The 72,089-nt window shown below is 35.5% G+C and overlaps 1 protein-coding gene across 1 annotated transcript; it reads right to left on the bottom strand.

Moving 5' to 3' along the window:
* Positions 1–31,673: 31,673 nt before the first annotated feature.
* On the bottom strand, positions 31,674–32,381 carry TGIF2LX (TGFB induced factor homeobox 2 like X-linked). Its single transcript, XM_019719446.2, has one exon. The coding sequence runs from the start codon at positions 32,379–32,381 to the stop codon at positions 31,674–31,676; it is 708 nt and encodes a 235-aa protein (XP_019575005.2).
* Between the last annotated feature and the right edge of the window lie 39,708 nt (positions 32,382–72,089).

Genomic DNA, 72,089 nt, shown 5'->3' with positions numbered 1-72,089 from the left:
TAAATTGACCACAAAGATTCCTTAGTAATTTACTATAATCATTTTGCATCATGCTGTTTTATTATCTTTCTTTTCTTTTTGAAACATATTGTGAAATTGTCTAAATCTATGAAAGAAGGTATACATAATAACAATAGCATAAAGAATATCTTTGCATGCAAACCCAGTTTAAGAAATTAAACTTTATAATGTTATTGAAGTTTATAGTACAGATATAATTCCTTTCTTCCTTAGAGATAATAGCAATAACTTGATCAGTATTATCATGTCTTTATTAATATTTCATTTTACTTAACAATAAGTAGCATGTTTTTCATCCTTTAAACATTTTATGTGTAAAATGTCATGTGTATTTTTCTGCAATAGATTTTTAAACTCAGCATTATGTTTGTGAGTCATCTACATTTATCAGTTTATCAATAGTTCATTCACTTAACACTGTTGAATAGAATTTAATTTTATAGCTATATCAAAATGTATTGATCCTGTCTCTATTAATGCACATTCAGATCATTTTCAGCTATTTGTAATTATCAAAATGCTGATATGGATACTGTTGAATATGTATTCCTGGACATGTGACATGCATTCCTGTACATAGTGATATGTACATATTACACTGAACTAGAATTTGCCAAGTTACATTCAAATTGTTCAAAACTAATTTACTTCCCCTCAGGAATTTGTAAGAACTCTCTTAGCTCCACATTATGGCCAACACTTAGATTTCAGACTTTCAAAAGTAAATATTATATTCACATGGTTCAAAAATCAGAACAATATCAAAATGTATACATTGATAAAGTAATTGTTATTAGTTTAAATGCAGAGCTGGAAAAAAGCCTATCACTACAGACAGTTGATGTGGGAGTTGATTCTGTTAAACAGGAAGGAGGGAGCAGTGATAGTATCCTTCAGGAAAGGGTGATAAAATAGTAAAAGGTGTATCATTGAACCAGTTACTGCTGTAGGCAACTAGGGCTCAATACTGCAGGGAGTCATGAGGTATCATGTGGAATATGCTTCAATATTGTTGGATAGATGAGTGACAGTAGCCCCTAAGGACGTTAACTGCTCTGACCCTGAGCTGAGAAATCTTACAGGGCTTGAAAGAAAGTCTCCAGTGGAAAGACACAGGCTTTAGGTGGGACTCTTATCTATATGTGTAGGAGCTATCCAATGGAGTTCAAGCTGAAATCAGAAGTGGGTCGAGGAGATATGGCATAAGATACCAAAGTGTCTATTATTACACTACCCCCTTTTCTTTACCTAAAGCATTTCCTAACTCCTACAGACAACCACCCTTGATAGTTTTTTGTATATCCTTAGACATTTTTGTCAGCATGGTCAAGCAAAATGAAAATATAATTTGTTTCCCCCATTTCTCACATAAATCTTGCTACAGAAGAGTATATTTTGTATTTTTCCTATTAATATGTGGCAAGATTTCTTATTCTTTTAAGCAGCTGCATTGAATGGATATACTACAGTCTTTAACCAGTATATTATAGATGTTCAATTGGAGTTTTGTTTTTTATATATATTTCCATTATACTATTACAGTAAATAACCTTATTCATAAGACATTTCATAAGCACACACGTAAAATATGTCCTCAGTAATGGGACTGCTGGATCCAAGGATAAATACATTTGCAATTTTGGCAGTTATTTCAAAATTGTCTACTAGGAATTCATATCATCCCATGCCCCATAAGGAAAGTATGAAAGAAACTGTTTTCCTACAGATTCACCAACATTAGGTATCGTCATGCTTGTACGTTTTTGCTAATCTCATAGATAAAAATGCTATTTCAATGAATACTTAAACTGCCTATCTTTTATTATGAGCAAAGTAAAATTTCACATCCACTTTATATGTTTAAGAGACAATTGCAGAATTTTTTTATAGCTGCTGATGCCTTTTGTCTATATTTTTATTGGGTTGTTTGTGTTTATTTGTTAATTTTTCTGATATGTAGATAAAAAGGATAGCTAGAAAGATAGGTAAGTAGGTAGGTAGGTAGGTAAGTAGATGTTAGATATGTAGATAGACAGACATATAGGTAGATGGTAGAAAAATAATCTCATACTTGTATGAGTGGCTCTTTTGGGACAATCTCAGCCTATTGATAGTGATGCTATCAGCTATAAATGTCTGGCACACTTATCTGGGCCTCTACTACTTGTGACATGCCTCCACAGACATTTCTCCTTTTGGAGCCAATGTTGTAACTAGACTGGCCCTTGTAAATATTATTTTTGCAAGGCACACCTTATCAAGAACCATCAGGGAACTTTGAAAAAACAAGGTTTATCATTCACAGTTCCTGGAGGATATACAACACACCTGGAACCACACAGCAAGGTCATGGGGGGGGGAGGGGAGAGGGAGAGAGAGAGAGACAGAGAGACAGAGAGACAGAGAGAAGACCTGAGTTCTGCCTTTATTGAAGTGTAGGGTAAGGTACCTAGGGTTTCTCTGGTTCACTCTTTATTTTTCACTTAAAATATAGGAGCAGGAATTAAAGCATGGGAAGGATGTCTTTCAAGTGGATGCCTTGGCAATCAAAAGTTTAATGTCAGGAACATACATTACAATAAAAAATGCTAATTGTCAGACACATTACAGTTGCACAAAATAACATTTGTCTTTTGACTTTGCTTTGGTGTTTTTCACTATGAAGAAATGTTCATTGTTTTTTTGCACCTGAATTTAAGAATCATTTTTTCTTATATATTGAGTCATAATTAGAAAGACCTTTTCCACTCCAGAATTTCAAAGAAGTTTCTCCTATTTTTATGTAATGCATTTATGGGTTTCTTCTTGTTACATTTATGTATTTTCTCTAGAGGAATTTCTCCTAGTGTGCAGAGGTATTTAGCCAACTCATTGTCCCAACATTATTTATTAAGGTGTCCACCTTACCTTTAGGAAAATGCATAACTCACTCTTCTCATGCCCTGGATAAGTAGGTATGCTGGATTTATATTGCTGTATAGCATATCACCACAAACTTAGTGACTTAAAACAACACACATTTGTTATTTCATAGAAACTGTGATTCAAGAATCCAGCATATTTTCACTGGGTCCTCTTCTCAGAGTTTCATTGAACTAAAGTCAAAATTTTGGCTGGGCTATGTCCTCATCTGGAGGCTCAATTAGAGGAATGTCTGCTTATAAATTCCATCAGATTTTGGGCAGAATTTATTTTCTTAGGCTAGAAGGACTGAGGTTTCCTTTGTTATGCCAGCTGTTGGCTGGGGGCTGCTCTCAGCAACAAGCGACCACTATCACGTGCTTGCCACATGACCCCCACCATCTCAGCATTGCAGAATCTCCCATACATCACATTCCTTTAACGCCTTGAATCTCTCTGACCCCCCCTTGTGCAACTAGCTAGACAAAAGGATAATCTCCCTATTGTAAGCTTAACTGATTATTAACCTTAGTTTTTGCAAAATGCCTTTTGCCATGTAGCAACATACATAATCATGGGGATAACACCAGAGGGTGGCGATCAGAGAGACACATTACATTGCTGCCTACCACACTATTTTATATTCTTCCATGAGATGGTCAGGCACATGTGGCCATAGAGGGGACACAGGAGAGGCACAGGAAAACAAAGTTTATTATACTCACAGGTCCAAGAGAGACAGATTCATTGCATGCCGTGAAGGCGCCTCGTGGGGAAGATTACCAAAGGAGTGGGCTCATCTAAGCAGGTAAGGTGCTGACAGGGAGCAAGGGAGAGAAAGAGGGAGAGAGAACGAGAACCCTTGGCAAGGGTCAGTCTTTTTACATTGGTTCACCTAGTCACAACCTGTTTGTGGAGATGCTGAAGCAGCAGGAAAATAAGAAGTGTTACAATTTACAATACACATGCGTATTTATCTAGACTCCAAACAGATACAGGAAAGTTTTCCTGAAAAATGTATTTAATGGTAAACGTATTATTCCTAGTTCACCATTTCATTGAGGATGTAGGGTTTCAAAGGTGCTAGCTACGTGCAAAGGCTCCGTTATATCTCCCTAGTCTCAGTTTTAAGTCCTTGTCTCATGGCCCCTGTATCCATTAAAACACAATGCCCTTAGTTACTCAGATCCCCACATGACATCAACAAAGGTTAATCTATTCCATTGCTATGGTTCCATGATTCTATTTTTGGACCATAGGATTTTTTTCATTGCTGTCGTGAAACTGTAGCTACACATTTAATTGTGCTTCCCTAGTTTTAATTAAAATTTCTAGTCTTAGAAAGTTTTGTTCTAGTTGTCCATTTTACTATCAGGCACAAAACAGGAGTCTCAATCATGCTATTTTACTTTCATTATTACCTAGATTATATATGTTTATACAACTAAATTGTTTTGCATTTATTTAAAAAATGTAGGCAAATAAGGAAATACAATTTTATTCAAAAATAAAGTATAATTAGAGCCATTTCACTTAACTCACATTTATAGTAATACAAGTTTCACTTCATACCATACCCAGATTTCAAATATAGACGATTCTATATTTGTTTTCCAGTCAGCATTTCAAGCTAGCAATTTTTTTTTCCATATAGTAGTATCACTTCAAGTGAGTGAAATAACAATGTACTCTTGCAAAGAAATTCAGAGACTGGTTACCAGTCATACCATCTCAGAATATTTTCAATATAGAATCCCTTTGGAAAACATGGTAGCTGCCACACATGCAAACATGCACACACACTTGTAATTACTATGGGACAAACAAAGCTTTTTCAAGTTTTATCCTGCAGAAATAACCAGTTGTGTCTATATGCAACTTGGAAAAGTGGTAGAAAGTGGAAATGGTTATTTGGATAAAAATTGCAACTAGTCTATGAAAATTTGCTTATGTCTTATGTTAAGTCATATGAAATTGCTATTATTATAACTTGAAGGATATCAATTATTGGCTATTGCATAAGGTTTAATATATTTAATATAGTTACTATAATATCCAATAAACATTTATTGACAAAACATGCATCTCACTTTATTTTAATAGAAGCTATAGTGTTTTAAAATCATACCGACCATTTACTATTTGGTTGTTGTATCTATATTATGATAAAACATTCATGTGGAATGAAATATTTAAACAATTCTCTGGATATCTTATCTACTTAACAAATAACAGCATCTGTTTTATCCAATATTTGAGTAATTATAGTTATGACTTTAGGAAACGTTTGACTAAATGCAATTTTGTGTTCTGATTTATTTTCTAAATAATTTCTGGTCTATATTTTGTCTAACACAACTGCCAAGACTGTTTAACAGTCCTAAATCCAGGTGTTGTACAAATCTTATCTTAAGGCTAAAGGCCTTAGACTGTAGCCCAAAGCCATGAGAATTTTTGTTGTTTTTAAGGGATCATATTTTGCTCTAACGTTTCTTATTTTATAATCATAGTCTTGCAAGTCTATATAACCTTTGGAAAGCCACAAATAATCTTAGGTTTTTCCATCATTAATAAAATGAATTGCTTGGACAAGTTTATACTTAATATATACTGGTTCTAATATTCTGCTGATGCTCTGCCATCTCCATCGTTTATGGCATACCCTGGGAGGGGGAAGAGTTGGGTGATATATCCTAATACATACAAAGTTTCATATTCCTCATATTCCAAAACATAATTAATACCATTCTTCCCGGGTCTATTACCTGCAAAAGAAACTCCTTCAGCTTCTGATTCTAAAATAAATCTCTCATACATATAAACTTATCAGGCTACTGATATGTAATTATTGTAGACTTTTATAATAGGATCATATAGCACCTTTTATTTTTCCTACTTAATACTTCAGTTCATATTTTAAAGTAATTATTTGATGGCTATCTTCCTAACGTCTGTTCATATTTAAAATATTTAGATAAATTGGGAACTGCCTGTATTTGTAATTTTTCATGTTAATTAACACAAATGTATTTCATCTTGGAAAAGCACACACATATAATCAAATAAATTAGTCTTAAAAACATGTGCTTTATTTGTTCTTGAGTGAAACATTTTCTTTCGTAAAAAGTTAATTGAAAATATTCTTATTCACAGTAGCTGGTTAAGTTTTAAAATTGCATACTTATAATTAAATAGAACCAAGATGACATTTTTAAAATCGTGGTTTAGACATTTTGCTCTTTCATTTGCACCTTGTATAATATTACAATAGAGCAAATAAACTCCTATTATGTGTGTACCATTTTATTCCCTTCATTAAAACAATTATTTAAAATAGAAAAATTAAATTGCCAGTGGTTGTAAAAGAAATGCTATTTGTACAGGTATCTTAAGGTATACACTTATATCCCATTAAAACAGTTATATTTAAATAGCATTATTGCCAAACAAATTTGAAAGAATTATTTCCATATTGCATCAACACTGATAATAAAGCAGAGTCATGCACTCTGTTCTCTCAGAGCCTAGGCCTGCTGGGCAAGGTTGACCTGGACAAGTTCGTGTACTTTAATGTCCTATGTTTTGTAAATATGTGTTGGGTTTATATTATTTAAAAAGGTGTTTTCCATAAAAATGCATGTTGGAAATACATCCTGAGATAATAGCACAATAACTAGTAGTAAATTTAAAGATGAAGAAAGCTTTTGTAAATTATATTCTCTCTCAGAAAAATAACTAATCTTAAACTATAACCTCTCAGGCTAGAGTAGAGGGGAATATTGTTAGATACAAAATATGGAAGCAGATACTTATCCTTGCGGAAGAAAAATGTTGAAAGACTAAGGGAAAACGTCCCTTGTCAATCAGAACTTACAATCCCATTTGATTTTGTTATAAAGTGGGAATGGATAAACTCTCAGTACCTAGTAACGATTGTTATACTTAAGAGAGAATTATATCAGCATGAATTGCAACATAAGCATCCTATGTCACGTACACATTTAGCATATATAATACTGTACATAAAGTGATAACATATTTTGTTCAAATACACAGAATGAAGAGCAAACAAAACCCTGCTCATCTGAATAATTAGTTTGATTTTCTACAGCATTGTTCCACAGGATTAGAAGAGACGATATAACTGCTATTTAGGAGTCTGGGCTCTGAAATTAGACTGTCCAGATTATAACTTTCAAAAAGATTATTTAATAGCTTTGTGCTCTTGGCCAAGTTAATTATCTTCTCTGTATATATATATATATATATATATATATATATATATATATATATATATATAGTAATAATAGTGCTCATGAGGTTGTTGTGAGAATGAAATACATCTGTGTGTATAAGGCCTATAAAACACGTCCCAACATCTGAAAATAAATATCAGCCATATTTTTCTATCTGTATTAACACACCTATAGAAGATGAATTTCAGTTAATATGAAGATGGAGTCAAAGAAAAAAAAAAAGGTGCAGAGACTTATGTGGGCACTGTCTGTCAAAATGTGTTCCAAAGAAGGACTTGCAGCTAATAATAAATCTGAGTACTTTTCTTTTAATTGGCATGGAGAGTTGTGGAGATATATAAATCAGGAAATTTTTGCCTAATAACATTACGTATTTGAGTCCTTTATGGCTGGATGAACTTAGAAATCCCAAGAGGCATAGTTGAGAAACAATTGAAAATCTAACTGTAGGACTCAGGTTTTGTTTTACTGAGTATGGTAGCTGAAACTAGGAGCAAAATTACTTTAAAATATAAACTGGTATTTCAGAGGCTAAATGAAGGAAAAAGGAAGAGGAAAAATGAGGATCCTTAATTTGGGGAGAAAACAAAAGAAATTTTTTATGGGGATTTTGTAAATCTTTGATTTTGTGTTTATGATATAAACTTTTTAAAAACTCTCTCCTCACAAAATGTTCTTAAAAATATTTATGTCTTGTTATATAATGGGAAGTTGGCTCTACTTTGGTGATGTGTCAAAGTGTTGGTAAAATGTCAGAGTGGGTAAAATGTAAGAACAAACTCTGCCTATGTACACAGGTCACTTCTGGATCATACCTCAATCTAACTTGTCTTGTTCAGAATCTATGCTCCAACAAGGTAACATTCTTACAATGTATTGACTTTTCATGTGGATATATGTCTACAGGAAAAGTGTGTGCTAATTCATGCAATTTAACTATTTTTGTCTGTATTATATATTTCATTTTAAATGAATAAATCATCTTAATTTGACACATCCATCTCTATGTGCTTAGATAAGGAAATATTACTCAGAAAGATAAGTTTACTCTTTGTATTCTGAAAACAAAATAAGATCTAGAGTCTTTACTCTTTTATTTTTATTTATTTATTTTTCTGTTGAGAAATCAGCTGATAGTCTTATGGAAGCTCCCTTTTAACTAACTGCTTTTCTCTTGCTGCTTTTAAGATTCTCTCTTTGTATTTAACCTTTGGCATTTTAATTATGATGTGTCTTGGTGTTGGCCTCCTTGGGTTCATCTTGTTTGGGACCCTCTGCTCTTTCTGGGCTTGTATATCTATGTCCTTCACCAGGTTAAGAAAGTTTTCTGTCATTATTTCTTCAAGTAGGTTTTCAATTCCTTGCTTTCTCTCTTCTTCTGGTACCCCTATAAAGCAAATGTTGGTATGCTTGATGCTGTCTCAGAGGCCCCTTCAACTCTCCTCATTTTTTGGATTCTTTTTTGTTTTTGCTGTTGTGATTGGGTGTTTTCTGTTATCTTATCTTCTAAGTGGCCGATTCGATCCTCTGCTTTATCTAATTTACTGTTGATTCCCTGTAAGGTAGTCCTCATTTCTGTTATTGTATTCTTTATTTATGACCAGTTATTTTTTGTGTTTTCTATCCCCATTTTTATGTTTCCGATCTCTGTGTTGAAGATCTCCCTGAGATCGTTGAGCACCATTGTAACCAGTGTTTGGAACTCTGTGTCTGATAGATTACTTGTCTCCATTTTGTTTAATTCTTTTTCTGGAGCTTTGTTCTCTTCTTTTATTTGGGACATGTTTCTTTGTCTCCCCATTTTGGCTGCCTCCCGGTGTTTGTCTCATTGTATTAGGTAGGGCTGCTATGTCACCCAGTCTTAGTAGAGTGACTTTATGTAGTAGGTGTGCTGTGGGGCTCAGTGATGCAGTCTTCCTGGTTACCTGAGCTGGTCACTCCAGGTGTGTCCCTTGTGTGTGTTTTTTGTGTCCTCCTCTTGTAGTTGAACCTTGGTTGTTGATTGTAGGTCAGTGGGAGACATTGACTATCAGGCTCATTTGTTGTATGGACTGGCCATGACCACAGTGGAAGAGTTGTGGTGCAGGGGCTAACCCTACAGAGCAAGATCTGCCTCCAGAGGTCTCTGGTGCCTGTTCAATCAGTCCTTTGGGCGTGTCATCCTGGGAGGTGGCTGCGTGATTCTCCAGCTCATTTCGAAGCTGGCCACTGGGAGTGCTGGCTCCAGGACCACCTGGGAGGGGACCTGCTGCAGGCCAAGTTCATTTGAAACATGTGCCCCACCCAGGGTCACTGGACAGGAGCCACAAAGAAATTTGCAGATGGCCACCACCCATGCTGTGCTTGGTAGTCCCTTGAGAGGCCAAGCTGCAAACCAAGAATGGCTGCTGCTAGTGCCAGGCTTAAGGCTGCTCAGCCAGAGGTATGGGACACGCTCATGCCAGATGCTACTCGTCAAGGTTTGGGAGCCTTTTAGAGACCCTAGGAAAGTCTGCAGCATGAGCCAAACCAGGTGGTTTGTATAAAAAAATGCCACTGGAAGTGGTTCAGGTGTGCCTGAAAGTTGGGTGGGGCATCATCTCAAATCAGCAGGGCGTGGCAAACGTGCTGTTGCCTGTGTCTGCACGCTGGGAAGGGGAAGGGCTCAACAAAGACACAGTGGCCTCTGCCAGCTCCTCCATCTGGAAGAAAGCTGCTGTGGGGGGCATCCGGTGGGGTCTCAGCTCCCGCTCCCCACATAAGAATGCAGGACACGGTGAGGCCAAAAAGGAACACCCACGGAGCCATAGGTAGGGGAGTCATACTACTATAGTCTCACGGGCAGCTGGGTTGTAGACACAGGAAGCAGGAGCCACACAATCCACAACCCTCACTGCGCTGCTTGCAGGTTCAGCCACCATCTTCTTGCTAGCCTCCATTTGCTGCTAGCGTAGCCATAGCAGTTATATTAGTGGCCAATGGCTCACTGGTTACAGCCGATGGCCAACTGGCCACAGCTGATGGCCATCCAATCACAGTTGATGGCCATTTACTACCTGAGCCAGCACCTGTTTATGTGAGGCCGAGAGCCTGGAAACTACTTTCTGGGGCTCTGTTCCCACAGCTGGCCCTCCAGCCCCTGTCCCAAAGCCAGACAACTCAGTCTTCCCCCCGTATCCCCTGCCCATATATCCCTGGTTGCCTCTCCAGATGCTGCCCCAGTGCTGGAACTCAGAGCCAGTAACTCCGTCAGTGAGTAAGTCCATGCTTAGTCCCTTTAAGAGGAGCACCTGAGACTCCAGCTGCCCTCTGTCTCACTCAGTCACAATCTCTGTTGGTTTTTACAGCCAGAAATTATGGGGGCTTCTCTCCCCAGCACTGGAACCCTGGGCTGAGGAGAGGCTGGTACACTTGGATCCTCCACCAGGGGTGGAGGAGGAACCTCTGAAGCTGAGATATCCCTCCCGAATTTTAATGGTCACACTTGGGTGTGGGACCGAGCAGTTCCTAGTCTCTGTCCCTCCTACCAGTCTTAAGGTGTCTTCTTCTGTATATCCTTAGCTGTATGGCTTTGGTTCAGCAAGATTTCATTGATTCTCAATGATGGTTGTTTTGTAGTTTAGTTGTAATTTTGATGTGGTTTTAAGAGATGGCGAGCACAGCACTTAACTACTATGCCATCTTGACCAGAACTCAAAGATCTAGATAGAGTCTTTAATGTTGAAAAGAATGCTCTGGTCAATGTCAGATCTATGAAAATGCATTCTATGAAGGCTTTTGGTAGATATCCAAGAAATAAAGCCATAACCTCACAATGAATTTTTTCACTCATATTTCCCTGTAGGAAATACATGATAGATATAGTTTGCAGAAATAGAGAAAATTGGAGAACACAGTAATGTATATCAATATCATCATAGATTAATAACAGATAAAGTTATCAGGTGAAGAGAAATTTAATATATATGCCTTTGTCATGTCTGTCTTCACTGTGCTTAACTTTTTCCACTTTATCTCCTATTGTTAAATCTACAACAATTTATATATATATACTGGGGGTGCCAAAAAATGTGCACGTTTTAAGAGATGTTATCTATGTGTTAGTTTTCGAGGCTGAATTGAATTATGGTAGCAATGTGTAGTATGACATTTGCTCAAAAGATGGCGTTAATCAAATGAATGCTAGCGTCATTCATTGTATTACAATTTTAATACAGTTTTCTCCTTTCTTAAAATGTGTATACATTATTTTGGCAGTCTGTGTGTGTGTGTGTGTGTGTGTGTGTGTGTGTGTATTTCAGATGTAGCAAATCAGAGGGCAGAGGTATATCATCTCAGGAGAGTTTCCTTAGACTTACAGCTCAACCCTCCCTCAAATGCATGAAGGTGTTAGAGACTGTCAGAAGAGCGAAGTAGTGACTATATTACATGTTATTCCATCAACACTTTGTGCAAGGGATTAACTTTGAGGGGAGCTATTATTTTATATAAAATAAATGATCTTCAACAAATATTTACTTTTTGAATATCATAAAACTGTTGCTTTTTATCCCACTTTCCTTAAATCATCTTTTCTCTACCAACTCTTCTGTTGTATATTTGTCATCTAGTGAATTATTGCTTCAGTGACACATACTGGAAACTACATTTTGTTCTCAAGAAATTGTCCAAAGAATCTTTTTTATTACAAATAATTCATAATGCCAAGGTTAGCCTCTGGCAATCTTAGAGAAAAGAATGCATGATTGTGAAATTTTGTTCTCCATTACAATATTCCAAATCATCTTATGGTACTCAGAATGTCACTCTAGGAAACCAGTTTATACTTGATTTATATTAGTCAAAAGTATTTTTCAAATTGTTTCCCTATATTCTCTTTTGATCATTTGCAGTATACATAATTCAAGAGGGTCAGAGAACTAAGATGAAGTGGGAACATAAATAATCTCTCTTATTAAACTTTTTGGTTTTTCGGCATTCGAGTCATTTAAGTGATAGAGGCAGAAGATAAGGTGTTCAGTACTTCACTTCCAAATATAAGATATTTCCCTTTAGGAGCAAAGGAAATTGCAAGGAAAAGACAAAAATAGGGGTTTGAGATAGAGGGTATATATATATATATATATATATATATATATATATATATATATTCTCTCTGTATATGAATATATATGCATATGTAATATATATGATGATATATATAACATAATATATAATGACTAAAATTGGAATGAGGAAGAAGGCTCATGGGACATCTAAATTCAATTGACAGGATTATTTTGACCCTTAGTATGTTCTCTTAATCTTCATAGATGAATGAAGCTAGCTATCTGAACAGTGCATGGCAAAGGGGAGTTATTCTGCAGCAGAATAATCTTGTAGAAATCATAATATGCAAATAATAGAAAATTATCAAGATTTTCATTGTTTTAACTAAAAAATTCAATGGGATATTTATTTTCATTTTTTATTGCTGAAATATATGTGTGGCATTTCCTGTCTCAGTGTTCATGTCTCCTCCTCAAGTCTACAAAAGGAGGCTAAGTACTCCCCCCGAACCCATTCCATGTGTGGCAGCCATCAGAGTAATCACACTGCTCCTCATGCAAGAACTGTAATTGACTAAGGGTCCCAGCTTCTGCACTGAAATCCACTGTTGTGTTTGCAGTGAGGCCATGCTTTCCATGAACCACTCCCAGCAAAGACTGAACTCAATTGACATATTAAGGTTGTCTTTTTTCTGGTTAATGGGAGACTCTTCTGATAGGCAAGTTTGGCTCTAGGACTCCCTGTTCATCTTTCTGATCTTTCCTTAGAACTTGTAGCACTCTAAGACACTTTTACATAAGCTTCCTTCCTTCCTTTCCTTGCTACTTCACTCCAGGTCATGCCTTGAATAACTGCACCACAGTTTGACAAGATTCCCAGCCTCCCTCAGGTTCCTCCCTTTTTTCTTTCACAGGCATTTCCCCTATTAAACTTATTGCACGTATATCGCATTTTGGTTCAGATTCTCAGAGCACCTGGACTAACACACCCAATCTGTGATGTAGTAAAATGAGATTTTCTCTAACCTGCACTTCTTTATTCTCTGGAGCATACTGGATTAAATAAACAGGCACAGAAGAATCCAAAGCTACTACCTCTACCAGGCACTGCTACTAGAGTTTATGGTTTTCACTCCTGACTACATTATTTTACAAGCGAGGGTGACCGTTCCTAGGGCTCAATATACCATTGCCAGTTGTCCTTGATTTCTTGCCCTAGACTTCAGTTCCATCTGATGTGTTCTGGCATATTTAGATGTTTCCTGGGAACTAAAATTATTGAATAGATACAATAAGATGTGTTTGGGGGAGAGAGTGTTGGACAGGGGTTGAGGGAAAAATTACTCTGGCTGCCTCAAGTAGCAATGCTCATGAAGTACAGGAATGGCTATAAGGTTTTATTTCTTTTTCTTTTTTTACATTTTGACCTTCATCCATTTCTTCCAACCCCCACCCCCAACCCCAACCCCTGCCTTTGGAAATCACCAATCTGTTCTCCTTAACTTTGTTTTTTGTTTTGTTTTGTTTTGTTTTGTTTTAGATTACACAGATCAGAGAGCTCATAGGGTAAATTGTCTATCTCTGTCTGACTTATTTCACTTAGCATGATGCCCTCAAGGTTCATCCATGTTGTTGCAAATGACAAGGTTTCATTGCCCTTTATGGCTTAGTAATATTATTATATATGTATCACAATTTCCTTATACATTTATCAATTGATGGCCATTTAGGTTGTTTCCATATCTTGGCTATTATAAATAATGCTGCAATGAGCATGCAGGTGCATATATCTTTTTTAGTTAGTCTTTCTGTTTCCTTTGGATGAATACCCACAAGTGGAACTGCTGGGTCCTATGATTTCTATTTTTAATTTTTTGGAGAATCTCCGTATTGTTTTCCATAGTGACTGCGCCAATTTGCAGCCCCACCAGCAGTGCACAAAGGTTCTCTTGTCTCCACATTCTCCACAACACTTGTTATGTTTTATCTTGATGATAATAGCCATTCTGATAGTTATGAAGTGATATCTTATTGTGGTTTTGATTTGCATTTCACTGATGATTAATGATGTTGAGCATCTTTTCATGTACCTGTTGGCCCTCTGTATGTCCTCTTTGGAAAAAAAAAATATCTATTCAGATCATCTGCCCACTTTTTAATCAGGTTGTGCTATTGAATTGTTTGATATATATATATATATATATATATATATATATATATATATATATATATATATATATACACACACACACACACACACACACACACACACACACACACACAGAGGGTGCCAAAAAAAAAGTATACACATTTTAAGAAAGGAAAACACTGTATTAAAATTATAATACAATGAATGATGCTAGCATTCATTTGATTAATGCCATCTTTTGAGCGAACGTCATACTACATATTGCTATGTAATTCAATTCAACTTTGAAAACTAATACATAGATAACATTTCTTAAAAGGGGAACATTTTTTTGGCACCCCCAGTAATACATATAGTGTTAGTCCATTATCAGATGTATGATTTGCAAATCTTTTCTCCCATTCAGTAGATTGCCTTTTCATTTTGTTGATGGTTTCCTTTGCTTTGCAGAAACTTTTCAGTTTGATGGAGTCCTGTTTATTTTGCTTTTGATCCCTATGCTTTCGTTTTTTTATTTAAAAAAAATATATTGCTTACTTAAACCTAGGGCAGGAGCTTACAAACCAGGTTTTTTTCTAGGAGTTTCATGATTTCAGATCTTGCATTCAAGTCTTTATTCCATTTTGAGTTAATTTTTGTGTATGGTGTAAGATATGGTCAAGTTTCATTCTTTTGCATGTGGCTGTCTAGTTTTCCCAGCACCATTTATTGAAGAGACTCTTTTCCCCATTGTATATTCCTGGCTGTTTTATTGTAAATTAATTGACCATATACACATGGGTTTATTTCTTGACTCCCTATTCTGTTCCACTGAACTTTGTGTCTATTTTTATGCCAATACTACACTGTTTTAATTAGTATAGCTTTTTAATACAGTTTGAAATCAGGGAGCATGATGCCACCAGCTTTTTTTTTTTTTTTTTCTCTCACTTAAGATTGCTTTGGCTATTCAGGATTTTCTTGTGGCAATGAGTTGTTTAATCAGTGAACAGATGTCAAAAATATTTGAATTCTGGTTAAGGATACATTTATTTTCTTGCTTGTTTGTGGAATTAAAATATTAGAAATAAATTTTAGAAATCTAAGGAAATTAATATATTTATAAATCACATATTAAGAACAGAAATATGTGAGTATATATAACAGATATTTCTTCATACAAGCATTACTTTTTCTAATATCAGTGGAGATTGAATTAATTCATCTCAGATTTAAAGGACTTGATCCAAATTCATTCTTTGCTTATTTCAGTAATACTCAGGTAAAATGTGCCTGGTTGCATTCTCGTATATGATCCTTTAAAGTCTTCTAAAAGTACTTCTCTATTCCCATCAAAATTTTGAAATAGGTGTGTGAGAAAGAATAAACTGTCCTGAAAGTTCAAGAGGAGTCAGAGTTAGAACAAAGTTTTTTGTTGTTGTTTTTTCCTGATGTTGAGTAAGATATTTTGGATTGTTTAAAAGGTTTTGAAGGTTTTGAGCTCAAGAGATTTTCTGTGCTTTTTAAAGAAACAAAATCAGTTTGGAGACTTCATCTTTAAGGGAGCAATCAGGGAAGATATTTGGCCCAACAAAGACAGTTAGAAATGTCAAGAACGCATCTTCTAGACTTTAAAGGAATAGACATTTCATGTGATAAAATGGCTAAGAATTTACCCTTGAATTAAAGTCCCATATGTAGGTTTGATTGAACTAGAAATCTATCTATCTATCTGGTCATTAATCATTTAAGTGTACATGTTTTACCCAAACTTTTTGTTGATATAGTTTTCTCTTTTCACAGAAAATTTTACATATTTCCAATAATTTTTTCAGTTCATATGTATGAACATCATAGGATACACAGAAAGATGTATTGTGGCATAATAAAATATTAGAACTACTTGTGCTCACCATTTATATAATCATAATTAATTTTTATTTGTGTCTACACCTCATAGTGTATATAGGATATATATGCACATGTGTAATATTTAAGAATAAATCCATAAACATTTACTGGTAGCACTTTCTCAGAACAATGTATAGAATTCAGGTTCAATGAAGTTTGTAAACCACGGATCTGGGGAACTAGACAATTTGATGGTTTCCACCTCAGGTAACTACATAAGCATAATTGCTTTTGTTCATCTGGATTCCTTCTGACCCAGTAGGTGATCTGACAACTCCTAACAATATGTTGTAATCTTGTTGCTATTTATTTATTTATTTATTTATGAAAAAATTGAAGTAAGAAGATAGGTACAATTGTATGAAGATAGGTACAATTACTGAAGTGCCTTAATTCCACTGAAAAATTAGTGAAGGAAAATTGTAAACATCTAGCCCTTAATTTTAATCATGACAGCTTATTTTCTGTTTATTTGTTTAAATTAAGATACTATATATGAGGGCAGACAATTCAGTTGGTGAACTCATCCTAGAAAAAGTGCTTCGTACCTCATTGCTGAATATCACTATGGTCACCTTTGAAGTACTCCCCTTGGGAAGCTATGCACTGATGCCAGCGCCTAGTCCACCCTTCAAGGCAATTTTGGAACTCTTTTTCTGGAATGGCCATCAGAGCTGTCATTGAATTACCCTTGATGTCCTGAGTGTCATCAAAATATCTTCCTTTCAATATTTCATCTTCAGGTAAAGAAAGAAGTCATTGAGGGCCAGATCAGGTGAGTAGGGAGGGTGTTCAATACAGTTATTTGTTTGTTGGCTAAAAACTCCCTTACAGACAGTCCATGTGAACTAGTGCATTGTCGTGATGCAAGAGCCATGAATTTTGGTGAAAAGTTCAGGTCTTCTAACTTTTTCACGCAGCCTTGTCAGCACTTCCAAATAGTAAACTTGGTTAACTGTCCAGTTGGTATAAATTCATAATGAATAATCCCTCTGATATCAAAAGAGGTTAGCAACATTGTTGCAACAAGTTTGCGAACTTAATTGTCAGACCTCATATATATTCTTCATTTTACAATGGGATTATGTACTGATAAACCCACCATAAGTTGAAAATGCTGTAAGTCCAAAATGCATTTAACACATCTAACCTACTGAACATCATAGCTTAGCAAAGCCTACCTTAAACATGTTCAGAACACTTACATTTTCCCACAGTTGGGCAAATCATCTTGCAGCCCCTACCAACATCACGAGAGAGTATCATACCACATATTGCTAGCCCAGGTAAAGATCAAAATACACAAAAATTACTTTGAAATAGATTAGCCTCAAATTTTGCCTTTGTTGCCTGCACTTTAGTTGTTGTAACCAAAAGGTCATTGCCATGACCAATGTTGAAGAGCTTTTTTTTTTTACTTTTTTTTCTTTCAATTACTTGTATAATTGACATTCAAAATTATTTTATATTAGTTTCAGGTGTACAGCGTAGTGAGTAGACATTTATATAATTTATGAAGTGATTCCCCAATAAGTCTAGTACCTATCTCGCACTATACATAGTTATTACAATATTATTGGCTGTATTTCCTGTACTGTACTTGACATCCCCGTAACTATTTTGGGACTATCAATTTGCACGTCTTAATCCCTTCACCTTTTTTACCCAGTCCCTCAACCCCCTCCCATCTCTAACCATCAGTTTGTTCTCTGTATCTGAGTCTGTTTCTTTTGTGTGTTTTTTGTTTTTTGTTTTGTATGTTTGTCAGTTTATTTTGTTCTTTAGATTCCACGTATAAGTGAGGTCATATAGTATTTCTTTTTCTTTGTCTGAGTTATTACAGTTAGCATAATTCTCTTTAAGTACATCCATGTTGTCGCAAATGGTAAGATTTCGTTATTTTTTATTGCTGAATAATATTCCATTGTGGAGACAGATGTAGATATCGATAGAGATAGAGATAGAGATAGAAATGGAGATAGAGATAGAGATATAATTGACATATAGATATATAGGTATAGATGTCACATCTTCTTTATCCGATAATCCATTGATGGCATTTCAGTTGCTTCTGTATCTTGGCTATTGTAACTAGCACTGCTGTGAACATAAGAGTGCATATAGCTTTTCGAAGAGCTTTTACCCTATATTTTTCTCTAAGTGCTTTATGGTTTCAGGTCTAAACTAGTATTTCAAAATATTTTTTGTGTATATATAATATAAGATATGGTTCCAATTTTACTCTTTTGTCCATGAATATAAGCTTTCCACATAGCATTTATTGAGGAGACTACCCTTTCCCCGTTGTATGGTCTTGGCACCCTTGTCAAAGAATAGTTGACTGAATATACGTGGGTTTACTTCTGCACTCTCTATTATTCTATGTCATTGGTCTATGTGTCTGTTTTTATGCCAGTACCATATTATTTTGATTAATAGAGCTTTGTAATACTATTTGAAATAAGGAAATATGATGTTCTTATTTCTCAAGATTTCTTTGAGTATTTTGTGGTTCCATAAAATTTTTAAGATTATTTATTCTATTTATGTGAGAAAAAACATTGGAATGTTAATAGAGATTACACTGGCTATGTAGATCACTTTGGGTAGTATTTTATTTAGTGTTTAAAAAAAAACACATTAATTCTTTCAATCCATGAACATGGACTATCATACCATTTATTTGTGTCTTGTTCATTTTCTTTCATCAATGTCTTATTCAGTTTACAAATCTTTCACTTCCTTGGTTAAATTTATTCCTAAATATTTTATTATTTTTGATGCTATTTTAAATGGAATTGTTTTCTCTCTTTTTTTTTTCTTTGATAGTTTGTTCTTAGTGTATAGAAATGCAACTGATTTTCATGTTGATTTTGTATCTTGCAACTTTACTGAATTTATTAATTCTAGCAGATTTTTAGTAGAGTCTTTAGCATTTTCTGTATATAAGATGGTGTCATCTGCAAAGAGACAATTTTATGTTTTCCCTCCAATGTGGATGCCTTTTATTTTTTTTTTCTTTCCTAATTATTCTGGCTATGACTTCCAGTATTATATTAAATAGAACTGGTGAGAGTGGGCCTCTTTGTCTTGCTACTGATCTTGAAGAAAATGATTTCAAGCTTCTCACTGTTGAATATAAAGTTAACTGTGGACTTGCCATAGCTGGCTTTTATTGTGTTGACATGCATTCTTTCTATTGCTAATTTATTGACAGTTTTTATCATGAAATTATGTGGAATTTTGTTCAATGCTTTTTCTGCATCTAGTGAGATAATGATAAGATTTTTATCCTTTTTTTTTTTCTGTTAATTTTTTGTATCACATTGATTTCCTAATGGCTGCATCCTGGGAATAAATGCACCATTCTTGCATCCTGGGAATAAATCTAACTGTTTACATTATATAATCTTTCTGTTGAGATAACAATGTGTTGTTGAATTTGGTTGGCTTTTACGGTATTTTGTTGAGGATTTTTGCATCTATGTTTATCAGGGATGTTAGCCTATGATTTTCTTGTAGTGTTTTTGTCTGTCTTTGGTATCAGGGTAATGTTGGCCTTGTAAAATGAGTTTGGAAGTGTTCTCTTTTCTTCAATTTATTTTGGAAGAGTTTGAGAAGGATTGGTATTAACTTATCTTTAAATGTTTGGTAAAACTTACCAGTGAAGCCATCTGGTCCTGAGCTTGATTTTTGTTGGGAGATTTTTGTTTACTGATTCAATCTTCTTGCTTGTTATTGGTCTCTTCAGATTTTCTATTCCTTCATGATTCAGTTTTGGCAGGTTGGATTGTATATTTCTATAAATTTATCCATGTCTTCTAGGTTACCCAATTTGTTGACATATAGTTGTTCATAATAGTATTTTGTGATCCTTTGTATTTCTTCAATATCAGTTGTAATGTCTCCTCTTTCATCTGCAATTTTATTTATTCAGGCCTTTTTTCTTGGTTAGTCCAAATAAAGGTTTGTCATTTTTGGTATCTTTTCAAAAAGCCAACATACTTTTGTTGACATTTTCTATTGTTATTCTAGTCTCTATTTTATGTATTTCTGCTCTAATCTTTATTATTTCATTCATTCTGCTAATTTTGTGCTTATTTCTTTGTTTTTTAGTTCCCTGAAGTATAAAGTTAGGCTGTTTATTTGAGATATTTCTTTTAACTTAATGTAGCCCTTTATTCCTATAAACTTCCCTTTTAAAATTGCTTCTACAGCATCCCATAAATTTTGGTATGTTATTTTTCCATTTTAGTTTGTCTCAAGATTTTTAAAAATTGTTTTCTTTTGATTTCTTTTTCTGATTCATTGATTTTTCAGGAGTGTGTTATTTAAATCCACATACTTATGAATTTTCCTCCTGTTATGTTTATTTTCATATCATTGTGCTTAGAAAAGATGCTTGATATAATGTCAATCTTCTTAAATTTGTTAAAGCTTTTTTGGGAAGGTCTGATATATGATCTATCTTATCCATAAATGTACTTTGGTACTGTTGGACGGAATGTTACATATGTCTCTTAGGTCCAATAGGTTTATAGTTTTGTTCAAATCCACTGTCTCTCATTGATTTTTCTGTCTGTATTGCCTATCTATTGTTGAAAGTAAAGTATTGAAGTCCTCTACTGTTGTTATATTGCTGTCTATACTCGTTTTATATATTTAGATGCTCTGATGTTGGGTTCATATATATTTACAACTGTTATATCCTCTTGATGAATTGATTCCCTTATAATTATATAGTGATCTTCATCTCTTGTTACAGATTTTGATTTAAAGTCTTTGTCTGATATAAATAGAACCACTCCTGCTCTCTTTCAGCTACTATTTGAATAGACTATCTTCCTGCTTCCCTTCACTTTTAGTCTGTGTGTGTCCTTAAAGCTGAAGTTAGTATCTTGTAGATGGTATAGAGTTGGTTATATTTTTTCAATCTACTCAGCCACTTTATGCATTTTGATTGGAGAATTTAGTCCATTTACATTTCAAGTAATTATGGATAGGTAAGGATTTACTATTGCCATTTTATTGTTTTCTGACTGTTTTGTAGTTCCTTTGTTCCTTTCTAAATCTCTTGCTGTCTTTATGATTTGATGATTTTTTTTGTAATTGTATACTTTGATTTATTTCTCTTTTGCATATTATTAGATATTTTTTCTTTGTGATTATCATTAAATAAGACATCTTATTATAATAACAGTCTATTTTAAGCTAATAACATCTTAATTTTGATCACATACAAAAATTCTTCCCCTCTACTCTCTGATCCCCACAGTTTGGTTTTGATGTCATAACTTACATTTTTTAATATTGTGTATCTATTAACAAATTATTATTGTTATTTTTAATGCTTTTGTGTTTTAATTTTTGTACTTGAATTAAAATTAATTTATGCACTCCCGTTAATTTTAGAGTATTCAGTCTGACTATGCACTTTTATATGTTTTCATATTATAATTTGGCATCCATTTGTTTCAACTTGAAGAATTTCTTTTAGCATTTCCTATAAGGCAGATCTAGAGGTGATGAACTCCCTCAGCTTTTGTTTGGGAAAGTCTTTATCTCTTGTTCATTTATTAAGGACAGCTTTTCTGGGTATAGTAAGCTTAGTTGGATTTTTTCTTTTTTGTTCCAGTCCTTGAAATATGTCATGCCACTCTATCTCGGATGGCAAAATTTCTGTTGAGAAATATGCTGATAGTCTTATGGCAGTTCCCTTTTATATGAGGAGTAATAGTTCTCTTGCTGCTTTCAAAATTATTTCTTTTTCTTTGACTTTTGATAATTTGATTACATATATCTTACTGTACTCTTCTTTAAGTTGATCCTGTTTGGAGGCTTTTGGACCTCACAAACCTGGATGTCTATATTTTTCTCTAGATTTGGGAAGTTTTTAGCCATTGTTTCTTTAAATAGGTTTTCTGCCCTTTTGTCTTTCTCTTCTTCTGAAACTCCCATAATGTGTATTCACTTGATGACGTCCCATTAATCCTATAGGTTTTCTTTACTCTTTTTTATTCTTTTATTTTTCTCTTCTGACTGGATGATTTCTAATGATCTCTCTTTTTGTTCACAGATTCTTTCTTCTGCTTGATTGAGTCTCCTCTTGAAATTCTCTATTTAATTTATTGTATCCTTTAGCTCCAGAATTTCTGTTTGGTTTTTTATTTGGTGATTTCTGTATCTTGCTGGACTTCTTGTTTCCATGTATTATTTCCCTGATTTGGTTGAATCATCTCTTGGAGCTCACTGAACTTCCTTAAAACAATTACTTTGAGTTCTTTGTAAGTCAATTAAAAAATGTCTATTTCATGTGGAAAAAAAAATCTATTTCTTTGAAGAAGTATCAGTTATTGGAAAATTATTTTTTTTTATTATGAATATGTCATGTTTCCTTGATTTTTCATGATTTTTTTGAAGTTTCATGTTGCTGTCTTTGCCTTTAAGTAATTATCATCCCTTCCAATAGTTATGACTGCCTTGAAGAGGAAAAGGCCTTCACCAGTCAGTTCAACTGGGGATTCTGGGGATCTCTCAGGACTTTCTATGGATGCACATATTTCACTCCTCTTTTTTTCCTGTTGAGTGGAAGTTTTGGTATGTATGCCTTCTCTTCATCCCACAAAACCAGGCCTAGTGCTGAAAGCCTCCCATTTATTTATCCTAAAACAATACCCTGATGTATTCAAGATTATATACCTTCACCCAATCTAGCAGAGTTGGGTCAGCTGTCTGTGTGTGCTTGTGCATTATCTACAGAGGCATGTGCATCTTTTTGTGGGAGCATGTGTAGGGTTCTGGCTTCACTTTGGAGGGGCATGTGGAATGTTAGGGCCTTGCATGCGTTAACAGAGTGGTCTGCAGGTGATGTTTCCTACAAGGTTTATTACGAAGCTTCTTGGTAGATTCCACAAGGTACTTAGTGGAAACCATGTCCTTTTATTGAGCTCTGTGCCCGTTACTTGAGCCTCTACCAGTTTTCCCTTCTCCCAATTCCCTGAAGTCTATTCAGCCATGCAAATCCCCCAAATGTTCTGGGTTGGGTGGGAAAGAAGTAGGCCTCTTGAGCAGGTGGTTAAGCTAGGCACTCTCTATGCTCTAACTTTCCCCCATGGGAGAAATCATGGGCCAGTGGGGTCTCTCTTAGCACTAAGCTGTGCCACCATGGGGGAGGGGTAACGTGGGTAAATTGACAGTTTTCTTACCCTCGTCAATGAATCTATTCTTGAATATTTTTGCTCCAATGGAGTGCTGGGATCTCTGCTGGATTTGCAGGCTCCCACAAAGGTATTCTTATCTGTACATGATTGTCAAAGTCAGTGTTTTTGTAGGAGATGAGGGGTCAAAACTCCTACTCCACCATCTTGCTGATATCACTCTCCTGTTGGTCCATTTCTAATGAGAAATAAAACTAACTTTTCTATGTAAAATAGTGGGACAGTAGCTTTGATTTCACTTACTTGTTGCACCGTTAATTTATCTACATATGCTTTATTTTTAATGACTATAATCAGCCTCTTCTGGGTGAAATAGAACCATGAGTCTTGTCTTCCCCCAAATTCATATATTGAAGCTCCTATCTCCAATATGTGACTGCATAAGGAGATAAGGCCTTTAAAGAGGTAATTAAGATTAAATAAATCAAAAGGGTGGGACCCTAATTCATTATGACTGGTGCACTTCTAAGAACATAGTTAAGAGCATAACAAGAAGGAACTCAATATTTTCCTCATGTGTGGAGTGGAATGAATGAATGAATGAATGAATGAATGAATGAATGAATAAATAAATAAATAAATAAATAAATAAATAAATAAATAAATAAATCCTTTAGTTTGGAATTAAAGCCCAAAACAATTGTTTTTCATTTTAAAAGATTTAAACTTCCTTCTGAATTTTTGAGTGGATATACATGACACAGATGATAGAAACACTGTACAGCAGATTTTAATGGTACATAGCAGTTCCTTGAATAAATACTTTGTTACTATTCCATTCCTTCTAATAAGGCACCCAACAACAAGGTTATGTCTTTGTTTCAATAATATGTTGCCTACCATTGTGAGGTGACACAATTTAAAATTTGATATAACAATAAAGTAGATAATGAATATATACTAACTGTAGTAGATGGAGTTGATTATGTTCTTCATCTGGCTACATATTAAAAGGTGCTTTTTGATTAGAGGAGTCCAAACATATCAAGCTTTTTCAAAGGTTCATATTAAGATCCAACTTCAGAAAGATGTTGAATTGTAACATCTCATTTTGGATATGCAACGAAGAGGAGGATATGTATTAGTGTTAGAATAGCAGGAACTGGATCTCCTATGTTTTCTTTTTCCCTCTTTGGATCAGTAGCACAATGCAGAAGGTTTATGTATAATGTTTTTTCAGTCATATCATTAGAAATAATTGTTACATTGAGCAGGAGCACTGGTCAGTTTAGCTAATGCCAAGGTTAGAAAAGCTATTAGCAACATAAGTCCACCAGGTTTATTGTGCTGATTTAATAAGCCTGTGTTTAGTTTTTATGAAGAAATAAGGTAGTTTAAGTCTACCCCGAAGATTATTAATATCCTATTCATTCTTACACTTTTCTTATAATTTAGGTCAAGCCTATCTCTGGAGACATTATGTAGCATTGGGCTGCTGCAATTAGCAAGGGCACAGTTATGACTTGAATCTGGTCCCTTGACAGGGTTCAAAGACTGGATTTTGTGAATTGAAATTGCCATTTTTTTAATGTTTTTTTATTCATCTAAGTGTATTTGGAGATGTCCTTACTTGCTACTCCTTCTTCCTATGATAAATGTTTGCTATGTTGGCTTTCTCCAGAACACACAAAGGTTGTATTATTACATTTATGTATGTATGTATGTATGTATGTATGTATGTATGTATGTATGTATGTATTTAATCTATTGAGGCAATAAAGACTTCGGTGATATGCCTCAGTGGCCGTGTGATTTATAACCATATCCTGTGGCTTGATGGTAATAAATAATTATTTGTTTATTGCATTTTCTCCTTTCTTCAGAAAGCAGTTCACAGCAGAACAAGTGTAATTTAAAAATAGTATAGTTTTAAAGTGTAAAGAAAAAAGAGTGAATACTCAATTTTGAGACTTATGGCTTACTTGCTTTATTTATTTATGTATTTATGTATTTATGTATTTATGTGTTTATTTATTTATTTATTTGTTTATTTCATTCTTCCACTCTGAATCCCAGCATGCACTGGTTATAAGGATTAGGGTACATTTATAAAATCTGACTCATTTTAATGATTGCAATGGAATCCTATTCTAATTTGGAATGGTGTTTTTATTACTTTGGAATTTCTAGCTCTGGCAAAGCCTTTATACTGCAATACCACAAACTTTGTAGAGATGTAATTTCTGTAGAGGAAGAAGAAAATGGGCCTTGCATAGACACACATCATCGCTAATGTATCCTGTCACAGCAGCAGCTCTTTGGCACAACATATGGCAACAGAATTACCTTTGTAGTACCCAACTGAGGAATATAATTTATCCAGTCTGAGGAACTGTTGTGACAGGTAATACATTTAGTGCTGCACATGTTCCGCCTTCACACACACAGGCTATATGTTCACAAGAGCTAAATGTAACAGTGTAGCTCTGTTGTTGTTACCGTACTGATGAATCAGGAGGTTTTTCCTTTTATGGCAAAAATATCATCATGAACAACTAAAACAGGTCCGAAATAACATTAGCTCTGATTGACAGTAAGAAGAATCTCAGCTTTTTTAGCTGAAAACAGCTGAGATTTATAAGCTACCTGTTTCATTACCTGAATGATTATAAATTCCACTTACATATTTTTAATATTGAATATGAAGGAAGGATGAACCCTGTCTGACTTTGGGTATGATTATAGTCAAGTCTGCAGTATAGACGAGATTTATCAAAGGCACATATTTATTTACAGGTAATCAAATTTCATAGGAATTTTCCTGGAAAGCTACACAACATCTCTAAATTATTCTACACAATGATTGATTTAATGTGTTTATACTTTGTCTAGCTTATAGTCAGTACCTTAAGTTAATTTCCTAGTTTCTTGTATCCAGTCAATTGGTCACTTGATCAAATAATATACTGACATTTTTCTTTTAAAGTCATATGATAGTTATACCAGAAAAGTAACTTTTAAATTATGTTCTGAGATCCATACATGTTCATGACATCTGCTTTTAGAGCCTCTTGGTACTTCAGAATCTAGATATATTTGGCTGGAATCCTAGCAATCATTTTGCTTATTAAAGGTGAAATTCTTCCATAAGGTTTTTATGAAATACCGAAAGCACCGTATCAACTGAATTTCTTCCACAGTGAATTAATATACTGCGCTGACTTGGAAGTAAAGTTTGTCCTCTTGTTGGATTTTTGGATTTTCTTTCTCTCACACTATCACTTTCTCTTCCTTTGTCTAACACCACACACACACACGAAACCACTCAAACACAACATCACTGTCCTTTTGTTTAGTAAACTCTACTAAATTTGTGGTTGGCTAAAGAAAGATGTAGAAGAAATTTTAACATTACAACAGATATTTGTATTAAAAGTCAATTACTTCGTAATTTTGTATGCTACTACAATTTTATAAAGCATTTTGTTTGTATTCTTTTAATTTTAAATTCTTATTAATATTCTTCAATGTTCTCATAAGCATATTGTGCAGAATTTAATGATAAACTGGTGAAAATTCAGAAAACTGAAATATCTTTCCTTAAGAGTAAAACAGTGAAAATTTATATCATGACACATAGTTAACAATTAATGTTCATTTAAGTGCTTTATATTACATTTATAGTAGCATGCAGAAGGGGCATTTCTATTTTTTGATATCTTTTATAAGAATTATTACTGATTTCAATATTTTCTTATTCAACTTTTTCTATATTATATTAAAAGCTAAGGAAAACTTTAAAATTCTTTAGGCTATCTTTGTGATAAGAAGGCAAAAACTTCAGCATTTTCAAAAGGATAGTAATAAAAATAACTAATAATAAGAAATAATAAAATGTTTCATCATATTTTATAGTGAGTCAAGGTACTTATTAATCTCTGGTCAGGATTTTAATATCTGAAGCCTCTCTGTTTTATCTATATTTATATATCTATATCTATATTTATATCTATCTATATCTATATCTATCTGTCTATTTACTGTGTTTCCCCGAAAATAAGACCTAGCCGGACCATCAGCTCTAATGCGTCTTTTGGAGCAAAAATTAGTATAAGACCCGGTCTTATATTATGTTAGATAAGACCGGGTCTTATATTATAGTAAAATAGTAAATAGTAAAGACGCATTAGAGCTGATGGTCTGGCTAGGTCTTATTTTCGGGGAAACACGGTATCTACATCCCACAAGGATAAATCATTTGTTATGTATGAGTATATCAAGGAGTTGTAAGTTGCAACAATTAGAATGTCTAGTAGAAAAACACTGGTTACCCTTGTTATTGTCTTTTACATATAAAAGAATGCAAACTTAAAAACTTCAAACGTCACCAGTATTATTGAGCTAATGAGAATTGTTGTAACAAAATGAAAACACTACTGAAAATGAAAAGGAGCTAAACAATCCAAAATAAGAGAGATATTTTAAAATATGTTTATCACCTTTCTAATTTACATTTTATAGAAAGCATTAAGAGCTATTCTTGACTAGTTAGATTCATAGACTATCCAACCTGACATTCTGCCTATACAAGTAGTAGCAAACATTATTCTGTGAAAGGCCATATAGTTGGCCTCGTGGATTTCATCTTTAAATAGTTTCCTGCCAGTGAATTTTACCTTTCCTTTACAGTCGATCTTGGCTTAGTTATGAATGATTTTTTGAAGTCCTTTCTGATTGTTTTAGTGTGTGCCAATTCTTGAGAGTCTAAAAACACAAAGTAGTCATCCATAACTACTTAAAAATTGAGTACAATTATATTCTTTTTTAGGTAAAAGACCACATTCTCTGATCTGCCAGCAATCTGCTTTTTACCTGCTCTGAAGGATGTGACCTCTTTCTAACATTCTGGGAGTCAGTGGCTAAATTCATGCTTACCTTGCTCTTATTATCCTTATTATAGCATGATGAACTAAAACAAACCTAGATCTAGAACATACCTTTAAAAATAAACACATAAAGAAGTGTTTTTCAGAAAGAATGATACAAGTGTCTAGGTCCTTGAAATGTAACAGATAAAAAACACATAGTAACTGAAATAAATCAAATATAAGTGTTAGAAAACATTTGAAAACCAAAAACAGATGCTTTAAGGAAGTGATATAAAGGAAACTTACTGGTACGGCTCTGTCATAGTACACAAAGTAGGCCCTTGCTGGCTGGAGAGATCACCAGATAGATTGAATAAATTCTTTGTCTTACTCTTCACTGAATAAATTATCCAGGAAAATCCCACTCTCATGTTTTCTCTTCAGTGAAAAGCAGTGCATATATGAGAGCTCACTATAAAAATATGCAAGGCATTCTAGACTTCATAAATAAATCAGCTAAAGGAAAATCCTGGGTATTTCAAGTTGTGCTCTTGAGATATATGAAAGAACTCAAGGGTGAATATATCCCTTATGACCAGATAGTTTAGAAATGTGCTCCTACACCAGAGGATTAAGACACATTGATGTGACATCCCTCTAGAAGAATACTTTTAATATGAAATTATTGGAGTACACATTGATTGGTCTCCCTTCTTCACCATCTGAGACAGAGACAAAACATTGAATAGAACAACTTCATTCATAACCAATTATGCCTTATTCCTTCTTAGAACAAACCCTTATGGACTTTCCATTCATCCTAAAACTTTCTACTACATACTTCTCTCAGTCCACTGTTATCAGTAGAAATCTCTCTTTCCCAAGAAAATAGCCCAATTAATCTCTTTCCTCAATGCCACTTTCACCTTTTCATTTCTACAAGACCATGGTGTTAGAAACTGATTCTTTTCTCTGTCAGGTTTTACGAAGTTTTTAAACTCAAGTAACATGGAATTGGTTAGGTTTAAAAAAAATTGGCATTTCTTTAGAAAATTATTTCCATATCTCTCCACAGAGTGCAGTAGATTAAGGCTTTCTAAGTTTCACTCCCGGGAAACAATGAGAATAGAGAAGGTGCAACTGCAGAGTGGTTAAAGTCTGGAGAAATAAGAGTGCATCATCCTTTTATATTAAAATCAATAAAAAATTATTCGTGAAAAGCTCCACAATAAAAGTTTTTTCCTATATTTTTCTTAATTTAACTGAAAAAATCAAAACAAACCAAAACAAAAATATGCTTCTTCCCCATGTTGGTAGAATAACAAAACCAAGGCAGAAAACAAAGACCAGCCCCACCCTCTCCTTTCTTCCCACATAATGCAATGAAAACTATACCACCACTATAGTATACAGTTCACCATGACAACGTGCACAATGGAAATGGAAGAAGAGCACTGTCATCCTGGCATATTCCCCTTAACAGGTTTTACAACAATCCCACTTGATTCAGCCTCAGAGACAAACTAGAAGAGGATAGACAAGAAGAAATTTCCTTTCCCAGACCCCAGCAGTAAAGTTACAATAGCAGTTCATTTTCCACTGAGCCAGAGAAAAGGCTAAGGAGTCCCAAAGACTCTTGGGCATAAAAGGTAGAAAGCAAAGTGGTTAGGATCCAGGATTGTATAGACTGAACCTAGAAATCTTCCCACTCAAGTAACAAGCTTCCATTCCTTGAAGAAAAACCTCCTATGCCTCCATATGGAGTAGATGGCCCAGGTGAGGGATTATGAAAAGAAGTGGTATGGGAACTCCACTGAATGTTTAGAGGCCCTCCCCAGTAAGGATGCAAGCAATGTTTTTGCCCTTCTCCTTTCTAAATCCCCCTGAATCCATGCATACTTTAGAAATTCAACTTACTTTAGTCTATTTCAGGAATAGCAGTTTAGGAACCTGGGCCTGTTTCCTTCCTGATAAAATGCAAAATTATAATATCCAGAGTAATAACCTGTGATTATTGTTTCTTAAGATATATAAAGAAGATAGGGTGTCTTGTATTGAAAATTGCCAATAACTGTATGTGTGTGTGTGTGTATATATATATATATATATATATATATATATATATATATATATACACACACACGCACTAGAAGTAAACACCAACCATGATCTATTTCACTTCAGGGCAGGAGCAGAAACTGAGACCACAGTCTAATTTTTAGCACAAGATTTCTCAGGGTTTAGTTCCCTAAGATTGGAGAAGCTAAATTACAGCTTTCTGGAGGAATAGCTTTCTGTTCTTATTAAAAATCTGTCTGTACTTGACGCAGGGAGAAGAGCTACCTCTCCAGAACAAAAGGATTATTTCCAAGTGGGAGCTGCCGGAAGCTTTGTCAATCCGACCTCCGCCCCATCAATCCAAACATTTTAAAAGGAAAAATAAATATGTATTAGAAAGGTAAAATCAAACCAAACCAAAACAATAGAATGCCTGACTCTACTTTCTTTTTATCCTTACAACATGTTGAAGTTGGTTTTTGTTTTTCCTTTTCCTTACTTTTAAATTATCTTCCTCTGTTTCTTCTGGGAAACTTTTGGTCATTTTTTTCTGCTTTTTAGTGTTTTGTTGTTTTTACCTTTTTCCTCTGATGCTGAAAATTAAAACTAATAAAAAGTATTTTCTAAAACCTGCTGTCCAACAACCAACAGCAGAAAGTTACCATTTGGAATTTTCTTCTCTTTACTGCATACTTTTCACTGGTACCACAAACAAGAGTTCACATTTATCTGTAATATGTTTATGAACTCCCTGTATTTTGTGCATCATGCTTATCCCCCTGCAGAAATAAATTAACTACTCGTTAACATTGTCAATAAACAGTACAAAGGAAAACAGAGTTGAAAATTTCACAAAAATTTCAACATTAAAATGAGGCCAATGCTGTTAGAGAATTATTTTATACTGTTTTGTATCATTCATGATAATAAACAAGGAAAGTTATAGAGAAAGGGAGAAAGAGGGGTGACTTGGTATCTGCAGCAACCTCGATACCAAAATGTCTGGTTAGAATAGCCAAAACATTCTTCTCTGACGACATCGCAGCACTGTGTCTAGTCCCAAATGAATTGGTCTGATTGTCTAAAGCTTTTTAAATCTAGGAGGAAGGAGAAGAAATTAGATCTTTGCTACAGTGTTAATCATGACAGGTTCGTATCTTGCATCTGGAAATAGTGAGATATCTGGTAAAACTGAGTCCTGATAGCTACCGATGATTCTCATAAAAGCCCTAGCAGCAACGATGTCTCTGTAAAAGGGAAAGCTACGAATTAGTTGGGGGAGAATAAATGGATCTACCACAATAAACAAGTGATTAACAATTTGAGTTTATTAGGGACATGGAAAGTCATGGATTGGTCTCTTGACTCTTCTGTAGTTCCAGTTCGGCAGCCTTTTGTACAGCTACATCAACCAGTAACTGGAAGCTGCTAAAGTCCTTGTACTCCTCTGTAGACACAGGTTTGGGAGGAGACACAAACAAAGGCCTGCTGGTGGAAATCTCAACCTTTTCCTCTGGCTGGGCTTTCTGGGTGAAGTTCTGGCCTGGGGCTGACTCCGGATTCAGCAGATTTTCCCCTGACTCCTGGGCCATTGGCAGGGGGCACAGGGGCAGGCATTGCATCTTTTCTGGATCTCTGGGCCCTGACTTGGCCTGTATAGATGGATGGATGCCTTCCTGGTGTATCACATCTGCAGCCTTGCCTTTTGGGCGGTGCATGGTGATCTGGTTGGGGTCGTCTCCAATCAGTTGAAGCATTTCCGGAAGAACTCGTCTGCGTGCGTTTATGAACCAGTTAGTGATCTGCAGGAAAGACAAATTGGTCTGCTCTGATAGCATTCGCTTCTCTGCTTCTGAAGGGTAGGCTTTAAACCGGTGTTCAAACAGCCAGTCTCGGAGGATCTTCACGGACTCAGTTGGTAAGTATGCTATCCTCTTCCTCTTGCCCTCTCGTGAGATGAGAACTTTATCTGTACCGGTGTTACTAGTCGACATGATTGAAGTGCCTTGGGTCAAACTTGGGGTCTCCATGAGGGTTTCTTCCGCTGCCTCCATTTTCTTGAGGCTTGTCGTCACTACCTTGGGAATCGGGAATGATGGCTGCGTTAGGACTAACCTAGGTCTGAGAGAACCAGTGAAAAAAGCTTGGGCAGGTTGCCAGGGGGATGTCTCCACTTTTTGTTTCCCAGGCAGACGTGTTGTTGCTGACAGCTTTGAGCCAGTGGGCTTTGTGACCTAGCATGCTTTATGACCTTTGTGCTGTCCCTCACCCCCCACTTCCGGGTTTCCCCGTTCCCTGCTACTCCTGTGTTTTTTCGGTTCAAATGCACTTCTTTTAACCCTATAAGTTTAACCCTAACCTCTTCAGAATTTTATTTCTCTTCTGGTTACTGGTTTCTATTTCTACTGGTTAAATTTGGCTTATGCATAGGCACCTCACTTTCTTACTTTTTGAATTTACTGTGATATTTTTCACCTCTCTTATTCCTTATAATTGCATCATTGGCTCGTCTACATATATCAGAAACAACTTATCTATTAGACATTAACTTCAATAAAAGCAGAGTGTAAGTGGTTGTACCCTGGCACCTTCCTTCCATATTCAAAGCTGATTGAAGAATAATTATTAACTAGACATTTGCTTTTGACATCCTGTCCCTTTGATTTTTCTTCTCCAGGGCCTTGAAATGTTTGGCTTTAACATGACTTCACTGTGCCACTGTGGTCTTTATGTCTAGATTTTGGGCTCTGATATCCAGTTGTGATGATTCCCTTTGAAGCTTCAGTCAGAAATTCAGGGGTCTTTTAGAGACATGGAACAAGATAGGATTCAAGACATAACGGTGATCGCAGACTTAGATTATTTAAATCTTTCTGGATAGTTTAAGTACATGAAACTTAACCTCCTAAATCAGATAAAATGATTCATAAATAGTACATCTTAATTTCAGATAGTTGAAAACAAAGATTGGCTCTTTCAAGAACACTATGATCCCCTTAGAGGATAATCGTGGACTTTCAGTTTTCAAGGATACTGTATGTTATTATTACTAATTTCACAGAAAATTCATGACCATCATTTTAAGCATCATATGTTATCCACAGTGTCTATTTGGCAGAGAAAATATTATTTTACCCTTAAGAGTTCATATTTGGTGTCTCTGGGCTGGGTATCAGAATATTGTCTGCTGATCCTTTGGCTATTGGTAACCTTACTGGTGCTGACTTTCATAGCTTAAAATGTACTGTAAGGGAGACATATTAAAATACACAATCAAATCTAATGGACATCTTAGCAAAGCTCCCAATAACTACTAAGTGCATATGCTGGCTACATGTGAAGGTCTCCTTTGTAATACTATTAGAAGAGAGTATCGCCTCTCTGCCTTTTGGTTAAGATCAAGTGTCTTAGAAGAGAGTGCTACAACTTCCATTGGTATTTTGGGCTACAGGAATACAGAAGATAAAGTTTTCCATTCATAATGAAAACTCACTTTCTACTTTTATTTTGCATCAATGCATTCGTGACCCATGCTCACTAAAACTGCTTTGTCAGTATGGTTTCTAGTAAATTAATCTCCTTCACTTGTCGCTTCTATATGCTCTTTGTATTTCTGGGATTCAGATATCTGCTGAAGGATTAATACTACTGTACATATTTAAATCACTATTATTTATTCTCAGTGATGTGATATAGGCCCTTGATTTTTAAAAAAAATATATTGGGGACTATTGGGGGACAGTGTGTTTCTCCAGGACCCATCAGCTCCAGGGCCCATCAGCTCTGAATAGTTGTCCTTCAATCTAGTTGTGGAGGGCATAGCTCAGCTCCAAGTCCAGTCCCCATTTTCAATCTTTAGTTGCGGGGGATGCTGCCCACCATCCCATGCGGGAATTGAACCAGCACCCTTGTTGTTGAGAGTCCACATTCTAACCAACTGAGTCATCCGGCCACCCCTCCAGAAGCTCAGCGGCAGCTCATTGTCTTCAGTCTAGTTGTGGAGGGTGCGCTCACTGGCCCATGTGGGAATTGAATAGGCAACCTTGTTATTCAGAGCTCACACTCCAACCAACTGAACCATCCGGTCACCCCAGGTCCTGGATTTTTAATGACTCCTTTATTAATCCCCTTGAAAAGGAATATAATGGTGGTTCAAAATTATCCCCAAGAAATTTGGAGGTCCTTTTTTCCATTAATAATAGCTATAGGAACACAGAGATATTTGCAAAATACGTGAAAAACTGGGAAGAAACCCATCAGTTTAGATTCATAACATCTGACTTTGTTTCACAATATAACTGTGGGAACACTGAATAAAGCCTGCTAGGCTTCTTTAAGTTTTTGATGATATGGATTATAAAATATGAATTAAGAGCATTTTGAAGAGAGAGATGGATTGCTTTTACCCACCCACTTCTTTAAACTTTCTAAGGAGTTCAAACAATCTAAATGGTTTCTATCAACTTTTGTTTTCCTTCATCGTTTCATTTTACATAAAACACCGTGGGATCCTACTGAAAACAGTGTTGTATATGTATAAGCATTAATTTATTTACATATAACTCTGAAAAGTGTCTTCTCACGATTGTATAGTGAATGAACATAGTATTATTCTATAATGTGCACATTAATTCTCAAATTATGTAAGGCTCTGGCAAGATGCCTTAAAAAATATATCTTGTTACATCCTTCAGAGCAGGTAAAAACCAGATTGCTGGCAGATCAGAGACTGTGGTCTTTTACCTAAAAAGACATATAATTATACTCACAAGTGTCCAATTAAGAACCTACAGCAACACAGTGGAACAACAACAAAAACAGAGAATAACCTCACGGAAAGGATTGTTGGGGGAAACAGCTTTGCTAAGAATTGGCTAAGAGATGGCTAGGAGCAAACAAGTGTGGGTGCTCCTAGTATCAGCCTCGCAGGCCAGTGCTATGGTCATGCCCAGCAGCCTGCTCTGTGGAGGAGCCAGCCAGCTTTTGCTGCTGATGATATCAGCAGCCCAGGTGACGGCTGTAGACTCCCTGAAGCTTTCATAGTGTTTATATACTTTACAAATATATAGTAATTAAAGTAAGTGTGGTTCTAAACAACTTTCCCCCATTTCTTTTCATACCATTGAGTAGCTGATGAGACTAGACTGGTTATCCTTTGGAATATCCTATATTTTAAATTTATCTATTTGATTTCTCTTTTAAAATCTGTTACTCAGTGTGCTATAGGAAGGACTAAAATACATTAACATCACTTGAGAACTTGTTAGAAAGGCAGAATATTGGTTCCCACCCCATACTGATGGAATCAGAATTTAGATTTTAACAAGATGCTTAGGTCCTTTGCTTGTGTATAAATAATTAGTAGCAGTAGTTACTATATTCTTCTACTCCTGTATCATATTTATATTGGAAATTAGATGGAATAACTGGATTAGATTCAAGCTCAACATTTTTTTTTTTTACCAAATGTTGCATATGCAATGCTCTGTACCCCATACTGCATCACAGTAGACATATTATCAGAAAGCCATCATGTCTGATGTGTCTGGTGGTTCCATTCTTAATGATGCTAAGTTTGATCAGTTGAATCAGGTGGAAGTCACCTAGTCCCTGCATTGCAAAAATACATTTTCCCCCTTATGACCAACAATTTGGAGAAAAGTTTTAGCATCCTGCAAATATACAGGCCCCATTAGTATTTCATCTATTGTTTTTAGCATCCATTAATGACCTTTTGAGGAATTAATTATTTTATTACAGTGAGCACAATTGACGTTTTTCTTATTATACTAATTCTTCTTCATAAATTGTCTGGAATTCTACTGTAAAGAAAAGTCCTTATCAAATAGAACTATTTGGTTATATTGAAAAAAATGACAGGGCAGTTGGATGGCTCAGTTGGTTAGAGCGCAAGTGCTGAACAACAGGGTTGCCGGTTCGAGTCCCACATGGGCCAGTGAGCTGCACCCTCCACAACTAGTTTAAAGACAATGAGCTGCTGCTGAGCTTCCGGAGGGGTGGCTGGATGGCTCAGTTGGTTAGAGCGCGAGCTCTCAACAACAAATTTACCGGTTCAATTCCAGCATGAGATGGTGGGCTGCGCCCCCTGCAACTGAAGATTGAAAAGGGTGACTGGACTTGGAGCTGAGCTGCGTCTTCCACAACTAGATTGAAGGACAACGACTTGGAGCTGATGGGCCCTGGAGAAACACACTGTTCCCCAATATTCCCCAATAAAAATAAAAAATAAAAAAAACACAAAGGAAAGGCATGACAATACTTAATTTTTCCCTTTAATTACACATTCTCAGAGTGAGGAATTAATGTGCTAGCTATCTCCTATATGAGGTCTTAAGGTTTTTTTTATTGAGCATAAATGTGTCTTTACATTTTGCCTAAATATTTAATATAATTTCATAAATTTGTATGTGAGATCAATTAAGAACTTTTTATAAGTTATGTTAGGAATTTTGAATTTTTTTTTTTAAAGCTTCCTTATTTTAAATGAAAGGACATTTTTAAATCCATGAAATATGCTTAGGCTTATGAACAGCTAATTTATATATGTGAAAAAATTGAGCTTATATTGAATATACTCAACATTTTTAGAATTATATAGCCAAATAGGCAATTATAGACATAGATATATGATTAGTTGTGTTATGATAAGTCTATGAAAAACTTACAACCTCTAGTTCAAATGCAGTCTTAGTTCATGCTATTTGGCTTGGTAATTTCATCAGCTGAATTGATATTTTTGGCCACTATTGCATATAAATTTTAAAAAGACATCAATCTTTGAAGGGCTAGCATAGTTGAGTTATCTAGATGACCAAAATAATATAGTTTTGGTATGGTGTCAGTTTTCATCAATACATAGATTATATCAATGTTTTGCTAATCAAACCAGCTAAAATATTAATAATTGGAATGTCTTTATGTCCAAACCTTTTTGTACAGAGGAAGAAAATCTTAACTGGCAGAATAGCTTGAACTGATACACTATCAAAATGACATACTCCTTTAAAACCTCATGATATAAAAAGGACTAGACAATAAATGCTCCATTTTATGCAAAATGAGGCCTTTTCAATGAAAGAATTGACACTATTAATTAAAGGATTTATAAATGCAGACTTAGGAAAACAGTGGAGACAATAATCCAAAACATCACTGACTTGATTTAACATATTTTCTTGGGTATGTAAGTGCTCTAAAAGCTTCATTTAAATATATCAGTGTATTTATATATCTATAAGCAAAATAATGAAGGATTATGGCCACAGAAATATTTAGAATTATACGTATATATGTGTATATATATATATATATATATATATATATATATACACACACACATATGTGTGTGTATAAATTTTATTGGGGTAACATTGATTAACAAAATTATGTAGATATCAAGTGTAGACTTCTATCATACATCATCTATATATTGCATTATGTGTTCACCACCCAAAGTCAAATCTTACATCAACATATATTTGACTCTCTTTGCCGTCTTCTAGCTCCTTCCCTCCCCTCTTACCTTCTGGTAACCTGTAAACTATTGTCTGTGTCTATGAGTTTTTGTTTATTTGTCTACTTGGTTTGTTGCTTTTAGTTTTATATCTTACATATAAGTGAAATCATATGGTTCTTGACTTTTTCTGTCTGACCTATTTCACTTAGCTTGATAATCTAAAGATCAATACATGTTGTTGCAAATGACAGAATTTCATCTTTCCTTATGGCTGAGTAATATTCCATTGTATATATGTACCACATCTTCTTTAACTAATCATCTATGGAAGGACACTTTGGTTGTTTCCATGTCTTGGAAATGTGAAAAATGCTGCAATGAACCTAGGGTTACATATGCCATTACTAATAAATAATTTCAGATTTTTGGGGTAGGTAACCTGGGAGAGGAATTGCTGGGTCATAGGGTAATTCCATTATTAAGTTTTTGAGGAACCTCCACACTGCCTTCCATAATAGCTGCACCAATCTGCATTCCCACCAACAGTGTATGAGGGTTCCTTTTTCTCCACAGCCTCTCCAACACTTGTTACTATTTGTCTTGTTGATGATAGCCATTCTAACTGGTGTAAGGTGATATCTCATTGTGGTTTTTATTTGCATTACTCTGATTATTAGTGATGTTAAGCATTTTTTCATATGTCTATAGGTCATCTGTATATCTTCTTGGGAGAAGTGTCTGTTCAGGTCCTCTGCCCATTTTTTTAATTGGTTTGTTTGTTTTTTATGTTGTTGAGTTGTATGAGTTATTTTTTTTAATTAAAATTTATTGTGGTGACAATCGTTAGTAAAATTATATGTTTCAAGTGTACAATTCTGTAATACATCATTTATGTATCACATTATGTGTTCACCACCCAGAGTCAGTTCTTCCATTATCATATATTTGACCCCCTTTACCCTCTTCTACTATCCCCTTCCTTCCTTACCCTCTGGTAACCACTGAATTATTGCCTGTGTCTATGAATTTTTTTTTCTTTACTTGTTTGTCTTGTTCCTTTGTTGCTTTTAGTTTAACATCCCACATATCAGTGAAGTCATATGGTATGAGTTATTTATGTATCTTGAATAATAGCCCCATATCAGAGGCGTTGTTTGCAAATATCTTCTCCCATTCGGTTTGTTACCTCTTTATTTTGTTGATGGCTTCTTTTGCTGTGTAGAAGCTTTTTAGTTTGACATAGTTCCATTGATTTATTTTTGCTTGTACTTTCTTGCCTTTGTGCAAAAGTACTTTCTTGTTTCTTGCCTCTCTGAACCGAAGGTCCACAATTTTAGTACTTATGCTTTCTTCTATAAAAGTTATTGTTTCAGGTATCATGTTTAGGTCTTTGATCCATTTAGAGTTTATTTTGGTATATGGTGACAGCAGTCTAGTTTCATTCTTTTGCACGTGGCTTTCCAATTTTCCCAGCACCATTTATTAAAGAGGCTTTCTTTTCTCCATTGTGTGCTTTTGGTTCTTTTGTCAAAAATTATCTGCCCATATATATGTGGGTTATTTCTGTGTTTTTTATTCTATTCCATTCGTCTGTGTATTTGTTTTTCTGCCAATACCACGCTGTTTTCATTATTGTCACTTTGTAGTACAAACTGAAGTCAGGGAGTGTGATACCTCCAGCCTTGTTCTTAGGATTGATTTGGCTACTCAGGGTCTTTTGTGATTCCATACAAATCTGATGATATTCTTTTCTCCTATTTATTGAAAAAAGAAATGCCATTGGAATTTTGATGGGGATTGAATTCAATCTGTATATTGCTTTGGGTAGCATGACCAGTTTAACTATGTTGATTCTTCCAATCCATGAACACATAATATCTTTCCATTTCTTTGTATCTTCTTCAATTTCTCCTAATAATGTCTTAAATCTTTTAGCGTATAGGTCCTTCACAACTTTTGCTGTCGCGTCCAGTGCAACACAGGCAGTGAGAGAACGAGAAGGGGCAACGAAAGGTTAAGAAAAACAGAAATCAAGAAAGTTATGAAACAGGGGGCCAAGGGTCTCCCAGCCTCAAAGGACTGAGAGCCCTGAATCGGGCCTCCTTGTGGCTTCTATTGATATACACACAAGGAAGTAGTATTGTTTTCTCCACGGTCTGTGAGTCTCATACATCAAACCAGAAAACTGATTCAAATCAATGACCCTTGCCTGCAAACAGCCGGAATCGAAAGTCCCATGATGTCTTAACAATTATGATATGTACCTTCCCAGGAACAAATCCTTTATGCTGAAACTTATTGATAAGAATGGAAGGAGAACTGATGTTATCATATCATTGACTCACTTCCCAAGCAAGTTGTAGAAAGGAATATAGCCATATAGGCAAAAGCTCTCCTTAGCCAGTGGAAGGTGGGGGGCTGTGCCCACCTCTATCGACCCCGGGAGTTCTTCTGGTGATCCCCACACAGCTGCACCTGGCTTGGGTTGTTCCTCCCGTGAGGAATCTTACCCGTCATTGGCTGACCAACCATCTTTTGAGGGCCAAACAGGGAGACATAAGGTGTAAGCACAAAGGTGAAGCAAAGTCCCTGAAAGGAACAGTCTCACAGACTCTTCTTTCTTTAAGGGTAGGCACGAGGGGACAGACGGTTAGGCTGCTGTGTGACAACATTTTGCTAAGTTTGTTCCTAGGTATTTTATTCTTTTTTTGCAATTGCATAAGGAACTTTCAAAATTTCTTTTTCTGAAATTTCATTGTTAGTATATAGGAATGCAAAGGATTTTTTTACATTGATTTTCTATCCTGCAACTTTACTATATTCATTTATTGTATGTAATAGTTTTTTTCATGGCATCTTTAGGGTTTTCTATAAAAAGAATCATGTAATCTGCAAAAAGTGACAATTTAACTTAATTCCCAATTTGTATGCCTTTTATTTTTTCCTCTTGCCTGATTGCTCTGGCTAGGACTTCCAATACTATGTTGAATAACAGTGGAGACAGGGGGCATGCCTGTCTTATTCCTGATTTTAGAGGAAAGCTTTCAGTTTTTCACTATTAAGTATGCAATTAGCTGAGGGTTTGTCATATAAGACCTTTTTATGCTGAGGCATTTTCCTTCTATAACCATTTTATTAAGTATTTTAATCGTAAATGGATGTTGTATCCTGTCAAATGCTTTTTCTACATCTATTGCTATGATCATATGATTTTTATCTTTTATTATGTTTATATGATGTATCATGTTGATTGATTTGCATATGTTATCATTGTACACCTGGAATGGACCCCATTTCATTGTGGTGTATAATATTTTTAATGCATTGTATTTGATTTTCTAGTATTTTGCTTAGAATTTTTGCATTTCAATTAATCAGAGATATTGGTATGTGGTTTTCCTTTTTTCGTGTTATCCTTACCGGGTTTTGGTATCAGGATAATGTTGGTCTCATAAAATGAGATAGGTAGTATTATCTCTCCTTCAATTTTTTGGATGAGTTTTAGGAGGATGGATATTAAGTCATCTTTGAATGTTAGGTAGAATTCACTAGTGAAGCTATCTGGTCCTGGACTTTTGCTTTTGGGCAGGTTTTAGAGAATTGTTTCAATTTCCTTACTGTTGATTGGTCTATTTAGATTTTCCAGTTCTTTGTAATTCAGTCTAGCAAGTTTGTGTATTTCTAAGAACTCATTATTGAATTTGGTGGCATATAATCTTTCATAGTATTCTTGTATGGCCCTTTGTATTTCTGTGGTATCTAATGTAACGTCTCTTTCATTTCTGATTCTGTTTATTTGTGTCTTTTCTCTTTTTTCCTTAGTGAGTCAAGCCAGGGATTTGTCTATTTTATTAATCTTTGCAAAGAACCAATTCTTTGTTGCATTAATTTTTTCTATTGTCTTTTTGTTCTCTATTTCACTTAATTCTCTAATTTTTATTTCCTTTCTTCTGCTGACTTTGGGCTTCATTTGTTCTTCTTTTTTTAGTTCTTTAAGATATAATGTTAGGTTGTTTATTTTGGATTATTCTTGTTTCCTGAGAGAGGCCTGCAATGACATAAACTTCCCTTTTATTACCGCTTTGGCTGCATCTTAAAAATTTTGATAAGTTGTATTTTTATTCTCATTTGTTCCTATGTTTCTCCTTTTCTTTCCTCTTTGACCCAGTTAGTCTTTAGTAGCATGTTATTTAATCTCCACATATTTGTGTTTTTTTCCACTTTGTTTTGTAGTTGTTCTCCAGTTTCAAAGCATTGTGTTCAGAGAATGTACTTGGTATGTTTCCCATCATCTTAAATTTGTTGAGGCTAGTTTTGTGTCCCAACGTTTGCTCTATCCTTAAGTGTGTTCCATGCACACTAGAGAAGAATGTATTGTCTGGTGCTTTGGGATGAAGGGCTCTATAAATGTTGATTATGTCCATTTGGTCTAATGAGTCATTTAAGGCTGACATCTCCTTATTGATTTTATGTTTCGGTGATCGATCCATAGCTGTGAATAGGGTTATTGAGGTCCCCTACTACAACAGTGTTTTTGTCACTTTCTCTCTTTAGTTCTGTTAGTAGTTGCTTTATATAGTTTGGTGTTTCCTGATTGGGAGCATATACATGGATAAGTGTTATGTCTTCCTGATGTATTATCCCGTTTATCATTATGAAATGTCCGTCTTTGTCTCTTGTTACCTTTTTTTGTCTTAAAGTCTTTTTCGTCAGACATAAGTATGGCTACACATCCTTTTTCCTGGATGCCATTTGTTTGCAGTATTATTTTCCACCCTATGACTTTGAGTCTATATTTGTCCTTGTAGCTGAGATGTGTCTCTTGAAAAAGGCAGCATATGGTTGGGTTTTGTTTTTTGATCCAAATTGCTACTCTGTGTTTTTTATTGGTGAGTTTAGTCCATTTACATTTAGGGTGATTACTGATATATGAACATTTCCTATAGCCATTTTATATTTTGTTTTCGAATAGTTTGTTTCTTTGTTTCTTTGACTGAGTTTCTGTCTGTTATTTTAGTTTGGTGGTATTCTATGATTTTTTTTTTTTTTTTTACCCTCTGTTTCCTTTTTTGTATGTTATGTGTCTCAGTTGTGGATTTTTTTTTCTGTGGTTACCATTAAGTTTATGTAAAATAAAGTTTCATATATACAGTAGTTCTTTTTCTTCACCATGCATCTTATCTCCATTCCACTTTGCAAATTCAGACCTTTATCCCCTCCCCTTTTATGTTTTTGTTGTCACAAATTATCGCTATTTTTGCTGTGAGTTTATTTCCAAGTTGTAGTAGCAACATTTTCTTCTCTTTTTCTTTTTTATGTTTTTATAGCCTTAACCTTTATGTTATATGTAAGTGTATAATGCTTTATTCTGAATAAGAGTTGCAATTTCCTGCTTCTGCCTGCTAGTCATCTTACTCATAGTTTTGCATTCTTTTGTCTTTTTGATTCAGATACAATAACCTCCTTCAGTATTTTCTGTAATGCAGGCCTTGTGGTGGAAAATTCCCTCAGCTTCTGTATATCTGGAAAGGTCTTTATTCCTCCTTCATATCTAAAGTATCACTTTATTGGATCTTTTATTCTTGGCTGGTAATTTCTCTCTTTGAATAATTTGACTATAATTCCACTCTCTCCTAACTTGTAGAGTTTCTGCGGAAAAATCTGATGATAATTTATGGGTTTTCCTTTATAGGGTCTTCTTTTCCTTGGCTGCCTTGAGAATTCTTTCTTTGTCATTTATTTTTGACAATTTCAATGTAATGTGCCTTGGGGATGTCCTTTTAGGATTGAAATAATTAGGTTTTCTGTTTGCTTCTTGAATTTGAGGATCCAGTTCTTTCAATAGGTTTGAGAAATTTTCATTGACTGTTTGTTTGAATAGGCTCTCTGTGCCCTTCTCCCTCTCTTCTACTTCTGATATACCCATTATTCTTATATTGCTTTTTCTGATGGAGTCAGAAAGTTTTCATTTCTTTTAACTGTCAAGTCTCTGTTTTCCATCTGCATGATTTCCAGATTTCTATCTTTGATATCACTAATTCTTTCCTCCATCTAGTCAGCTCTATTTTCTAAGCTTGGTTCTAAGATGAAGAGATTCTTCATCTCTTTTACTGACTTCTTAAGCTCCAGCATTTCTATTTTGTTCCTTTTTAAATTTTCAGTCTCTTTGGTCAACTATTTACTTTATTCATTGATTTTATTTCTTAGTTCGTTAAACTGTCTGTGTTTTCTTGCATTTCATTGAGTTTTTTCAGAACTGCAGTGTTGAATTTTCTGTCATTTAAATCACATATTTTCATGTCTTTAAGTTTATTTTGTGCATGTTTTTCATTTTATTTCTGAGTTGCATTGTTACCTTGGTTGTTCATGGTAATTGATGGATTATTTCTCTTCTGAGGCATCTCCAGGAATGAATTCTGCAGCAGGTTGGTACAAAGGGGGGGTATTTCTTTTATTTTCCTGCAGGTAGCACTGGAGCATTTTATTTTCTCTTGCTCTGTTTTGCCTTCTTGTGGTGGAATAGTCCCTGTGGAAGTGGGCAACTCCTCTCTGACTAGGTTGCCTCAGTCTTAGGGTACCTCCGCCTGGGAGAATATAGTGAGCAATGGGGTTCTGAGCCCCTGAAACCCCAGTGCTACCCCTGTAGCCAGATTCAGTGCTGGGATCAGTTGTGAAATGTGGTGGTGGGGTGGAGTGGACTGGAAGAGGCTGTTGGTGTCTTTGTGGCTTTATTGCCCTTTGAGTAATGTGACTGCCAGACCACAGCTGCCTTGCCTCTTTATCTCCATGCTTTTCACTGGAATTAGCCACAGTGTGCGTCTGTGACTCATGAACTGTCTCTCCAGTTCTCAGGGCTGTAGATGTGCTGCTCTTTAACCCGACACTCACTGCTACATCTTCTTCTGGGATTCCCTGCTAGCTCTGGAAGGGTGCAGGGAGGTGAGCTCTGGGAGAGTTGGGGAAGGCAGCCAGGCTCTGTGGCTTTGTTTTCTTCCTAGCAGTGAGAGCTTAAACCACAGTTCTCACACTTCTATATTTAGTCTTTGCCCAGAGGTCTCTGCCCCAATCGCTGGTTTCAGCCATATTTTATGCTGATTCCTTCAGTCAAGATTGCTGGGGGCCACAGAAAATGCACCTACAGCCTGTGTCCTCCCCTCTCCCAGGACCTGCAGTGAGCTCCTGGCTGCATCCTCGCCCCCGGTCTCTTTACTTCTCCCTTCCGTCCTCCCCTGTTCACCACGAGTCACCCACCTTGAGATATTTTAGAGTGCAGATCTCAGACATGTTTGTGTGGGGAATTTTTGTTGAATTATAGTTTTTCAGCTTGTTGTAACTTCAAGGGACGAGCTCAAGGGGTACCCCTCACACCTCCAGGTTTCTGACATCACCCCAAGAATCATATATATTTAAAAATCAATTAATTGGTGATTTGTGGAATTGTTGTGTATTAAAACTGTGAAAATATCTCCAGAACTTTTCTGAGCTTCAGTTTTACATTTCCTATAATAGTGTTTCATCCTCTCAAATTCTCACAACTGAGAAGACATTTCAGTGATAAGTAAAATGTAAATTCCACCATTGAGCCATCTATAATTTCAATCTACCCCAAGGTTGCAAAATTAGATATAAGAATTATGTTCATTGTCTTCCCCTTGACATCAGATGGAGCTATTTAAGGCTAATAATGAAAAAGCTATTCCCACTTTACTAATTTTTACTGATATCTTAATATCACAGGAATATATCCCAAGGCTTTCATAAATTTCTAAGTTAGCAAATAATAAAATAGTCTCTACCTTCCCCCACATATTAGAAATTTTAAGGAATTAGCTCACCTTTCTGTGGAGGCTGGCATGTCCAAAATCTGCAGAATAGGCCAACAGGCCGGAGACACAGGGAAGAGTTGCAGTTGGAATCCAAAGGAAGTCTGCTGGTAGAACTCCTTCCTCCTCTAGAGAGATTAGTATTTTTCTGTTAAGACCTTCAACTGATCAAATGAAGCATCATAGAAAGTAACATGCTTTAATCAAAAGTTACTGATTTAAATGTTAATATTATCTAAGAAATAACTTGATAGAAACATCTAGAATAATGTTTGATGACAAATATGGGAACCATGGCTTATACAGGTTGACACATAAAATTTACCACTACACTCCATATAATTCAATATGCATAATTGAATATTTTACATGAGCCCATACAACCTTCAATGATTCTATAAATAAATGAATAAATGTATTTATAAAACCATTAAATTCTATCACTAAAATTTACTCTACATCATTGCTGTTATAGCATTAACCATAAACTTAACAGAATTATCAGCTTTATCTCTCCAGTGGAATTTCCATGTGTATTAGTTTTCTATACTATATAGCAAATTTTCACATATTTTGCAGCTTAAAACATACATTTCTTCTCTTTTAGTATCTCTGGGCCAGCAGACTGAGCACAGTTCAATCAAGGTGTTAGCTTTGTTGTATTCTCATCTGGAGACTTGACTTGGGAAGAATTTTCGTCCAAGTTTATTTAGTTTGGGGAAGTATGTATTTTATTTTGGCTGTATGATGGAAGGCTCCAGCTTTTTTACTGGCTGTCATATGGAAGGTTAGCCTCAGGCCATAGAGGTTGTCCACAGTTCCTAGAGGCCACAGTTCCTTCTTATGTAGGCTTCTTCAAAATAGCTGCTTAATTCATCAAGTCAGGAAAGAGAATTTCCAATTAAGGCAGTTTTCTATAAGGTAACACAATTATGACACACCTTTGACATGTAACATAGCTCAATCAGGGTAGTAACAACCTATCACCGCTGTCATATTCCACTGGTTAGAAACAAGTCAAAAGTACCAGGAGGGGAATAAAGACTGGTGTGGACACCAGGATGTGAGGCAAGACTCATTTTCAGTCATCCTACCGTGTTTCCCTGAAAATAAGACCGGGTCTTATATTAATTTTTTGCTCAAAAAGATGCATTAGGGCTTATATTCAGGGGATGTCATCCTGAAAAATCATGCGAGGGCTTATTTCCTGGTTAGGTCTTATTTTCGGGGAAACAGAGTAGGTTCTGTACGCTCCCCCACCATGTATTAAGTACAAGTGAGAAATAGATATGGGTACTAGATGTGGATGGTATGAGCTAACGAGGCACACTCAATAGTTAATTTCTTCATTTAATTTTCATGATATTAATAATTCAAACTTAAACATCAGCAAAATTACAAATGATTATAATTATCTCTCATTTATGGTCAGTTTATTTCATAAATGTTAAATCTGTGGGTGCTAGGGATGCAATATATTTTAATTTAGGGAACACAGGCCAGCCTCTTCATCCCAGCTGACCTGAGTCTCCCTTATCTCACTCAGAGACACCCAATGACCAGCTTGGGCAAACCCCTTCTGTCCCTTCAGGCAACATCAGCAGGGGCAATTGGGAGCCCTAGTGATATCAGATAAACTGAGCAGAACAAAGTGAGCAGAACAAAGTAACACCACAAAAGTGAAAATCAAACTGTAATGCAAACCATAGCCCAGAATAGTCATCTAGAATTTGTACATTAAACATAAACAGAGTGAAAACCTACCAAAATAAATTATTTAAATAGAGACCAAAGTTTCCTAACATATCCAGAATACAATAAAAAAATTGCTGGTTATGCCAAGAGCTAGGACAATTACAACTTAATAAGAAAAGACAAGCAACTGTTGCCAACTTTAAAATGAATCACATTTTGGAATTAACTGGCAAGGATTTTAAAGTAGCCATCCTCAAAATGCTTCAATTATCAATTAAAAGCTGCCTTGAAATAAATTAAAAATAAAATCTCAGAAAAAAATAGAAGTTATTTAAAAAACATGAATATTACATAACTGAAAAATACAATAACAGAAAAAAACCTCATTTGATGGGCTGTAAGAATATGCAATCAGTGAACTTGAGGACAAATCAGTATAGTTCACCCATTCTGAAAAACAGAGACAAAAGAAGCAGAGAGAGAGAGAGAAAACACATCCTTAGGGTCCTGTGGGACAATAACAAAATATCAAAAATTTGTATAATCAAAGTCCAAAAAGTAAAGGGTAAAGAGAGTGAGGCTGAAAGAGTATACATAAACAGTAGTTTAAAATTTCCCAAATTTGATGAAAGACAAAAACGTACAGATTCAAGATGTGTGTACTCCAACAGGATAAACTCAAAGAAATCCATGTATCATAATTAAACTTCTGAAAACTAAATGCAACTAAAAACCTTGAAAGCAGCCAGAGAAAAATAATCAATTAACGATAGAACACCAATTCAAATGACAGTGGATTTTTCATTAGTAATCCTGAAGGCAAGAATTAAGTATGACAGTATTTCACAAGTGCCAAAAGAAAAGAACTATAAACTGAATCCTATATCCAGTGAAACTTGGGAAAGAAAGAGAAATAAAAATATCAAATGAAGGAAAACTAAAAGAATTTGTCTCTACATACCCACCTACTCTTAAAGAAGATCTAAATGAAGTTCATCAAACATAAATGAAACAAACAAACAAACAAAAATGTTTGGGAACATCAGGAAGGAAGAAGGAACATGAGAAAGAATAGAAATATGGGTACATGAAGCAAAAACTGATACAACTGAAAGAAGAAGTAGATAAATTAACGATTATACTTAGGAACTTTTATCTGAACAGCTGATACAACTACTAGACAGGAAACCAGGAAAGAAATGGACTATCTGAATGAAACAATTAAAAACAGGATCTAATTAATGTATATAAAACACTGCTATCAACTTAGTACATATGTATCCAAATAAATTGAAATCTGAATCTCAAAGAGATATCTGAACTCCCAAGTTCTTTACAGTATTATTCACTGTAGCCAAGATATTGAAGTAACTTAAATGGCTATTGATAGATAAATGGATAAGTAAAATGTGGTATATACATACAATGGAGTATTATTCAGCTTGAACAAAGGAAGAATATCCTGCATATTTGACAACATGGATGAACCTGAAGGACAGTATGCTATTAAATAAGGCAGACACTGAGAGGTAAATACTACATGATTCCACTTATGTGAATAATCTTAAATAGCCAAACTCAGAATGACAGAGTAAAATGGTAGTTGCCATGGATTGAGGGGATGGAGGAACAGAGAGGTATTAGTCAAAGGGTACAAATGTTCATTTATATGAAATGGGTAAGTCCTGAGATATAGTGTACAACATAGTGCTTATAGTTAACAATAGAGTATTGTATACTTGAACAATTTTGCTAAGGGGATAGACCTTATATTAACTGTTCTTATTGTCATCATCATCATCATCATCATCATCATAAAGAAGCTGGGAGGAAATATTTGGAGGTAATGGATATGTTTACGGCATAGATTGTGGTGATGGTTTTATGGGTGCAAACTCATCTCTAATCTCACCAACTTGTATACATTAAATATGTACAAGTTGTTGTATGTCAATCAATCCTCAATAGAGTGAGCCAAAAAGAATCTCCAGGCTTGGATGATTTCATTGGAGATTTCTACCAAACATTTAAAGAATTAAAGAATTGACATCAATTTAACACAATCTCTCCCAGAAAATGAAAGTGAAAGAGGGCAATTTACAATTCATTTTATGAGGCCAATATTACCTTGACACCAAACTCAGACAAACATTAGAAAAAGAGAACACCACCAACCAATATCTTTCAAGAAATTAGATGCAAAAATGCTCAACAAAATATTAGCAAAGCCCAATTCAAAATTATGTAAAAATTGGTATACACCAGTATGAACTGGGAGTTATTCCAGGTGGGCAAGGCTAATTCAACATTTGAAATTTTATAAAATACACCAGACAGACTACAGGGGGAAAAAAAAATCACATGATCTTATCAACCGACACAAAAAAACAAATTGACAAAATCTATGACCTAGTCAGATTAAAATTTCAGCAACTAGGGAATAAAGAACTTTCTCGATTTAATAAAGGGTATCTACAAAAAACCTACAGTTATCATAATTAAAGTTTTTTCTTTGGAAAAAATCTACGAAATTGATTAACTCTATGAAGATTGACAAAGATAAGAAGAGCGAAGACACAAATCATGAATATCAGAAAGAAATGATGGAATTTTTTTCTCTATGATGGGGAACAATGTAAGGAAAATTGCTCTTAGCACCCTCTTCAACATAGACTGGAAATTCTAGCCAGCATAACAAGACAAGAAAAATAAGTAAAAGGCATTCAGCTTGGTAAACAAAAAGTAAAATGTCCCTATTTACAGATGACATGATTGTCTACATAGAAAAACCCAGGATATGTAAAAAATATCCTAGTACAATAGAGTTAAGCAAGACTGCAAAATCAACATCAAAGCACAAAAAGGAATCATATTTCTACAATGAAAATGTGGAAACCAAATTTAAAAACAAAATAGCATTTATAAAATTAGACGTACAGTTTTTCAAAAAAACACACTGCACCATATCTGTATGTGGACAGCTATAAAATGATATGGAAAGACCAGAAAACATAGCTAAATAAATGAAAAGACACACCATGTTCATGGAGTGAAAAACTCAACACAGTAAGATGACAATTCTCTACAAATGCATGACTAGGTTTAATACAATTTTCATAAAATTCCAAGAAAGGTTTTCCGTTTATTTTTTTTTAAGAGTCCAGGTATTAGTACAGTCAAGTAAATAGAGGATTATAATAACGTAATATATGAGGTCTGACAATTAAGTTCGCAAACTTGCCACTGTGCACTTACATTGGCAGCACTGTACAAACAAGTTAGTAAGGTTTCATAACCTTGGTATATCAGTGTCTTACAGCTGTGTTTGTGTCGATGTGTGGCAGTGTCTTGCTGAGTGACGTTCATTATTGTTGTTGTGTGTTCTTGTGTGCCATCACGAAAATGTCTGAGCTTGAATTAGAGCAACAACAAAACATTAAATTTCTTGTTAAACTTGACAAGAGTGGAAGTGAAATCAGGGACATGTAGGTCCAAGTTTATGGGGATAATGCCATGAAGAAAACAGCAGTGTACAAATAGATTAAACGTTTTTCTGAGGGGAGAGAACACATCACTGATGAAGAGAGGTCAGAGAGGCCAGTAATGAGCAGAACTGACAAAAACATTGCGAACTTCTGTCAAATTGGGCATCAAAATCATTGGCTGACTGTGAGAAGCACAGCAGACAAAGTAGACATCGATAGAGAAACAGTTAGGAAAATCTTAACTGAAAATCTTCCATGAGAAAGGTATGTGCAAAAATGGTCTCGAACGAGCTCACTGATGAACAAAAGCAAAGGAGAGTTGAAGTTTGCCAAGACCTTTTGGAGAGGTGAAATGATATTTTGGGCCATATTATCACTGGTGATGAACTATGGGTGTACCAATACGACCCTGAAACAAAGCATCAGAGTGCACAATGGAAGTCAGCCAGTACTCCACAACCAAAAAATGTTACATCAGTCCAAATCGAGAGTCAAAATGATGTTGCTAACATTTTTGATATTAGAGGGATTATTCATTATGAATTTGTACCAACTGGACAAACAGTTAACCAATTTTAATATTTGGAAGTGCTGAAAAGGCTGTGTGAAAAAGACAACCTGAACTTATCACCAATTCATGGCTCTTGCATTACGACAATATACTAGCTCACATGGCACTGTCTGTGAGGGAGTTTTTAGCCAGTAAACAAATAACTACATTGGAACACTCTCCCTACTCACCTGATCTGGCCCCCAATGTCTTCTTTCTTTACCCAAAGATAAAGGAAACATTGAAAGGAAGACATTTTGATGACATTCAGGACATCAAGGATAATACAACGACAGCTCTGATGGCTATTCCAGAAAAAGAGTTCCAAAATTGCTTTGAAGGATGGACTAGGTGCTGAAGTCGGTGCATAGCTTCCGAAAGGGAGTACTTCGAAGGTGACTATAGTGATATTCAGTAATGAGGTATGCAGCACTTTTTCTAGGATGAGCTCGTGAACTTAATTGTCAGGCGATGTATGTGGTCCATTGTTGACAGAAATGTTTTATGTGGCACGTGACTGTATATAATTTATAGTGCGAAATTTTAATTCCCTTGCTTCTCTTGATATATTTGATTTTGATTTTGGCTGCCCTGAGGATTATAATTAACAACTTAATTTATACCCGTCTAGTTCTGATTAATACCAAGTTAATTTCAATAGTGTATAAAAATATTTCTTCCTATGTAGCTACATTTTTCCTTCTCCTTTTTGCTCTTCTTGTCATACAAATAATGTCTTTAAATATGTATGCCCTTCAACACAGATTTATAGTCATTACTTTATGTCCTTGTCTTTTAAATTAGAATTAAAAATGTGTTACAAAAAACATTTTTACTGTCTTTCATATTTATCTATGTAGATACTTTAAGCAACACCTACCCTTTATTTATGCATTTGGATTTGAATGATTGGCTAATGTTCTTTCATTATCAGTTTGAAGTACTTTCTTCACTATTCTTCAAATGCAGGCCTGCTATCGATTAATTCTCAGTTTTCACTTATCTTCAGATTTCTGAATTTCTCCTTAATTTTTAAGTTTTTTAAAAAAATTATCAGGGTGACATTGGTTAGTAAAATTATATAAGTTTCAAGTGTACATTTCTATAATACAACATCTGTCTATTGCATTGTGTGTTCACCACACAGAGTCAGTTCTCCTTCCATCAACATATACTTGTATTTGACCCCTTTCCCTCTTCTACCATCCCTCCCCCCTTAGCCTCTAATTACCACTAAACTGTTCTCTGTGGCTGAGTTTTTGTTTATGTGTTTGTCTTGTTCACTTGTTGCTTTCATTTTTATATGCCACATATGAGTGTAATCATGGTTCTCAAATTTTTCTGCCTGACTTATTTCTCTTAGCATGATAATTTCAAGATCCATCTATATTGTTGCAAATGACAGTGTTTCATCTTGTGGCTGAGTAATATTCCATTGTGCATATGTACCACATCTTCTTTATCCAATCATCTATTGAAGGACACTTTGGTTGTTTCTGTGTCTTAGACACCGTGAATAATGCTGCAAAGAACATAGAGGTACATATATCTTTATGGATAAATGTTTTCAGATTTTTGGGGTGGATACCCAAAGAGGAGTTGCTGGGTCATATTGTAATTCTATTCATAATTTTTTGGAACTTCCATACAGTTTTCCATAGTGGCTATACCAATTTACATTCCCATCAGCAGTAGTGTATGAAGCTTCCTTTTTCTCCACAGCCTCTCCAACACTTGTTATTACTTCCTTTGTTGATAAAAGTCATTCTAACAGGTGTAAGGTGGTATCCCATTATGGTTTTGATTTGCATTTCCTAAATATCTAGTGAAGTTGTGTATTTTTTTCACATATGTCTTGGTTATTTGTATGTCTTCTTGGGAGAAGTGTCTGTTCAAGTCCTCTGCCCATTTGTTAATTGGATTGTTTGTTATTTTATTGTTGAGTTGTATGAGTTCTTTATATATTTTGGATATTCGCCTATATTGGAGGCATTGTTTGCAAATATATTGTCCCATTCAGTTTGTTGCCTCTTTGTTTTGTTGATGTTTCTTTTGCTGTCCCAAAGATTTTTAGTTTGACCTACTCTAATTCATTTATTTTTGCTTTTACTTCCTTTGCCTTTGAGATCAAAATCATAACATTCCCTTTGAGCCCAAGGTCCATAAGTTTATGGTTATCATCAACAAGACAAGTAATAACAAGTATTGGAGAGGTTGTGGTGGAGAAAATGGAATCCTCATACACTGCTGCTAGGAATGCAAATTGGCATGGCCACTATGGAAAACAGTACAGAGATTCCTCAAAAAATTAAGAATAGAATTACCATATGACCCTGCAATTCTCTTTCTGGGTATCTACCCAACAAATCTGAAATCAGTTATTTATAAAGATATACTCATATGTACCCTTATGTTTATTGCAGCATTATTCACAGTGGCCAAGACTTAGAAACACTTGGACTGTCCTTCAGTGGATGATTGGATAAAGAAGATGTGGTATATATACACAATGGAATACTATTCTGCCATAAGAAAAGATGAAAACTGCCATTTGTGACAACATGGGTGGATCTTGAGATTATAATGCTAAACAAAATAAGTCAGAGAGAAAAAGTCAAGAACCATATGATTTCAGTCATATGTGGGATATAAAACTGAAGTTTACTCAGCCATTATTTTTTTGAATATTATTCTGCTCTTTTCTCCTTCTTTTCTTATTCTGGAACTCTAAATATGTGCATGTTGGTGCAAATAATAATGTTCCTTATTTTTCTGACCCTCTGTCATTTTTCTCTACTATTTTTCCTCTCTATTCTTTGGATTGCATAATCTCTGTTGATCTCTCTTCAAGTATGCTAATCTTTTTTATTCCAGTTCAGAACTTCTCTTGAGCTACTTTAAGTATTTTTAATTGCAGTTATTTTACTTTCTAATGCTGGAATTTCCATTTAGTTATTTTTTATATTTCCTATCTCTTTGTTGATATTTTCATCTTATGATAGATTTCATCATGTTTTCCTTTATTTCTTTTTTTTTTTTTCAAGTTTCTCCTGTGTTGACATGTTTTTTTTCTTTTTTATTTTATTTGTTTTTTAATTAGTTTCAGGTGCACAAGACAGAGCAAAACTTAGACGTTTATCATTTACATCCCTCACACTGTGTGAACCCCCCTCCCCCCATCCACCATCCCCCCGTACGTTCCCAAAACCTCTCACCTTCCCCTTATCCCCACCCCCCCACCGCTCTAGCAACCTCCTGTTTTTCCTCCATGTTTCCAAAACTGTCTCTGATTAGTTCATTCACTTATTCTTTTCTTTAGATTCCGCATATAAGTGAGATCATATGGTATTTGTCTTTCTCTTTCTGACTTATTTCACTTAACATAATGTTCTCTAGGTCCATCCATGTTGTTGCAAATGGTAAGATTTCTTTCTTCTTTATGGCTGCATAATACTCCATTGTATAAATGTACCATAGTTTCTTAATCCAGTCGTCTACTGATGGACATTTCGGTTGTTTCCATATCTTGGCTATTGTGTATAGTGCTGCAATAAACATAGGAGTGCATAAAGATTTTTGAATTGGAGTTTTGGATTTCTCCGGATAGATACCTAGGAGTGGGATTGCTGGATCATAAGGTAGTTCCATTTTCAGGTTTTTGAGATACCTCCAAACTGTTTTCCATAGTGGCTGCACCAATCTGCATTCCCACCAACAGTGCACCAGCGTTCCCTTTTCTCCGCATCCACGCCAGCACTTGTTGTTTCCTTTATTTCTTTAAGAATTGTTTCCTGCAGTTCATTAAGCTTACTGATAATGGCTTTTAAGTTTGTATGAGATATCTGAATCCTCTCACAGGTAATTTCTCTTTTCTTATTTATTTATTTTTTTCCTGTTTATGGATCCTAGTTTCCTCTGTTATTGCATGTATCTTGTTTTTTGATGGTGGTGAAAACTAGACATTTTAAGTAATATAATGTAGCAACACTGAATACTGATCCCTTTCTTTGATGCAGATTTTATCGATAATTGCTTGTTTATTTGTTGAGTTATCTGTAGTGTTTTTTCCCCCAGCAGTGTTGCTCCTCAAAAGGTTCATGCCTTAAGCATGTGCGACAGTCACCATGGGTGACCGTGGTTTTAGTAGTCCTCTCTTTAACTATCTCTTCTCTTAATTTCTCTTATAAGCCTTTTGCCTCTGTTATCACATCCAGCTTTTAGTGTCCTGCTTAATCTGTTGTTTTCTATTGTTTTTTATACTGATCTGAGATACAAATTTCTTCACAAGTGAATCCTATTATATTTGGGTCCTCTTGCAATTTTTGTTCTTGTTTGTTTGTTTGTTTGTTTGTTTGTTTGTTTGTTGTCAACCATTGACATTTGTTCTGTCCTGGAAATCTGCTAGCCTACAGTGTAGATTTTGTGCTCTTGTAGACTTACCAACCATCTCTTAATTGCTTACCTCAAAATTGTTTTCAAGGGTAGTGTCAAGCTTGAACATTTGTACTCTGTTTCAAATACAGTTAGTTCCTTGGGGAGAAATTTGGAGCAATGTCTTCTTTTGTAATGCCTTTCCCCCCTGGGCAAAATCTTTGAGCCACATCTGAGGAACTGGGAATGGAGATAGTGGCCCACTTCTCTTGGAGTGACATCCTGTTTAATGAGCAGAGGACTAGATGAGGGCAGTAGCCTCTGGACTACCCTGCTTGCCTCTTCCAAGATGGAACCTTAATTTATGAGTTGGCTTGGTCAAGGGAGATGAGGGACTATGTTTATTTGGCCTGCTGACCCTGGGGCAGAATCTCCAACCTATTAATTGAAACTTGGATGGAATAAGGCAGCACCTATCTCTTGGCTACACTCACCATGAATTTAGCCTCTTCAAGCCAGATCTGAGGGAGATGAGAAATGCTCATGGCCTGCTCCTCCTGGTCATACCACATTCCTTGATTGGCCGCTAACGGGATTGGGAACTTCATATTCTGAGCCACACCTGCTAAGAGTAAAGCTTCTATCATACAGAGCTAAGGAAGAAGAAGGAGTAAGACATAGCTCATGTCCCTCAGACTCTTGCTGTTCTTGCAAAATTTAATTTGTTGTGTGTTTTTTTTAAATAAATTCAGCAATTATGGTTGTTTTAATGTGTAATGGGTCCATGGAGTTTCACATTATGTCATTGCAGATGTGGAACTCCCATGTTTCCTTACTTCTACTTTAATGTTTCATTGGAATATATTTTACAATATAATGTCCATTAGTAGTTCTGATATTTTCACATTAAGTTTTTAAAATTAGAAATTAATAATAAAAAATAATAAAAAATGAGCCAACGATTTGATGCCAAGTGCAAAATTTTGAATTAAAGCAGAAAAATATATTGATCAAATTCTTATATTTCTTTTCGCTACATGTGCATGTTTCTACAATTTTATCCAGGTTATCACTAACAGTAAGTATCACACTTAAAAATTCTATAGTTTCCCACCCAATGCATACATTAGGTTTTGTTTTGTTTGTTTGTTTGTTTTTTGGTGTGGGGGGGAAGCTTGTGTGTAATTCATAGTTTTCAAGTAGACATAATAGTATAAACATTCCCTGGGTTTTTATTACAAACCTATATTTTGCTATCTGTCAAATCACGTTTCTTCAATAGATGTAATGATATAAGTTTAAAGCAGTATTAGTAAAAGTTTGAATTTATTTCCCTCAAATTTTTAATAAGACTAATAGCACTGTACTTGATACTACTCAAATAAAATAACCTCAACAGACTATTTCTTTTAAAACTCAGCAGAATAAGAATCATGTCCGTGAATGGAAAGCAAAAGACTCATAGACAAAAGCATAATGAGAAGGAGGTGATCTTACAAAAAATAAATAAATAAGGTGATAAGTCCAAGCAATTCTAATATATTAAAAAGTTAGAATGAAATTGTTTCTCTCCAAGGATTAAATCTCTTTCAACAGAAATGAATACCGAAACCTTCTTTTCATCAAGAATATTGGTTATTCATTCTTGAGATGCAGCATCCATAGATTTTTCTAACAGTGCAGTATTTGAGCACTGGGAGTGAAAATGAGCTCCAATAGTGTATGACATGCTGATATGCAGTTTGACACTTTGAAGAGCTTTGTTTTTTGAGAGCAGTGATCAAGAAGAATTGGCACAAAGCAGCTGATGTGCTGAGAGCGGTGTGCTGGGGTGGCCCCTGCAATTTCTCCTGAGGTGTGAGGATTGGGTTTTTCTCCCATGGAGCACAGACCATGAGATCCAGTAATTCAAGGCTCAGTCCTTATATTCTGCGAATGATGATTCTTCAAGTTAGTTATTTTTATTCTTGTTAAGTTGACTGTGCTTATGCTTATAGGATTATTATTCATGTTTGGGAAAGGCAGTCAGGGTTTATAGAACACTTTTTATTTAAACGAAGCAATCAGAAGAATGGCTGTGCTGTAAACTAGACAGTAAAATATGAAGATGCTCTCACTAATTTAGTTCAAAAAAATCTAATAATCTGAAAACATTGATGTATTGAATTCGTACTTAGTGATGGTGGCATTATTTTAAAATGCTCCAAATCTCAAAACCTACCTGATTAAAATTTGATCAAATAAGAAAATAAAAAATAAATTATCAGGGAAAGAAAATTATTAGTCAAGATCAAGTATCTAATGTATGATTTTAAATCATTGTATGAAAAATAGGTAACAAGTTTTCCTTTATACATTGCTAAAAAAAGTTCTCTTAATTAGCTTATAAGATGGATGTTTTCAGGCGATAGCTATGGTATTTTTCTTTTTTGATTGTACAAAGATCAACTAAATATTTGTTGAAAGAATAGATTATTACTCTCATAAAGAGAATTAGCACTATGTAAATTTCTTACAGGTGTCTGTTTTTTCTCTCTTAATTTTTTTTCTTCCTGAGTAATTTGTGCATGATTTTTATGTCAAATGAGAACTGAGGATTTGCTTAAGTTATTTGCTCAATTAATTCCCAATATATGTGAAGTACAGAAGAACAGTACTTCAAAAAGTTTAATTTTAAGTATCTACTATTTTATGTAAGATTTTAAAAAATGAGTAGCATAAGACAAAACATATAATATTGCTCTGCCCAAAGTCATGAAAGAAGAAAAGAGAAAACTCTTGGAAACTGAAACTTCTGGACAAATACTATCAACATCATTAATGGAGAGTGGTAAAATTTTACTTTTTAAGCATTTTCCCATACATTGAATAAAGGCAGGCTTTTTATCATGATTTTAGAAGGATGAATTTGAAGTTAGATTTTTGGGTTTATATCCTGCTTCTTCCATATTTTCACACTAGCCATATATATACTGGAGGTGCCAGAAAATGTATACACATGACTTGTATTCATCTTTCGTTATCAGTATATATTGAGTATTACAATTTTAGTACATTTCTTTCCTTTCTTAAAATGTGTATACATTTTTGGCACTCTCTGTATCCACACACATATTGCACACACACGTGCACACATGCACACAACACATACACAGAGACACAGACACACATGAGGTCTGACAATTAAGTTCACGAACTCATCCTGGAAAAACTGCTCCATATGTCATTGCTGAATATCACTATGGTCACCTTCAAACTACTCCCCTTGGGAAGCTATGCGTCGATGCCAGCACCTAGTCCACCCTTCAAAACAATTTTGGAATTCTTTTTCTGGAATGGCCATCACAGCTGTCATATTACCCTTGATGTCCTGAATGTCATCAAAATGTCTTTCTTTGAATATTTCCTTTATCTTTGGGTAAAGAAAGAAGTCACTGGGGGCCAGATCAGGTCAGTAGGGAGGGTGTTCCAATACAGTTATTTGTTTGTTGGCTAAAAACTCCCTCACAGACAGTGCCCTGTGAACTGATGTGTTGTGATGCAAGAGCCATGAATTGCTGGCGAAAAGTTCAGGTTTTCTAACTTTTTCATGCAGCCTTTTCAACATTTCCAAATAGTAAACTTGGTTAACTGTTTGTCCAGTTGGTACAAATTTGTAACAAATAATCCCTCTGATATCAAAAAAGGTTAGCAACATCGTTGCGACAATTTGGGGAACTTAATTGTCAGATGTCCTGTGTGTGTGTGTGTGTGTGTGTGTGTGTGTGTGTGTGTGTGTGTGTGTGTGTGTGTGGCCTTGAATTGTTTAAGACAGTACCCACACTTCTTTTAACCTGTCAAAGTTTGATATTTACCTTAAAATAAGGAAAATAAGCATTGCAGAGGTATTAGGGAACATAGTATTCTCAACCGTCTCTCTGAATACATCTACCTAAGATTCTGGAAGCATTTGCCATAACAAAGAAAGTAAATTATATGTAACATTCAGAAAAAAAAACACACATTATTTTTATTTAAACAGAATAGTCAAAGCCATACTTATGTTGAAATTAGACATTAAAACAGAAAGATCCTCTCGCTAATTTGTTTGTTACTAAATTCAACAATTTTAAAACACTGATTTTTGTATTTGTCTATAGAGGTAGCAGCAGTATTTTAAATGTCACAAATCACATCTGTTTATCTGAGTACAATTTCATTAATGCGAAAAGAAAAACAGTAATTGAAATGTCATGCTTTAAAATATCTTCTATAGCTAGTAAAAGAAAAGTATTACTAGGGAAAGAAAAATATAGTCAAAAATAAATATTTGATGTATAATTACAAAACATTTAGTAAATCAAATCTAGGAATAAAGAAATGCTTTAGTGAATTATTATTGACTCTGAAAAGTGAGCAAATAGGTGAATGAATTTAATAAATATTGTCTATTCTATTGCATGTCAGGAACTGTGTTAAGCACTGGGGTCACAAAGATGATTTCTAAACCAGAAATATAACCCTATAAAAATAGGACTATGCATAAATAGATGTTTACAATACAGCTTGGTTCATTTAATCTCAAAGAATTATGGATGAGGTGTTTTGAGAGAAGACAAGAAGGGCACCAAAGTTAACACATCTGTGGATCTGTGTGGAGAGAGTGATGAAGGAGGTAGGAAAAGGTTTCCTGGGAGATATGGCACCTGGATTGTATCTTAAAAATTAATGGAAAAAAAAAAAAATCCAGGCAGCAGAGACAACATGGATAAAGGTAAGGAGATAATCTTATGAACAATTGTCTCCCAACAAATTGAGTACCCTCGCTGAAAGGGAGACATTTCTAGAAACAAACAACCTACTAATAATAAGTAATAAGAGATAGAAATTATGAGGAAACCTATAACTAGTAAGAAAATTGGACCAGTAATAAAAAACCTCCCAGAAAAGCCCCAGACCACATAGCTTAAAAGGTGAATAGTATAAAACATTTAAAGTAGAATTAATACCAATCCTCTTAAACTCTTAGAAATACTTGAAGAGGAGGGAGCACGTCCAAATTCATTCTTTGAGGCTGCACAACGCTGTAACCAAAGCCAAAGCCACTACAATAAATGTAACTGTAGACCAACAACCCTGATGACTATTGGTGCAATGAAATTCACGTTTGTTTTAGTACTGATCTCCTGGCCCTACCTTTAACCCTTAATCAGATTTCATTTGTTTGGAAATCTTAAATACACATTACACACACACACACACACACACACACACACACACACAGAGACCATTTTTTTTTTCTTTCTTTCTTTAATCATTCTATTTTCTATTGGCATTCTTTGATGGTAATGGTAAGTCTGCAATTTTCTTTTGTTTCCAGGATTGTGACATGCAATTTTTTTTTGCATTCTTTAAATATTTCAGTGATTTGATTGTAATGTAGTTTGTGGTTGATATATCTGTGATTCATAATTTGTATTTTGGTAAGCTTTTTGTTTTGCGTATTTATAACATTCAAAATATTTATTAAATAGCCTTATTTCTTCACTTTTTTTTCTCTCTGGCCTACCTCCTTGATTCAATTGAATGTATGTTCAACTAATATTTATTGTCCTACATTTATTGACAGTTTATTAATTTTTTCCTACCATTTTTCCTGTGCTTCTGTTTAGATATGTTCTATTGCTATATTTTTTCATTTAGTGATTTTTTCACCCTCAATGTCTAAATGACTGTTTAAGCTCATGTTGTCATTTTTTCTTCATAGCATTCTACTGTTTAGTTTGACATATATATATATATATATATATATATATATATATATATATATATATATATATGCCAAAAAAAGTATACACATTTAAAGAAAGGAAAAAACTGTATTAAAATTGTAATACTCAACATATACCAATATAAAAGATGAATACAAGATACAAGTCCTGTGTTTACATTTTTTTGGCACCCTCTGTATATTTCCATCTTTACCATATTCATGTTTTCCTTAAATATACAAATCCTTTATTATAGCTTATTTAAAGTCTTTGTCTGATAATTCCATCATTTTTGTCATGGCTGGTTCAGTTTCTTTTAACTGATTTTCTCCTTGTTTTGTTTTATATTTTGTTTCTTTGTACATCTAATGGTAATTTTTCATAGATGCTAGGTGTATTACATATTGCATTGTTGAATATCAATTTATCCATCAAACTTCAAAGATTATTGATTTGTTTCAGCAATCTGTTAAGTTGCTTGCACATTGACTTGATTTTTTAAAGACTTTTTTTGGCTTTGTTAGAGCATGCTTATAGTGGTCTCTAATCTAAGGCTAGTTTAGCCCTATGACTAAGGTACGTCACTTCTTCAGTTTCTAGGGAATTTCCCAAAATGTTTAGTTTCTTTACACCGTATTTACTATGGGAAAAGTTCAATTTACAGTTCCCCAGTAAATTTTCTTTCCCCCATATTTGTTTTTGCTCATCCATGTGGAAGTTTGCCCTTTTCACGTGCAAGTTACCAGAGTATTCAGCCAAAACCTGAGTGCACCTATAAAAATTCCTGCAGCTATTTCTCTTCACAACCACAATCACTGCTGAAAATTACAGCTGTCTTGCCTTCTCCAAATCATGTTCCTCTAAGCTCTGCCTATGTAACTCAGTAAGAGCCCTTTGTACTATTTGGTGTCTCCTATCTGCTCTGCTATTTCAAAGTGCCTTTAGGCCAAAGTCCAATATGTTTGTAGTGCTCAATTTGATTTCTCCCCTTCTTTCAGTGCTCAGGTTCTGTGCCACAGTTGATAAATGACTGAAAAGAGTTGTTCCGCATACGTTGTTCAATAAATTTTTCAATATAGATATATATTTTCACTATTTCCATTTCTTATCCGCCACTCTATCTTTTACTCAGGCTTTTGCCTCTAGTACACAATGAAACTGCTTTTATTATGGCTAATATTGACATCCCCCTACTGCTAAATAGATAATGCAATTTTAATGTTTTATCATACTTTATCAGAATCATTTTCACAGTTTATTTTTTCAAAAAAAATGTAGTACAGTTTTCGATGCATAAAAAAAAATAATAGTACAGAAAGTTCCCATCTTCTCCACACCTGGTTTCCCCAATTATTTATATTTTATATTAGTATGGTACATTTGGTAAGATTATTGAACCAATATTGGTACATGATTATGAACTTAATCCCATGCTTATAAGTATTTACTTAGTTTTTACCTAATATCCTTTTACTGTTATAAGATACTACCTTATATTTAGTAATCATGTTGCCTTAGGCTACTCTTAGCTATAATAGTTTGTCATGTTTTCCTCAGTTTTGATGAAATTCACAGTTTTAAGGAACACTATTTGTATATATTTTTAAAACTCTTCAATTGGTCTTTGTCTGATTTTTTTCCCCCTTGATTGGACTGGGGTCATGAGTTTGTGGGGAGAAAGCTGAAGAAATGAAGTTCATTCTTAACACAACATGTCAAGGGCAGATGCTATCAACATGACTTAATGATGTTAAGTTTATTCCTTTGGTGAGATAAGGTTTGTCATGTTTTCTTACTCTAAGGTTACTCTTTTCTATCCTTTCCATGTGCATTTGAAAAGAATGTATATTTTGCTGCCTTGGGGTGAAATGCTCTAAAAATATCAATTAAAGCCATCTGGTCTAGTGTGACATTTAAGGCCACTGTTTCCATGTTGATTTTCTGTCTGAAGGATCTGTCCATTGGTATCAGTGCTGTGTTAAAGTCCCCTACTATGATTGCGCTACTGTTGATCTCTGCCTTTGTGTCAGACAATATTTGTTTTATATATTTAGGTGCTCCTATGTTGGGTGCATAGATGTTTACTAGGGTGATGTCCTCTTGTTGGATTGATCCCTTTGCTATCATGTAATGTCCTTCTTTGTCTCTTAGTATAGTCTTTGTTTTAAAGTCTATTTTGTTTGATATAAGTATTGCTACCTCAGTTTTTTTTGTTTTGTTTTGTTTACATGAAATATCGTTTTTCATCCCTTTACTTTCAGTCTCTGTGTATCTTTCAATCTGAGTTGGGTCTCTTGTAGACAGCATACTCATGGGTCTTGTTTTCTTATCCATTCAGCTACCCCATGTCTTTTAATTGGAGCATTTAATCCATTTACATTTAAAGTGATTATTGATAGGTACATTGTTATTGCAATTTTATTATTCATATTTTTGATCTTTGTTTTATTGTTTTCTGATTTCTTCTGCTTAAAGAATTCCTTTTACTATTTCTTGTCATACTGGTTTGGTGGTAGTGAATTACTTTTTTTTTTTTTTCTTGTCTGGGAAACTCTTTATCTGTCCTTCAATTCTAAATGATAACCTTGCTGGGTAGAGTAGTCTTGGTTGTAGGCCCTTGTTTTTCATCACTTTGAATAATGTCTGCCACTCCTTTCTGACCTGCAAAGTTTCTATCTAGAAATCAGCAGATGGTCTTATGGGAGCAAACTTGTAAGTAGCTGGTTTTCTTTCTCTTGCTGCTTATAGGATTCTCTCTTTGTCTTTAACCTTTGCCATTTTAATTATGATGTGTCTTTGTGTAGGACTGTTTGGCTTCATCTTGTTTGGGACTCTCTGTGCTTCCTGGGTTTGTACTCATATGTCTATTTCCTTTGCTGGGTTAGGGAAGTTTTCCATCATTATTTCTTTCTTTCTTTTTCTTTTTCTTTTTTTTTTTTTGCAATTATTATTATTATTATTTTTTATTAGTTTCAGGTGCACAAGACAAAGCAAAACTTAGACGTTTATCATTTATATCCCTCACACTGTGTGAACCCCCCTCCCCCATCCACTATCCTTCTGTACGTTCCCCAAATTAATTTTCAAACCCCCATGACCATCTTGTGGTTACCGACTATTTTTCAAAACCTCTCACCTTCCCCTTATCCCCACCCCACCGCCCGTCTAGCAACCCTCTGTTTTTCCTCCATGTTTCCAAAACTGTCTCTGATTAGTTCATTCACTTATTCTTTTCTTTAGACTCCGCATATAAGTGAGATCATATGGTATTTGTCTTTCTCTTTCTGACTTATTTCACTTAACATAATGTTCTCTAGGTCCATCCATGTTGTTGCAAATGGTAAGATTTCTTTCTTCTTTATGGCTGCGTAATACTCCATTGTATAAATGTACCACAGTTTCTTAATCCAGTCATCTACTGATGGGCATTTCGGTTGTTTCCATGTCTTGGCTATTGTGTATAGTGCTGCAATAAACATAGGAGTGCATAAAGATTTTTGAATTGGAGTTTTGGATTTCTCCGGATAGATACCTAGGAGTGGGATTGCTGGATCATAAGGTAGTTCCATTTTCAGATTTTTGAGATACCTCCAAACTGTTTTCCATAGTGGCTGCACCAATCTGCATTCCCACCAACAGTGCACCAGCGTTCCCTTTTCTCCACATCCACGCCAGCACTTGTTGTTTGTTGATTTATTGATGATAGCCATTTTGACTGGGGTGAGGTGGTATCTCATTGTGGTTTTTATTTGCATTTCTCTGATGGTTAGTGAGGTTGAGCATTTCTTCATATGTCTGTTTGCCATCTGTATGTCCTTTTTAGAAAAATGTCTCTTCATGTCCTCTGCCCATTTTTTAATTGGGTTGTTTGTTTTTTTGGAGTTGAGTTGAGTGAGTTTTTCATAAATTTGTGATATTAACCCCTTATCAGATATATCATTGGCAAATATCTTTTCCCATTCAGTAGGATCCCTTTTTGTTTTATTGATGGTTTCCTTTGCTGTGAAAAAACTTTTTAGTTTGATGTAATCCCACATGTTTATTTTTCTCTTACTTCCCTCATGAGGATATATCAGTAAAAATCTTACTCCGGGTAATGTCTGTGAAGTTTCTTCCTATATTTTCTTCTAGGAATTTTATGGTTTCAGATCTTACATTTAAGTCTTTAAGCCATTTTGAATTTATTTTTGTATATGGTGTAAGGAGGTGGTCCAGCTTCATTGTTTTGCATGTGTCTGTCCAGGTTTCCCAGCACCATTTATTGAATAGACTGTCTTTACCCCACTGTACATTCTTGCTCCCATTGTCATAGATTAAATGGCCATATAGGCATGGATTTATTTCTGGACTCTCTATTCTGTTCCATTGATTTATGGGTCTGTTTTTATGCCAGTACCATGCTGTTTTGATTACTGTAGCCTTGTAGTATAATTTGATGTCAGGTATCGTTATACCTCCCACTTTGTTCTTATTTCTCAAGATCGCTGAGGATATCTGGGGTCTTTTATGGTCCCATATAAATTTTAGGATTATATGTTCTATTTCTGTGAAAAATGTCGTTGGTAGTTTGATAGGAATTGCGTTGAATATGTATATTGCCTTAGGCAGTATAGACATTTTAACTATATTAATTCTTCCTATCCATTAACATGATATGTATTTCCATCTATTTGTATCTTCTTTCATTTCTTTCTTCAGCGTCTTATAATTTTCTGAGTACAGATCTTGTACTTCTTTGGTTAAATTTATTCCCAGGTGTTTTATAGTCTTTGGAGCAATTGTAAATGGGACTGTTTTTTAAATTTCTCCTTCTGATGTTTTATTATTGGTATATACAAATGCAACTGATTTCTGAATATTAATTTTGTATCCTGCTACTTTACTAAATTCATCTATCAGCTCTAATAGTTTCTTGGTGGAGTCTTTAGGGTTCTCTATATATAGTATCATGTCATCTGCATATAATGACAATTTTACTTCCTCCTTACCAATTTGGATGACTTTTATTTCTTTTTCTTGTCTGATTGCTGTGGCTAGAACTTCCAGCACTATGTTGAATAGAAGTGAAGAAAGTGGGCAACCTTGCCTTGTTCCTGAACTTAAAAGGGAATGGTTTTAGCTTTTCCACATTGAGTATGATGTTAGCTGTGGGTTTATCATGTATGGCCTTTAGTATGTTGAGATATGATCCGTCTATTCCCACTTTCTTAAGGGTTTTTATCATAAATGGCTGCTGGATTTTATCAAATGCTTTTTCTGCATCTATTGATATGATCATATGATTTTTATTTTTCATTTTGTTAATGTGGTGTATCACATTAATTGATTTATGGATGTTGAACCACCCTTGCATACCAGGGATGAATCCCACTTGATCATGGTGTATGATCTTTTTAATGTATTGCTGAATTCTGTTCGCTAATATTTTGTTGAGGATTTTTGCATCTATGTTCATTAGAGATATCGGCCTGTAGTTTTCTTTTTTGTGGTGTCTTTGTCTGATTTTGGGATCAGGGTGATAGTGGCCTCGTAAAAGTGTTTGGGAGTCTTCCTCCTTCTGGATTTTTGGAAGAGCTTGAGGAGAATAGGTGATAATTATTTTTTGAATGTTTTGTAAAATTCACCTGTAAAGCCATCCGGTCCAGGGCTTTTATTTGTTGGGAGATTGTTGATTACTGATTCAATTTCCTTGGTGGTAATCAGTCTAGTCAGGTTTTCTGTTTCTTCTTGAGTTAGCCTTGGAAAGTTGTATGCCTCTAGAAAATTGTCCATTTCTTCCACATTGTCAAATTTGTTGGCATATAGTGGCTCATAGTAATTTCTTAAAATTTTTTGCATTTCTGTGGTGTGTGTTGTCACTTCTCTTTCATTTCTGATTTTATTAATTTGGGTCCTCTGTCTCTCTCTTTTAATGAGTCTGGCTAAAGGTTTGTCAATTTTGTTTATCTTCTCTAAGAACCAACTCTTGGATTCATTGATCTTTTGTATTGTTTTTCTGGTTTCTATTTCATTTATTTCCACTCCGATCTTTATTATCTCCTTCCTTGTACTCCCTTTGGGCTTATTTTACTGTTCCTTTTCCAGATCCCTTAAGTGTGAAGATAAACTGTTGATTAGTGATGTTTCTTGTTTCTTTAGGTAGGCCTGCAATGCTATGAATTTCCCTCTTAGGACTGCTTTTGCTGCATCCCATAGATTTTAGGTCGTCGTATGTTCATTTTCATTTGTCTCGAGATATCTTTTGATTTCTTCTTTGATCTCATGGTTCACCCATTCATTTTTTAGTAACATGTTATTCAGCCTCCATGAATTTGTGTGTCTTCCAGTTTTTTTCCTGTAGTTGATTTCTAATTTCATAGCATTGTGGTCAGAGAAGACAACTGGTATGATTTAAATTTTCTTAAAATTTTCAAGACTTGTTTTGTGGCCTAACATGTGGTCTCTCTTGGAAAATACTACTTGTGCACTTGAAAAAACCATGTATCCTGCAGCTTTGGGGTGAAATGCTCTGAAAACATCGATTAAATCCAAGCGTTCCAATGTGTCCTTTAAGGCCATTGTTTCCACATTGATTTTATGTCTGGAAGACCTGTCCCTTGTTGTCAGAGGTGTGTTGAAGTCCCCTACTATGATAGTGTTACTGTTGATGTCTGTCTTTATGTCAGTCAATATCTGTTTTACATATTTAGGTGCTCCTATGTTGGGTGCATAGATGTTTACTAGAGTTATGTCCTCTTGTTGGATCGATCCCTTTATTATTATATAGTGCCCATCTTTGTCTTTTAATATGTTCTTCATTTTAAAGTCTATTTTGTCAGATATAAGTATTGCAACTCCAGCTTTTTTCTCATTTCCATTTGCATGAAATATCTTACTCCAACCCTTCACTTTCAGCCTGTGTGTGTCTTTTGATCTGAGGTGAGTCTCTTGTATACAGCATATACAAGGGTCTTGCTTTCTTATCCACTCAGCCACCCTATGTCTCTTGATTGGAGCATTTAATCCATTTACATTTAAAGTGATTATTGATAGGTACATAGTTATTGCCATTTTTAAATTTGTAGTTAGATTGTTTTCATCTTTCTTCTATTTACAGAAGTCCTTTTAATATTTCCTGCAATGCTGGCTTGGTGGTAATAAATTCCTTTAGCTTATTCTTTTCTGGGAAGCTCTTTATCTCTCCTTCAATTTTAAATGATAGCCTTGCTGGATAAAGCAATCTAGGTTGTAGGCCTTTGTTTTCCATCACTTTGAGTATCTCCTGCCACTCCCTCCTGGCCTTCAATGTTTCTGTAGAAAAGTCATTTGATAGTCTTATGGGAGTTCCCTTGTATGTAACCCTCTGTCTTTCTCTTGCTGCTTTTAGGATTCTCTCTTTGTCTTTAACCTTTGCCATTTTAACTATAATGTGTCTTGGTGTGGACCTGTTTGGGTTTATCCTGGTTGGAACTCTCTGCACTTCCTGGGCTTGTATGTTGGTTTCCTTCACCAGGTTAGGGAACTTTTTGGACATTATTACTTCAAATATGTTTTCGATCCCTTGCTTCCTCTCTTCACCTTCTGGTATTTCTATGATGCACATGTTGTTGCACTTGATGTTATCCCAGAGGTCTCTTAAACCATCTTCATTGTTTTTTATTCTTTTTTCTTTCTGTTGTTCTGTTTGGGTGATCTCTGCTAACTTGTCTTCTAAGTCGCTGATTCGATCCTCTGCTTCATCTAACCTGCTGTTAATTCCTTCAAGTGAGTTCTTTATTTCAGTAATTGTGTTCTTTAGTTCTAACTGGTTGTTCATTATGATTTCTCTATCCTTCTTTATGTCGTCGCTAAGCTCCTTAAACATTCTTATCATCGGTGTTCTGAACTCTGTCTCTGATAGGTTGGTTACCTCTGTTTCATTTGGTTGCAATTCTGGAGGTTTCTTCTGTTCTTTTATTTGGGACATGTTTCTTTGGTTCCCCATTCTCGGTGATTCTCTGTGTTTGCCTCAATGAAGTAGGTAGATCCCCTAGGGTTCTTAGTTTTCGCTGGGTTATCTTATGTAGTATGTGTCCTTTATATTTGACTTGCACCACTTCCTTCTTCTCCTCTGCATGTGCTCCAAAGGTGACTCTTTTGTTGTGTATACTGTCCTGTCAAAGAAGATCTTTAATTGCTTTTCACTTGTGAGTAGGTGGGATTGACTCCTAGGCTGTCCAGTTGTGAGGCTTAGCTCTGCCCACAGCAGATGTTCTACTGCATGAGGGTTGACTGCTCAAATTAGGCTTGGCCTCTATGGGCTCTTGTTCCTATAGAGAATTCCCTCTGGGTGTGTCACTTATAGGTCAAACCCGGTAGTACTCTGGTTTGGTCTGGGGTTGGCCTCTGGGTTTGTTGAATCTTGTGTCTCTTAAGCTGGGCCCTGATAGGGCAATTTCAGAACAAAGCAAATCACTAAGCACAACAATGACAACAACAATAATAACAACAAAGGAAAAACCAAATACATTCACATGTGAAAACAACAGATAACCCACACTCAACACAGGCAAAAATATCAAATATACAAAAACAAAACAAAACAAAAAAAGCAGCGCCAGTCTTGGCTTAATCCCACCAAGTAATCACCAGGTTGTCCTCTGCTGTACCAAAGAGTCCTCTGTGTATTGTGCAGGCAGAGCTGGTTACCTGGTACCCAGAGTGACCTTGGGACTGCAGTTTTAGATGAGTGGGGCTATGGGGTCTGGATGGTAGTTTTTACAAAGTCAGTGCAGTTTCTGCTCTTGCCTGCACATATGCGCACAACCAGCCCTGTGCCCAGGTCTCCTGAGTCTTAGGGCACTTCTTCTGAGTGTGTGTGTGTGTGTGTGTGTGTGTGTGTGTGTGTGTGTAGTGTGGGAGATTTCTGAGCTGCTGAAAGTCCAGAGCTACATCTGCCGCTTACTACTGATTCCCTGAGTGTATCTTCATAGTTGTAATTGCCTTGCCCTAGGCAGGCCAGAAGGGGTGGGTTCTGGGGATGGAGGGGTCTTCTCCCAGTAGTGTCACACTCTTCCCACAGGCCAGAAAAGGTGGGAGCTGGGGGTGGGGGAGTCTTTTCTCTCTCAGCCCAGCAATATTACACAATTCCCAGCCTCTTCCCTGGGTCAGAGCTGCAAGCTGGAGCTTCTCAGATCCTGAGCGTCAATGGCTCCTCTGTAATCTGACACTACTCCTCAGTTCCAGGGCCAGCTTAAGTCTCTGAAAGGGCGGGGGGTAGGATTGGAAGAGTGGGGGGAGGGTATGGAGGTATGGAGTTTATGTCCTTTGTCCTTTGTCCGACCTAGGGCCCAGCTGGAGGTCTCAGCTGAGGTTTCTGCCTCAAATGCTGGATATGCTGCTCTCTCAGCAGGAGAGATCAGCTGTGGGACGTAGGGCAAGAGCCCACCTCCTGGCTTTTGTGATCTTTGTTCTGTCCTGGGACTGCCTGTGTCTCCACAGTAGCAGATGTGGGCCGTATCTCTACTCTGCTCCCTTCCCTCTTCCCCTGTTGCCCAATTTGCCCACCTTCAAGTAATCCTCGTTCGAGTCTCTTAGCTGTTCTGTGTGATGAGCAGAGTGTCCTTTGATGGGTTATAGATGTTCAATTTGTGGTAAATTCCAGAGGAGAACTCAAGAAGTCCGCCTTGCTGCCTCCATTCCTATGACGTAAGTCTGTCCGGACTTTTAAATTATCTCTGGTAGGCTGATTGCCTCCTTTTCATTTAGTTCTATTTCTGGATGTTTCTTTTGTTCTTTTAATTTGGACATGTTTCTTTGTTTCCTCATTCTGGCATCCTCTTTGTATTTGCTTCTATGTATTAGGTGGATCTCCTGTGTGTCTCAGTCTTTGGCGGGTGGTCTTATGCAGTAGGTTTCCTGTGTGGTCCAGTGGCACATTCTCCCTGATCACCTGTGCTTGTGTTCCCAGAGTGTCCCTTGTGTATGTTGTGTGTATTCTCCTTTTGAAGTTTAGCCTTGATGGCTTTTGGCCCACCAGTAGGTGGGACTGACTCCCAGGCTGACTATGAGAATTGGCTACGCCAACAGTGTATGAGCTGCTGTGTGAGGAGTGACCCCGCAGAGGGGAATTCACCCCCTTGGGCTCTTGTGCCTATTGAGACCACCCTTTGGGTGTGCCAATTGTGGGACTAACTAGGTAGTTGTCAGTTGCGGTCTAAGACCAGCCTCTGGGTATGCTGTTTGTGGTGACTCTTGGGAGGGGCTTCTGTGCAGGCCAATTTCAGCCTTGCCTTTGATCTACTTGGGGATGCCTGGCAGGAGCTACAAAACTATTTGTGGTTGGTTGCTGCCTGTGCTTGACCTGGAGGTATGTGGGGGTGGCTTCGCTGTGAACCTAGGCTGGCTGCCACCAGTATTGGGCCTGAGGCAGCTTAGCAAAAGGCCCAGGGCCCCCTAGGCCTGTTGCCACCTGCTGGCTGCCCATAAGGCTCACTTATTGAAAGAGTCCCCCTTAGGTATATGGGCCAGGCCAATTGATTTGGTGTTGAGAGTGTCCCTGGTGACATAGCACTAGCTGGGCAGGGCGGGGTCTCAGTCAATCACGAGGTGTTGCTGCTGGTCTTTTCAAGGTTAATGCAGATTCAGTTATTG

Source organism: Rhinolophus sinicus, chromosome X, assembly GCF_036562045.2.
Source record: "Rhinolophus sinicus isolate RSC01 chromosome X, ASM3656204v1, whole genome shotgun sequence".
NCBI lineage: Eukaryota > Metazoa > Chordata > Mammalia > Chiroptera > Rhinolophidae > Rhinolophus > Rhinolophus sinicus.
The sequence above is the reverse complement of the archived record's forward strand: the minus strand, read 5'-3'. Positions and strand labels throughout refer to the sequence as shown.

What these genes read in the sequence shown, in the direction of transcription:
- TGIF2LX (XM_019719446.2), bottom strand. Translation starts at nt 32,381, where the DNA reads ATGGAGGCAGCGGAAGAAACCCTCATGGAGACCCCAAGTTTGACCCAA.